The 72,089-nt window shown below is 39.7% G+C and overlaps 1 protein-coding gene across 1 annotated transcript; it reads right to left on the bottom strand.

Moving 5' to 3' along the window:
* Window positions 1-34,953: 34,953 nt before the first annotated feature.
* Window positions 34,954-49,969, bottom strand: LOC100989621 (uncharacterized). The gene is made up of 8 exons (XM_063608325.1): window positions 49,902-49,969; window positions 49,247-49,323; window positions 45,647-45,726; window positions 45,428-45,544; window positions 43,017-43,166; window positions 39,506-39,626; window positions 35,576-35,771; window positions 34,954-35,182 (listed from the first exon to the last, which is right to left on the bottom strand). The coding sequence occupies exons 3-8, from the start codon at window positions 45,689-45,691 to the stop codon at window positions 34,954-34,956; spliced, it is 858 nt and encodes a 285-aa protein (XP_063464395.1). The 5' UTR covers window positions 45,692-45,726; window positions 49,247-49,323; window positions 49,902-49,969.
* Window positions 49,970-72,089: the final 22,120 nt, after the last annotated feature.

The raw sequence follows: 72,089 nt of genomic DNA, 5'->3' as shown, positions 1-72,089 counted from the left end.
ACCTGTCAACATTTACCTTGTCTCTTTATAAAACAGAACGCTCAATCCTTCACCCCTTTCATCATCAAAACTTCACCTTTTGGGGATATTCTTGTATGTATTTTAGCATTTCTTTATTTTTTAGGATTATAGTGTCTTTTTAGTGGAGTAGTGTTTTCTGTTGGGATTGATACTGTTTTTCCGTTGCTTAGATTAGAACATTGCATAGATTTTGAGTTGTTTGTCCCCAATTTTTTTTCAGCTTTTTAAAGTGAGGATTTTCAGATACGTTCTAGCAGAAACACCTCTATTTGAAAGTAAACTCATAATTCAAAGCATATACAGCAACTATAAAATTTTTGTTTTTTAGCTGGGTGCAATGGCTCGTGCCTGTAATCCCAGCATTTTGGGAGGCTGAGGCAGATAGATCACCTGAGGTCAGGAGTTGGAGACCAGCCTGACCAATATGGTGAAACCCCATCTCTATTAAAAATACAAAAAATAAGCCGGGCGTGGTGGCAGGCTCCTGTAATCCCAGCTATTTGGGAGGCTGAGGCAGGAGAATCACTTGAACTTGGGAGGCGGAGGCTGCAGTGAGCCGAGATCATGCAATTACACTCCAGCCTGGGGAACAAGAGTGAAACTCTGTCTCAAAAAAAAGAAAAAAAAAATTTTTGTTTTTTTTGAGACAGGGTCTTGCTCTGTCACCCAGGCTGGAGTGCTGTGGTGCAATCATGGCTCAGTGCAGCCTCAGACTCCTGGTGATCCTCCTACCTCAGTCTTCTGAGTAGCTGGGACTACAGGCATGCACCACAGTGCCTGTCTAATTGTTTTTTTTTTTTTTTGTGAGTGTGAAATGGGGTCTCGCTTTGTTGCCCAGGCTGCTCTTGAACTCCTGGGCTCAAGCAATCCTCTCCCTTCAGCTTCCCAAAGTACTGGGATTATAAGTGTGAGCCACTGCACCTGGTCGAAAAATTTTAAAATGAAACCCTTTTCAAAGAACTCAGTGTGGGTATGTTAAATCTCAGCTTTTTCACTCAGTCAAAACTTAAGTATGTAGCCTTCACTTCACCTTTCCAAATAATTTGGATAGAGAAAGGTTACCTCACTTATCCAAGGTGACAAATTAACTTTAGTCGAATACTTTTTTCATAATGGAATATTACCTTGGACATGTGCATTATTTTTATCATTTACACAGTGTCTCAGACATATACTAGTCATATGATGGAGACCAAAATTTATTTTAAAAATAAATTTTATTGGCCTGGTGTGGTGGCTCATGCCTGTAATCCCAGCACTTTGGGAGGCCAAGGCAGGCAGATCACGGGGCCAGGAGTTCAAGATCAGCCTGACCAATATGGTGAAACCCTGTCTCTACTAAAAATGCAAAAAAATTAGCCAGGCATGGTGGCATGCGCCTGTAGTCCCAGCTACGCAGGAGGCTGAGGCAGAAGAATCGCTTGAACCTGGTAGGTGGAGGTTGCAATGAGCTGAGATCATGCCACTGCACTCCAGCCTGCGTGACAGAGCGAGACTCTGTCTCAAAAAAAAATTATTGATATATACTGTATATAATAAAAGTCACACATTTTAAGTGTATAGTAGGGTGAGCCTTGACAAATGTAGCACCACCCCAAAAAGATTTCCTTCAGCTCCTTTCCAGTGAGTCCTCCCCACACCTAGTCCCAAGCAACTATCAATCTACCATGAATCACTATAGATTAGATTGGTTTTCTCTAGAGTTGCATATGTCAAGCAGTCAAGCAGCTCCTAGGCAACAGTGACTACTTCTGGTACTAGTCCAGCTCGCTCTTCTGCCATAGTCTTGGCCAGTGAGGAGACATGAGCCCAAACAGATTTAGACAGTTTATTACAACACAGTAGGCAACTTGAGCTTTGTGTTCTTACTGATTCTCTTTGATCCTCAAGACCTATGGGGTGATGTGGAGGTGGGCCCAGGTTAATACTGTGCACATTGTGGATCTATGACACATAGGAACACTGAGCCTAGGATCCCTAATATTATAAATGGGCTGCTGGCAAACCTGTCCATCCTCCCCTGTGGAGACAGATATTATCTTGATCATCTTGGTCAGGAAACAAATTTGTCCTTTGATTCAGATTGAGTGTTATCTTTACAACCCTGGAATATCTCTGGAAAGAGAAGAGAAGACTAACTTTATTATGCTAGAATGTAAACAAATCTGATCCCTGCCATGGAGCAGCTTTGCAAACCTTGCTGAACAAAGCTGTCAATGCCCCTCACTCAGAAGACATGCAGAAATGCCAGAATTGTCTCCTAACATCTCATAAATGGGATCATTTAGGATGTGCTCTTCTTTTAGTATGACTTATTTTGCTTTGCATAATGTTATGGAAATTAATCTTTCTATTGCAGCCCAATATTTTGTTGTATGAGTATGCCATAACTTGCTTATCTGTTTACTTGGTGATGGACACTTGGATCATTGGCATTTTGGCTATTGTGGATAAAGCCACTATAAACATTTATATACAAATCTTTGTATGCACATATGTTTTCATTTCTCTGCAGGAAGTTATCTAGGAGTGGTAGGTATGTGCTCACCAAAAATGGAAAATATATGGTAGATGTGCCTTGATATGATTTGGATGTGTGTCTCCTCAAAAATCTCATATTAAAATGTGATCCCCAATGTTGGAGGTGGAGCTTGGTGGGGGCTGTTTTGGTCATGGGGGTGGATCCCTCATGAATGGCTTGGTGCTGTCCTTGCAGTAATGAGTGAATTCTCACTCTGAGTTCATGTGAGATCTGGTTGTTTAAAAGAGCCTGGCACCTCCTCTCTTGCTCCCTTTTTTGCCATGTGACACGCTGGCTCCCCTTTGCCTTCCACCATGACTGCAAGCTTCCTTAAGCCCTCACTAGATGAAGATGCAGGTGCCATGCTTGTACAGCTTGCAGAACTGTGAGCCAAATAAACCTCTTTTCTTTACCCTGCCTCAAGTATTCCTTTATAGCAACATAACTAACACAGAAAATTGGTACTGAGAGTGAGATGTTGCTATAAAGATATTTGAAAATGTGGAAGTGGCTTTGGAACTGGGTAATGGGTAGACGTTGGAAGAGTTTGGATGGCTCAGATGAATACAGGAAGTTGAGGGAAGGTTTGGAACTTTTTACAGACTTGTTAAATTAGTGATTGTGAGTTGAATGCTGATAAAAATATGGGCTAATGAAGTCTCAGATGGAAATGAGAAATTTACTGGGAACTGGTGTAAAGGTCACTCTTGTTATGCCCTAACAAAGAATTTGCTGCATTGTTTCCATGTCCTTTGGCTTGTGGAAGGTAGAACTTAAGACTGATGAGCTAGGGTATCTAGCAGAAGAAATTTCTAAGACCCCAGAATAGTAGACCCCTGGCAGTTTGCAAACTCAGCCTGGAAAAGCCGCAAGGGCAGAGCCACTCAAGGCCTTGGGAGCCCCGTCCTTGCATCAGTGTGCCAAGATGCAGGACATGTAGTCAAAGATTGTTTTGGAGCTTTAAGATTTAATGTCTATCCTGATGGGTTTTGGATTTGTGTGGGGCCTGTTGCCCCTTTGTTTTGGCTCATTTCTCCCTTTTGGAATGGAAATGTTTATTCAATGCCTGTATCACCATTGTATCTTAGAAGTAAAGAACTTGTTCTTGATTACAGGCTCATTGGTGGAAGAAACTTTCCTTGGGTATCAAATGAGACTTTGGACTTTTGAGTTAATATTGGAATGAGTTGAGACATTGGGGGACTATTGGGAAGGGATAATTGTATTTTGCAATGTGGGAAGGATGTGAGATTTGAGGGCCATGGTGGAATAACGTCGTTGGGATGTATGTCTCTTCCAAATCTCATGTTGAAATGTGATCCCCAGTATTGGAGGTGGGGCCTGGTGGAATGTGTTTGGATGATGGGGATGGATTCCTTATATCTTGGTGCCATCCTCACAGTAATGATGGAGTTCTCGCTCTGAGTTCATGTGAGATCTGGTTGTTTAAAAGAGCCTGACACCTACTTCGCTGCTCCTTCTCTCTTGCTTCCTCTCTTGCTATGTGACACACTGGCTCCCCTTCACCTTCTGCCATGATTATAAGCTCCCTGAAGCTCTCACCAGAAGAAGATGCTGGTGCCATGCTTGTACAGCCTGCAGAGCCAAATAAACCTCTTTTCTTTAGAAATTACCCAGCCTCAGGTTTTCTTTGTTTAATAGAGATGTAAACAGACTAACACATACCTCTAACTTTTTAAGAAACTGTCAGTTTTCTGAAGTAATTTTACCTTATTCTATTATTACTAGCAGTGTATGATAGTTCCAGTTGCTTCACATCCTCACCAACACTTTGTAGAGTTAATCTTTTTAACTTTAGACATTAGGAGTTTGTCTATTTCTCCTTTATTTATTTATTTTTTTGAGATGGAGTTTTGCTCTTGTTTCCCAGGCCGGAGTGCAATGTTGTGATTTTGGCTCACCACAACCTCTGCCTCCCAGGTTCAAGCAACCCTCCTGCCTCAGCCTCCCAAGTAGCTAAGGTTACAGGCACCCACCACCACGTCCAGCTAATTTTTATATTTTTAGTAGAGACAGGGTTTCGCCATGTTGGCAGGCTGGTCTCCAACTCCTGACCTCGGTAGATCTACCCGCCTCAGCCTCCGAAAGTGCTGGGATTACAGGCATGAGCCACTGTGCTTAGCTTATTTCTCTTTTACAGTCTGAAGACTTTAACTTCATCTGTTCTGAAGCTTTGTTATTAGATACATACATGTTCGAGATTATTGTGACTCACTGATGAAGTGACCTCTTTATCATTATAAAATGTTCCTTTTAATCTCATGTAATATTCCTTCTTCTGAAGTTTACTTTGTCTGATGTATTTCTTTTAGTGGTTAGTCTAATATTTACAATATACATCTTTAAGTTATCACAGTCCAACTTCATATAATATTGTCACTTCACATATAGTATAAAAATCGGAGAATATATTTTCATTTTCTACTTGTATTCTTTGTGCTATTGTATCCCTACATTTTATATCTAAACATATTATAAACCCCATATTTTATTTTTAAGTGGTTATTTATCTTTCATATAAATTTAAACTTGAGAAAAAATGTATTCTACATGTACCCACATATTTATCATTTCTAGCAGTCTCTATTCCCTTGGGTAGACTCAAATTTTCATCTGGTATAATTTTCCTTATGTCAAAAGTACTTACTTTAATATTTCTTGTAGTTCAGGTCTACTGGTGGCACTTCTTTCAGATTTGTTTGGTAAGTTATTTTTTTTTGCCTTTATCTTTGAAAGATATTTTTGCCTCACATGCAATGAGGGAAAATGGGTTGACAAATTTTCCCCAAGCACTTAAAAATGTTGATCTCTTATGATAGCCCACCTCTGACATGGCTTCTAATGATCCTCACCTACTGGTATTCCTGCCTTTGTGTAGTCCTATCCCACACATTGAAATTACATCATATGACTTCTAAGACTGTTTCATGAAGTTATTGTAGCTTACCCCTTGGTTTCTTAGAACACTCATTCTGGACACAGCCAGTCACCATGTTATGAAGATGCTCAAGTAGTCTCATACAGTAGCCCACTTGGGGAACAACAAACTTGTCAGCATCAGTGTGTCAGACATGAGAGTGATATACCTTGAAAGTGAATTTTCCTTCCCTAGTCAAGAAAACTCATGAGAGACACCTACACAGAACTGCCTAAACGACCCACTCCCAAATTCCTGACCTACAATAATTGTGAGAATTAATGTGTTATTATTGTGGTTTTAAGCCATTAATTTTGGGGTCATTTGCTGTGCCACAGTAGATAGCTAAGGTAATTTTTTTCTGGTGTGTATAGTTTTTGACAAAAAAGATGAAGTAATTCTTAACTTTGTTGCATTGTATGTAATGTGCCTTTTAAACTTTGTAATGCCTTTGGGATTTTTTTCCTTATTATTGATTTTCAGTAATTTGATTATGTTGTACCTTGGTGGCTTCATTGTGTGTGTGTGTGTGTGTATGTGTGTGTTTATCTTGGCTGGTGTTTGTTGAAATTCCTGAATACGTGTATTTGTAGTTTTCAACAAATTAAGACATTTTTTGGCCATTATTTCTTCAAATACATATATGCCAGATTGTTTGATATTTTCCTTTAGGTCACTGAATGCCTGCTTTTTTTCTTTTTTTAGTTTCATTTTAGATAGATTTTTGCTATGTCATCAAGCTCACAAATCTTTTTTTCTGCCGTGTCTAGCTTAATGATAATTCTATTAGATGGAATTCTCATTTTAGATATTCTATTTTTTTATCTCAGAAATTTCATCAGGTTCTTTTTCATATCCTCCATCTCTCTTCATATATTCATGTTTAACTTTAGATCCTTAAATACCTTGAAAATATTTATGACCGGGCATGGTGGCTCACACCTGTAATACCAGCACTTTGGGAGGCCAAGGTGGGCAGATCACCAGAGGTCAGGAGTTTAAGACCAGCCTGGCCAACATGGCAAAACCCTGTCTCTACTAAAAATACAAAAATTAGCTGGGCATGGTGGCACACAGCTGTAGTTCCAGGTATTCAGGAGGCTGAGGCAAGAGGATAGCTTGAACCTGGGAGGCAGAGGTTGCAGTGAGCCAAGATCATGTCATTGCACTCTAGCCTGGGTGACAGAGTGAGACTCTGTCTCAAAAAAAAAAAAAAAAGCTGTTTTAATATGCTTGCCTGCTAATTCCATCATCTTTATCCTTTCTGAGTATGTTTCTATTAACTAATCTTTTTCCACACTATAAATCACATTTTTCTGCTACTCCTTATGTTTATTCTAGTAATTTTGTTTGGGTTATGAACATAGTGAGTTTTGTGTTGTTGAATGCTGGATTTTGTTGTATTTCTTTAAAGAGTGTCGAACTTCATTTTAGTGTGAAATTAAACTAAGTGAAGATTAGATCAAGACTTTCATATTAGATCAAGAGTTTAAAAAAATTCCTCAATAAAAATGTCCAGAATACCTTTTTCTATGGTTAATTTTATCCCACTATGTGTGTGACCTTTTTGGGATTTTGACTAAATGCCCAGTGTATTCATCAATGTCTCTCTACTTCAACTATTGGGAATTTGAAAGATTCCCAGTCTTACATGAGCTCAGGGAATTGTCCTAATTACAAATACCCAGTAATTACTCTTTCCCCAGAAGCTGATTTTTCCTGGCTGTGTGGAATTTCTCCTATGCACATGAAGATTGGCATTCAGTCCAAAACTCAAGTAGACCCATGTGCAGATTTCTGGTGCCTTTCTCCATGTAGCTCCCTGTTCTGTAGTACCCTGTCCTACAAATTCTGGCCATCTCATTTTCTCCAATCTCCAGTCTCTGTCTCCTCAATTCAGTCCTATTTCTGGGCTCTGCTTGGGTTCCACCACCCTGCACTGTCCTCTAGAAATTGTCTTCAGGTTGAAAGCTAGTAGGACTCATCTCATTTCTTTTCCTCCTCAAGAAATCACAGTTCTGTGTTGTTGTTCAATATCTGAAACTTGTTTTTTGTTCACTTTTTCTAGTTGTTTATGGTAGGAGGGTAATTCCAGAGCCTGTCACTACCTAATGGCCAGAACTAGAAGTTCCAACCAAAATGTTATTATTAAGAAAATCTTAGGAACATATCATAATTTCTTTCATAGTCTTCTTACCCTTCTATGCCAACATACAAATTTAATTATTCAGTTATTGTATTCAAAAATTTTCTTGAAAAAGGCTATTCATTACAGGTATCTTGAAGATATTACATCTCTGATGTAGAGGAAAATCAACCAGATACAACCCAAATTGATGTGCAATACCATCTTATGGTCAGTCCACCCACTTTACCTGTGGGTGCTGAGTCTTATTCCAGAGTTCAAATCACAGAGCAAGTAAGCCAGAATCTCTGGCTTGTGACAGATCTTTAGGTTCCAGTTAGAAAGTTTCATGCTTTTGTGGTCTACTTTGAATCCAAGGTTACTTTCTCTTTTTAAGGAAAATACATTGTGCTTTTATATTTTAGTACCCTCAAGTTCTATTTCAGTTTGCTTTTGCCCTGAGCATAGTGACAATGCAGCATATTTCTCACTATTCTTACTCTAGGAAAAGAAAATCGTGGCAGCAACCTGGAGATAGTTTCTTTGCTTTGCTTTTTTTTTTTAGATGGAGTCTCACTCTGTTGCCAGGCTGGAGTGCAGTGGTGCGTTCTTGGCTCACTGCAACCTCTGCCTCCCAGGTTCAAGTGATTCTCCTGCCTCAGTCTCCCGAGTAGCTCGGACTACAGGTACGTGCCACCACATGCAGCTAGTTTTTTGTGTTTTTAGTAGAGACAGGGTTTCACCGTGTTGGCCAGGATGGTCTCAATCTCTTGACCTTGTGATCTGCCTGCCTTGGCCTCCCAAAGTGCTAGGATTACAAGTGTGAGCCACCAGGCCCAGCCACCTGGAGAGTTTCTAATAGGATGCAGTCCTTCTGAGAAAGGTGAAAAATGACCCATTTTCTAATAGTGGGCTTAACAAATAATAACCAGCAATGTGACATGACAAATAGTTTATTTAGAATAGGAATAATAAATAGAAATAATAATGAAGGATGTATGTTAAATAAACATAGTGGCTAACGCATTACTGATATTTAATGGATACTGGAGTATGAAGGATGACAAAATGACTGCTGTTGCAAGGTATGCCCCTTTTCTGCCTCTAAGTGTCCTCTGCTGATCTAGGAGGGTCCTTCCTATTGGATCTAGTCCACTGTCTGATAAAATGTGCTTGTGCTTAGCTTGTTGAGCTCCTGAGTATGTGTATTTCCAACTTCTATTAGGCACATTCTCCTCTCCATTCTAGCTGGTAAAAAAATAAAGCATGCTAGCTCTTCCCAGACATAATAAAAGATAATGAAATTGAATAAAACAATCAATTTTGATTCCCTATTCATTTGCCTAGGATCTTTTTTCTTTTTCTTTTTGTAGGTTTGTTCTGTATAGCTTTAGAGGAATTTCCTTCTTGGGGAAAAAAAATCCCAGTAGATTAACACATTCATAGAGCTGAAAGACTATTTTCCTTTAAGCATTATTCAAAAGAGACTAATTATCTTTAGAGAGCTGGGAGAATTTGCAATGACCTTTCAGGCTGAATTTGTGGTGGCTTCACAGGAAGATTTCTGATTGCTAAGCTATACCCATCTAATTTTTAATTTAAATAATTTTCTGTAAAAGATTAGAACATGATTCATTTCAAAACATCATTACAGTTGCTCCTAGGCTAGTTTCAATTGTGTATCAGAACTGGATGCTGCTTTTAACATCCATCAGCTCCATTTATTTGGTTTTGTTTCTTATAAGTATAGAATTTAAAAGAAAAGTGCTAATATGTAGACATATTTTAAGCACTGAAGCTTATTCTCTGTCATCATAAGTAGGAGAAATATCATTGAATATCAGTTGGGAAGGAGATACTGGATTGCATCAAGTTCAGAAATGACAATTTTAATAAGCTTAGTTTGTTCTAATTGTTTTAGATGACAGCAGCTAAGAGAAGTCTTGGGATGGTCCTCTGAGGACCACATCGTAGATATATTAGAAAAACAGAGGACACACAAGTCCAGGAACAATAGGAGGCCTTCTGTCCCTTGACATTCTTCTCTGCTAATCGTGTAGTTTACACGTTAGAAAAGGATTACTTTTTTTCTTAACTGGAAGTGAAAAGAACAGAGAATAAAAACTTTAAGTAATAAATCAACACCTGAAAAAATGCTAACACTGAGGCAGTGTAGTGCGTTACTAGTGTGTCATCAAGACCGAATGAATTAATTCATAGAAAGTGCTTAACACTGTGCCTAGTACATAGTGCTGCATGAGGGTTGTTAAATGTTATTACTTTGATTAAAGTAAACCCTGTTTGCTTTCAAAGTCAGCCATTCATTAGGAAATGGGGAGCTTAGGTATAGATTGAGGGTTGGTTTGGGTAATCAATTGTTAGAGCTGTAACTATTTGGACCATAAAACTTTGTCTTATTTCATCTCTAACCTGGAGACTTATGAAGGAGCCTTCTGAAATGATTGACATGATCTACTCTTTCCCATGCTAAACAATTTCTTCTGTAATTTGAACTTTACTTTACCTACATTTTTTTCTGCCTTTTACTTTTCTTGGCATATTCTTAAACAGAAGAGAGACAAGACAGTCAAAATGAATAAAAGAAGAAGTCATAAGAAAAGAAGGGACCTGTTAAGTAAGGAAAGCAAATAAGCTTATGCATTTTTCTCTGATAATTGACTTAGAATTATATCTCATAAGTTTTCATATATAATGTTCCATTATAATTAATATCTCAATAGTCTGCAATTGCAGTTTTTATTTCCTCTTTGACCCTAGAGTTACATAAACTTACTTAAGTACATTTCATTTCTCTTTTTCTTTCCCTCCGTCCCTCCTTCCCTCCCTTCCTTCTTTCCTTCCCTTTCTTAATTTCCAACTAATTGGAGATTCTTGTGGTTTCTTTATGATTATCTCTAATTTTTTTCATGTGGTTAGATATGGTCTGAACTATTTCAACATTTTGAAATTGTTGAGACTTACATTGCTACCTAATATAAAATTAATTTTCATAAATAGTCCATGGCAGCCTGAATTTACATTACTCTCTATGAATTTGGCATTTATAAATCTATTAAAATAATTTTATTTATTTTGAACTACCCCATCTTCTAGGAATAAGACAATGATGTTAATTTCTTCATATCTACAGTAATTTATTTTGAATTTTGAAGATATATTTATATATGATTGCATGTTATTTGGCACATAGGTTTATGATAGATAAAATTCATTGTGAATTGTCACTTCTTAACAAAAGTTGCTATTATATTTAATGCTTTCTTCTTTGATTTCTACTTTGATGTTTGTATGGAAACCTTTTTTTGTTGTTTTCTTTTTTTGCAGTGAATATCAGCAGATTATGTTTTTATTTCACCATTTATCTTAACTTTTCTGAACTACTTTATTTTGAATATATATCTCCTATAGATAGCATATACAGGCTGGGCGGGGTGGCTCAAGCCTGTAATCCCAGCACTTTAGGAGGCTGAGGCGGGCGGATCACAAGGTCAGGAGATCGAGACCATCCTGGCTAACACGGTGAAACCCCATCTCTACTAAAAATACAAAAAAATTAGCCGGGTGTAGTGGCTTGCGCCTGTAGTTCCAGTTACTCGGGAGGCTGAGGCAGGAGAATCGCTCGAACCCTGGAGGTAGAGGTTGCAGTGAGCCGAGATTGCACCATTGCACTCCAGGTTGGGTGACAGAGCGAAACTCCATCTCAAATATATATATATATATATATATTCATACATATATATCACACACATATATATAAAATAAAAAATAAAAATAAAAAGAGATAGCATATACAGTCTTGTGCCACTTAATGACATTTTGGTTAACAATTAATTGCATATATAATGGTGGTCTCATAAATTGCAATGGAGCTGAAAATTTCCTATTGCCTAGGGATGTCATAGTGCAACATATTACTCCAGTGCTTGTGGTAATGCTTGTATAAACAAACCTACTATGCTGCCAGTCATATAAATGTATAGCACATATAATTATGTACAGTGTAAAAGACTTGATGCTAAACGACTATGTTACTGGTTTATGTATTTAGTACACTATGCTTTTTATGGTTATTTTAGAGCATACTCCTTCCATTTACAAATACCAAGTAAACTGTAAAGCAGCCTCAGGCAGGTTTTTCAGCAGGTATTCTGTTCCAGGTATGTTATCATAGGAGATGACAGCTCCATGCATGTTATTGCCCCTGAAGACCTTTCAGTGGGACAAGACGTGAAGGTGGAAGACTGATATTTATGATCCTAAGCCTGTGTAGTTCTAGGCTAATGTGTGTGTGTCTTAGTTTTTAACAAAAAAAAAACTTAAAAAAGTACAAGTAAAGTAAAAAGTTAAAAAAAGTTTAAAAATAGAAAAATGTTTACAGAATAAATATATAAACAAAGAAAATATTTTTGTACAGCTATGTAATGTGTTTGTGTTTTAAGCAAGGTGTTATTACAAAAGAATTAAAAAGTTAAAAAATGAAAACACTTATAAAGTAAAAAAGTTACAATAAGCTAAAGTTACTTTATTATTAAAGAAGTTATTTTTTTCATATGCTTATTGGCTGCATGTATGTCTTCTTTTGAAAGGGCCTGTTCATGTCCTTCGCCCACTTTTTAAGGGGTTGTTTATATTTTGCTTATAAATTTGTTTAAGTTCCTTATATATTCTGGATATTAAACCATTGTCAGATGCACAGCTTGCAAATATTTTCTCCCATTCTGTAGGTTATCTGCTTATTCTGTTGATAGTTTCTTTTGCTGTGCAGAAGTTCTTTAGTTTAATTAGGTCCCATTTGTCAATTTTTGCTTTTGTTGCAATTGCTTTTGGCATCTTGGTCATGAAATCTTTACCAGATCCTACGTCCAGAATGGTATGTCATAGATTTTCTTTCAGGGTTTTTATAGTTTTAGGTTTTACATTTAAGTCTTTAAACCATCTTCAGTTGATTTTTTTAATAGAGTGGAAGGAAAGGGCCCAGTTTCCATCTTCTCCATATGGCTAGCCAGTTATCCCAGAACTATTTATTGAATCGAGAGTTTTTTCCTCCCTGCTCGTTTTTGTCAGGTTTGTCAAAGATCTGATGCTTGTAGGTGTTTGGCCTTATTTCTGGGCTCTTTATTCTGTTCCATTGGTCTGTGTGTTTGTTTTTGTACCAGTACCATGCTATTCTGGTTACTGTAGCCCTATAGTATAGTTTGAAGTTGGGTAAAGTGGTGCCTACGGCTTTTTGTTGTTGTTGTTGTTTGGTTCTTTTTGCTTAGGATTGTCTTGGCTATTCAGGCTCATTTTTCATTCCATATGAATTTTAAAATAATTTTTTCTGATTTTGCGAAGAATGTCATTTGTAATTTGATAGGAATAGCATTGAATCTGTACACTGCTTTGGGCAGTATGGCCATTTTAACAATGTTGACTTTTCCTGTTGATGAACATGGAATGTTTTTCCACTTGTTTGTGTCATGTCTGATATCTTTGAATAATGTTTTGTAATTCATCTTTCGCCTCCCTGGGTAGCATATTTCTAGGTATTTTATTCTTTTTGTGGCAGTTGTGAATGGGACTGTGTTCCTGATTTGGTTTTCAGCTTGGATGGTGCATTAGAGAGATGCGAGTCAAAACTACAATGAGGTACCATCTCACATCTGTCAGAATGGCCATTATTAAAAAGTCAAAAAGAAATAGATGCCTGTGAGGTTGCAGAGAAAAGAAAATGCTTATATCCTGCTGGTGGGAGTGTAAATTAGTTCAGCCATTGTGGAAAGCAGTGTGGCGATTTCTCAAAGAACTTAGAATTATCATTCAACCCATCCATCCCATTATTAGGTATATACCCAAAAGGAATATAATTCTTTCTACCATAAGACACATGAACACATATGTTTATTGAAACACTATTCACAAAAGCAAAGACATGGAATCAACTTACATACCCATCAATGATAGACTGGATTAAAAAATATGATACATATACACCATAGAATACTACACACCAGTAAAAAGAACAAGACCATGTCATTTGCAGCAACATGAAAGGAGCTGGAGACTATTATTCTAAGAAAACCAATGTTTTCTTAGAATACATTGAATACGTAATATATTAGAATATGGAACAGAAAATCAAGTACCGTATGTTCTCTCTTATAAGTGGAGCTAAACAATGAGAACACATGGGCACAAACAGGGGAACAATAGACACTAGGGCCTATTTGAGGGTGGAGGATGGGAGCAGGGAGAGGATTAAAAAAATTACCTATTAGATATTATGTTTATTACCTGTGTGACAAAATAATCTGTACACAAAACCCTTGCAACACAAGCTTACCTCTATAACAGTCCTGCACATGTGCCCCAAAACCTGAAATAAAAGTTAAAAAAAGAAAGACATATTAAAAAATAAATTTAGTGTAGCTTAAGTGTACAGCATTTATAAAGTCTACAATACTATAATGTCCTAGGCCTTTACATTCACTCTTCCAGACCACCTTTCAGTCCTGAAATCACCTCCATTTGTGGTAAGTACCCTAAATGAGTGTACCATTTTTTATCTTTTATACTGTAGTTTTACTGTATCTTTTCTATGTTTAGATATACAAATGCTTACCATTGCATTATAATTGCATACAGTATTCAGTACAGTAACATGTTAGACAGGTTTGTAGCCTAGGAGCCATAGGCTATGCCATATAGCCTGGGTGTGTAGCAGGCTATACCATCTAGGTTTGTGTAAGTACACACTATGATGTTTGCACCATGATGAAATTCCTAACGGCACATATCCATATCATTAAGCGACACATGACTGTAGTTAGATTTTGTTTTTTGACCCAATATGAGTCTTTTCCTTTCAACAGATGAGATATTCCCATTACATTTCTTTTTATAACAAATGTTTATTACTTCTCTTATCTCATTTCATGTTTTCTGCCTTTCTTCTGTTTTATTTATTGTCTTTTTTGATATATGATCTGTGTTTTTTTCCTTTAATTTTCTTTTAGTAATTCTGTGGATAAAAAACCAATATTTTGTTTTGCTAATAAGTTCTTTTAAATCTTTAGGTTCAAACTTTCTCAAGTTATTAATATAAACTAATATCTAATGACTACCACCTATGAAGATAAGGAATTTATCAAAAATAATATTTTTTCCCATTTCTTAGGTTTCTATTGATATACTCTGGAAGTTTTTTTCTAGATAGTTATTGAATTGTTCAAACATCATTTTTGAAAATGCATTAGTTTTCTTTTAATAATCACATTTGTGTCTTGTTTCTCACCTTATTTGCCAAGTCATTTAGATTTGATTACATGTTTTAATTCATACATCTGGCCTTTCATCCCACTGTGTCTTCCTCTGTGACTTCTTTATTTGCATCTCCTCTTTGCCATTGGTACGTATCTTCGGGTCATTTTTCCGGAGAGAATACATGGGTTGATACTTTCTGAGAACTGGCATATTTGATAAGATTTTCCTGCTATCTCTGTATGAAAAGGATGCTTTACCGACATAAAACTCTTGAGTCAGGCCGGGTGCTTTGGCTCATGCTTCTAATGAGCACTTTGAGAGGCTGAGGTGGGTGGATTCTTGAGCCCAGGAGTTTGAGACCAGCCTGGGCAACATGGTGAAACCCCGTTTCTACTAAAAATACAAAAAATTAGCCAGGCCTGGGGGCGTGCCCCAGTAGTCCCAGCTACTTGGGAGGCTAAGGTTGGAGGGTCACATGAGCTCAGGAAGTCAAGGCTGCAGGGAGCCCACCTCTGCTCTCTAGCCTGGGAGACAGGGAGGGAGACCCTGTCTCAGAAAAAACAAAACCAAAAAACTCTTGAGTCATAACTGTTTCTTTTAAAAAATTAATGTGATCCCATTATGTTTTTGGCATTTAATGTTTCTTTTGGCATTAAATTTCACAGAGAAGATGGCCAATTCCAGACTGTTTGTTTGTTTTTTTTCTCGTAGATAACCTGGAGAGCTGGATGTTGCTGGAGAATATCATTTGCTCATTCGGCAACTTGAATAGTGTAGAGAGGAAACTGGGGTTGCATGTGGGTCAGAAAAGAAGGGATGTTTGTCACAGAAGCTCTGTTTTCTCTCTTTGTTGAGATTATTGCACCAGAGGCCAGTATTTTTATATCCAGTTTTCTGTTCAGCTGACCTCTAATCCAAGTGCACAGAATGGGTACAGCTTCCTCTGGGATGTTTCCTGGGGCTTTTATCCACCAAATTGGGGAGTGTCCTGTCATTGTGGAGTGCTATCCCTTTAATTTGGGAATACATTTGAATATATCAGAAGGAAATGGCCAGTTAGGTCAAATTTTGGATGAGAGAAAACTCTTGGGGCCGGCAGAGTTTCATTGGTGGCCCTGCTCCAATATACACTGCGGTTAGTGCCAATAGCAAAAGCACCTCCATGGGGAGTGGTCTTCATCTGTCTCATGGTCCTTCTTGCCTTCTCAGAGTGGGATTGAGGGTCCTGCCCTGCTTCCCCATTTTAGGAAATTGCTCCCTCATGTCAGTATAACCCTAGGGCTGCTATTGAGAAACTGGGCAGGTGGCACACTGAGTTGCTGCAGAGTTTTCTGATGTACCCACAGGCTTGCTTCTTCTGCCCTGTCCCTGTAGCCTCTGACCTGTGGCTCTGTCTGGTCTACTGCTCACCCTCACCTCTTACCCTCATTTCTCATTATTCAGGATTGCTGGTGATACTTACAAAGATTTGCTTAACTTCTTACTGCACTGCACCACTTCCAGAGTGGGAAAACCGGAGGGGGCTTTCAGTGAGAGCTTTTGATCTTGTTTCACCTTTGCTTTAATCTTCCCAGCTTATAAGATGTTGGCAACATGACTTACTCTCAGCACTGAGACTTTGTTCCAGTATTTTACTTTTATAATTTTGTCTGTTTCCGGGAGAAGGATTTGAAACAGACCTGTCACTTCCCTTGGAATTCAAGAGATTACAGAGAATTCTGCATAAATTGCAAATTTTGCATTTCATTTCCTTCTTAAGAATCAAAACACCCAAGTCACTTGATAAAACTTCTTTACCGATTTTTCTTCAGGTCACTCTCAGCATGTGGCTCAGCTCATTCATTTTTCAGTTGATTCATATTAGCTTCCTTTGGATTTGTCCCCTGAATTTGAAGATGCTTCTTTTGTGAGGCCTATTGCCCAAAATGCTCTGACCACAACCGCTCTGGAGGAGTGGGGTTCGTGCCTGAGGGAAAGAAAGGAGAGTAATTGCAGGGAGTAGAAGTGCTTGCATCCACCCTTATCCCTGGGCCACTGTCGGGTAGTGGCTGATAGACTGTAGAGACATCAATTATTTGGATTGGCCTCACTCCATGCTCTCAGTGATCCAGGCCACATCTGTTACTCTCTTACAGACACAATTTATTTTTGTAGATAATCTCTGGCAAAATGTTACTTTTTTGGCTTTGCTGTGCCCTTGAGAGTGCTATTGGGTATCTTTCTCCATCCATCAGGTAATTAATACCCAAAAAGGCAAACAAATCTTAAATATAGTTGGGAAGATAAATCTACTGCAAACAATAATGTTAGACTATAAAAGTGAATATACAGGATTTTTAGATTATCTTCCCTGTTGCCCATTATTGTTACCATAGATGATGAGTTGACTCTAACAGTGTAGACTGTATATTATATCTGTAATTCCTCACCCTATTCCTTAAGTAAATCCCTTATTGAAATGATTTTATATACATTTCCGCTGCTTTCCACCTAACACCTTAGCTGTCTTTTCGAGTGTTATCTTTAAACCATTCCTACTAAATGAGATTTAGATTTTGAACATTATATATTTATATCATCTTTTTAAAGCTTTTTTATAGAAAAAGTATGCATTCTGATTTACTTTGTAAGGACTTCGAGTGATGTCCTTATTTAGAACATTTCCGTTTCTTTCTGACATTTACTAAGCTGTTAGAGAAAACTGATGAGTATAGCTTGCTGTCTTCAAGTTACATCAGTTTTTTAGGGAGTTGAATGAGAATACATTAAACTTATTTTTAGAATGTTCCTTTTTATAAATGTATCATGTACGTCATACAGGCTTAGGAACCCCACTAATGTGGGAAGTGAGCATGTCAGATATTACTCCCTTTGCAGGGTCAGGCTTAACTGAACTTAGAGAGGGCGATAGGGAACCACTAAAGAAAACTCCAAGTAATACAAGTAGTGGTATTTATAAACCTCTGAGTCAATAATGATTCAGCACTGAAGTACCCTGCTAAGGAGACTGTTTGGTTAAAGTGACATTGGTGTGAAATTAAAGCTGAGAACATTTGGAGTTCTTGTTTGACATTGTGGATATTTGGCACTGTGAGTAGGTAAAACATTTGGTATAAGGCCATTTTACTCTAGAATCATTTGTGTAACTCTTCACAAACTTGAAAAACAAACTTGCCTTCGTAGATTCTTCCTCCCAGTTTTTAAAATATTAAAAACGGAAAAAAGACATCCTGCTTAAGTTCATTTAAAATTAAAATTAGATATCTAATTAGATTAAAAAACAGGATTAGCATTTTACAGGATTGGCATTTACTTTATGCCAGATTCATTACAATTACATGCTGTTGGTCTTACAATACCCATTTTACACATTATGAAGCTAAGGATTAGAAAGGTTAAAAGCCTTCTGAAAGTAACATAGCCACTGAATAATTTTCAGTCAAGATTCAAACTCAGGTCTTTGCTGTCAGACAGACCCAAATTCTCTACCCCAAGCTGCCTCCTGTGGCAAAAAGAAGGGAATTGCCATATTTAACTAGGCCACGTCAAATGAGCCAAACTTCCAAATTCAACTTGTGTTTCAAGTAAACTCCCTAAAATTTTAATTGCTAAACGATGGAGGTAACATTAGAAATGGTTTTAAAATTTTGGAGGATAAAAGCTTGATGTAAATGAAGGTGAAACATGTCTATCTTTGGCTTGATATTGGTAAAATTATAACCTCCAATTTTCATTCTTTTTTTCTTTAGAATTTTTGAAGACAGATTCAGGTCAAATTTGTCAGATTGGTGATGATTGCCAAATGTATATTTGAGAATCTTTCTTTCAGAATGACACTGGAATATGATGAGCTTCCTCAGTAGAATATGTGGGGGACCAAGTATTCAGGCTTATTCCCTCAGTTGGCAATGTGAGGACAGACTGTACCAAGGATTTTGGAAGGCTTAGAAATACTCAGGCTCAGCAACAGTTTGCAAAGCAGTGTGTTCTTCCAACTGCCCCAGGGCAGGACTCTGCATAATGCAGCCCCCATCCCTCCAGAGAAAATCTGGCTCCTTGAATAACTGGACCATTTGTATTGCTGGCCAAGGTGAATTTGCAGAGAGAGAGAGAGAGAGGACTGCAGAAATATTGCATTGTGTCTTTTCAGCATGGATAGTCCTGAGAGCTGCAGAAAGCAAATGTCAGAGAACAAAGCCACACATGTCTGGGTTCACAGAGTGATACATCATTTATCAATCTATATATTAATTTATTTGGGGGTCACAGTATGGCCAACTTTTTATTTTTCAGTTAAGAACATTAAAAAAACCCTACTATCTACTACCATTTCATGAAAGAAATGCTACTTTAAATCTAAAAAGAGGAAGGATATTATATCAGAATAAAGAACAAACTTTTAGATGGAATAGATGTAGCTTCATTAAAAACTCTCACTCTATTGCACTTATCTCTAATTTTTCTCAGCCTGCTGGAACTATGCCACGGATCAGTACTGCCTACGGACTGTTGTCTGACAATCCCTGAATGGGAAGCAATTTGAAGCCAAACATGAGTTCTAGAACTTTAATCCACTCATCAGATCTGAGGGAAATCTTGAAAAATATGTGCTTTCCAAAAAAGCAGCCTGGGCTTGGTGCAGTGGCTCACACCTATAATCCCTCCTATAATCCCTGAAAGGCTGAGGAAGGAGAATAGCTTGAGTCCAGAAGTTCAAGACCAGCCTGGGCAATACGGCAAGACCCTGTCTCTATGAAAATAAAAAAATTAGCCAGGTGTGGTGGCACATGCCCATAGGCCTAGCTACTCAGGAGGCTGAGGTGGGAGGATCACTTGAGCTGGGAGGTCAAGGCTGCAGTGAACCGTGATCATGACACTGCATTCCAGTCTGGGCCACAGAGCCAGACCCTGTCTCAAAAATTTTTAAAAATTAGAAAATTAAAAAGCAGCCTGGAACAGGGTCTGGTACATATTGTGTGCTCAAAAACATTGTTTAAACTGTAGAGAGACGAATGCCAAGTCCTAGGATTGAATCTAGGGAGTGGGCCATTCAGGGGACAAAGAATTCCTCAAGGCCTCCCTTCACAGCTCCTCAGCCTCTTCGCCCCACTGGTGTAAAGCACTAGCGTGTGGGGGCTGCAGCCTGAGGATCAGAAACCTTCAGGAACCAGATGGTCTCCACTGGGGGTCCATGTTGGAAGGGCCAGTCTAGGCTGGGCTGCATCAGTGGTGCCTGCACATTCCCGCGGGGAGGTCCCCAGGTGTCCTCTGTGCCACTCTCTACCATGGTGGGCCTTGTGATTTTGTTGCTGGGCTCCCCGTGGGCCACAGAGGCATCAGGATGTGATGACGAAGAAGATCACCAACTTTTAAGACAGGCAGACCCGGTTGGAATCTTTATAATTAGACTTAATACCTAAAGGCGTCCTTCTCCTAAGAATAATACCTGAGTATCAAAACATAAACATGGCCAGCCATCCCAGAATAAATAGAGGAGGAATAAATAAAAATACAAACGTTATATTATGGGCTGGGTGTGGTGGCTCATGCCGGTAATACTAGCATTTTGGGAGGCTGAGGGGGGTGGATCACCTGAGGTCAGGAGTTTGAGACCAGCCTGGCCAACATGGCAAAATCCTGTCTTTACTAAAAATACAAAAATTAGCCGGCATGGTGGCACACGCCTGTAATCCCAGCTACTCGGGAGGCTGAGGAAGGAAAATCGCTTGAACCTGGGAGGTGGAGGTTGAAGTGAACCGAGATTGCACCACTGCACTCCAGCCTGCATGACAGGAGTGAGACTCCATCTCAAAACAAAAAACCTACAAAAATTATCCAGGCATGGTGGTGTGCACCTGTAATCCTGTAATCCCAGCCACCTGGGAGGCTGAGGCAGCAGAATCACTTGAACCCGGGAGGCAGAGGTTGTAGTGAGCCGAGATCGCGCCACTGCACTCCATCCAGCCTGGGCAACAGAGTGAGACTCTGTCTCTAAAAAAAAAAAAAGCTATATTATGAAAGTGATCATTCAAATAACCCATTATATAATCAACGTTCGTGTCAATTAGAAAGAAAGATTTCTAGTGGGTTTTGCTTTATCCCTTTCATAAATGGTGTCTTTATGTTTTATAACCTTCCGCTTTGTCCTGATTAATGCTTTAATCTTAAATGCTGTGTTGGCCAATAATTGTAGTAGTGTTGCTTTCTTCTCCTTCCTTTCTTTTCTTTTTTTCCTTTCTAAAAAATATGTACTTTTCCTGATATCGGTTTACCTATTACTTTTTAACATTAAGAAGACACTTTAAGTGTGTTTTGAAATCAAGATACATCTGATTTATTTAGTCTGAAAATGTTTGTCTTTGAAAGATGAATTCAGTTCATATTTAATTTAATAACGGATATATTTGATTTTGTTTATTTCATCTTACCTCATGTATATTATTTATTTGACATTGTTTTTCCTTTTCTTTACTTAATTTTGGTAGATTCATCAAGGTACTATAATTCCATTTTCCTTATTAAATTTAAAGATTCTACCACACTTTCCCATTCTTCTAGTGAATGCTTTCCCATTCTGTTCACTCCTGTTGGACTACCGATTTCTCTGCGACCAAATGAAAACAAGATGCCAACTATCTCTCTCACTCAAATAGCTTTATTTTCTCACTGCCCTCTTCCACCTTTATAATGCTTTCATTTCCCTATGCTTATCTAAGATGAAACCTTAAGAAAATTTGTACTTCCCTCTCTACTCACTCCCTCCTCCCTTCCCAAGATTTTGTGAAATAGTTTAGTACTTTTAGACATTTTTAGGTTTTCTCCTGTAGAATGCTTCTTCTATTTGTATAATCATTACTCAGCACTTATATTACAAATTCCCAGTCTCTCTATCATTTTCAGTTTAGATTTCAATATAGGTATGCCTAAGTGGAAAGTTACACATACACACACACATAGAGAGATAGAGACTCAAACTCATGGCTGGTTCCTCACCTCCTTGTGCCCTACCAGGGACTCTGTTCAGGTTCATATTTTGCTGTCCTAGAGCCCTTCCTGAAGTATTTCCTTACATGGAATATGGCGGTGACATAAGCCTCAAATCCTTCCATATTTGTGAGCACCTTTCTTTCACCCTGGCAGGTGCACTGCGGCTCTCTCAGCAGAGGGTAGGACTTGAAGCTGGCGTCCTGTGTTCTGTAGCTGTAATTCTTCTGTCTTCTGTCTCTTGTGTTAGTCTAATTTATGTTGGTTCTTTCCTTTGTGTGTAACACAGTTTTTATGCCTGACAGCCTATAAATTTTGTAATGTTTGAATTTAGGATATCTACCAAGATATAACCAAGTATTTTTTAAAAGACAATTTTACCCCATAAATTTTGCCTGGAACTTGATGAGCACTTCAAATTTGCAGAATTGAATCTTTCTTAAAACCAGGGAAAATTTCTCCTATTATTCCCTTAATTAATGCATCCCTACATCTGTTCCTTTCCCTCCTTTGGAAGTCCTATTATTCATAGGTTTGGTCTCTGCATCTGTCCTCCAATCCCTTTTCAATAATTTCTCTCATATTTCCATCTGTTTGTGATTTTGCTTTCTGCATTGAGCTATCTTTTTGCTTGATCTTACAGGCCCGTATTCAATCCTCAAAGAGACTAACAACTCCTTCAATTCATCTGTGTAAACTGTAAAGTTGAGCAAACAAAAACCCTGTTTGAATTTCAGAGTCTTTTTTTTTTCACATTGGGACTGAATTTCTTTAAATGCGATTGTTGTCATTATTATTATTTTATCTCATTCAAAAACTACAGTTGCCACCTCTCTTCTTTAGTTTGTAAGAAGTTCTAGTTTATAAGAAGCTGCCTGTTTTGGGCATTCTGCTTGTTTTTTCCTCTCTCTGGTTGCTAGGTCCTGTGGATGCTATTGTTACTTTCTTTTTTCTATGCATGGCTCTATTCACCCATGGGTTATAAGCCGGCAGTTGAAAATGCACTTAAGTGATGGCAAAGCCAGGGGGAAGCAGTGGTCTGTGCTCCTTTGAACTGGTGATGTACTTCCTGGCAAGTGGTCAGTCATTCCTCATGGAAAGGCCAATGCATATGTTGCTGGTCAGGAGGTTCTCCTAGATAGCTCTGCTCCAAGCAGTGACTCAGGCATACGAGTCCCTTCCGTCTCGTAGATCTTTAATCCTTTGGGATCTTTTCATGATTCTCTGTGGGATCTAATAAGCATGGTAAATTGTACGCTTTATAGAAAGTTATAAATGCTGTTAAAATAGAGCAGGATAAGGTATTGGGAGCATGTATGGGCACACTTGCAGTTTAAATAGGGGTGGTCAGGGTGGCTTTATTAGGAAGGCGGCAATTGATCAAAATATTAAGGAGGATTGAGCCATAAGGATATTAGAGGCAAGAGAACAGTAAAAAGAACAGCCAGTGCAAAGCCGCTGAGGTGAGAGCAAGCCTGGAGTATCTGAAGAGCAAGCAGCAGCCAGTGTGGCTGGAACGGAGTAAATATGGAGGAGAGTAGTAAGAGATCATGTCAGAAAGGGATGGAGGGCCTGATTAGATAAGAGACTACTGCTATAATCCTGGCAAGAGGTAGTGGCAGCTCACTCTCTGAAGGTAGTGGTGGAACTGGTGTAAAGGTGTCAGATTTTAGACATGTTTTGAAGGTAAAATCAAAGGGATTTCCTGACGAATTGGAGGGGAGAGTGTGAGATAAAGAAAGAGATTAAGGATTTTATTTATTTAACCTACATGTAGCATTTACTATGTGCAGGTATTGTTGTGAACATTTGACAAATGCTGACTCATTTTATCCCATACCACCCTTAAGGGATATTATTGTCCTATTTTTAAGATTAGGAAATTGAAGCACAGAGAAGAGAAGTAGTTTTCCCAAGGTCACACAGCTAGTATTATATCTAGGATTTGAATCCAGCCTGGCTAGCTCCAGAGTTCATGATCTTAACCACCATATTATATTGCCCTTCATGTGGGGATTCTGCCAGTTGCTGAGAATGTCAACTCCAATGAAAACATAAGGCACTGCGGAACTAATCACAGTGTGGGTTTCTGGACCCACCAGGCCCACTGTGAGATTTAGGTCAAAATTCCATTTATTTCCTGACTTCTATAAGTTCCCATTTGGTCTGGTAGACCACAGTGGTATTTTGAGTTCTCAGGAATGAGCACCAATTTAGAGCCAGTCTTAGTAATCCCAGAAAAGTTTGGGTATTTCCATTTCCATTGTGCACAGTTATCTTGGTAACTGGCCACATTCCTTTGGGGAAGGCTAGGAGGAAGATTTATGGTCCTCGTAGCATTGGGTCCTTCCTCAAAGGGATTTATGACATTTTACTAGGGTCCCTTTACACTTGGGAAAAGAAAAAAAAAAAGCAACTCCAACTTTCAGGAAAGTAGATAGTAATTACGTGATTTTTGAATTGAGCAAGTGCAAGGATGGATGCTATTGACTGAGATGGAAAAAATTGGATGATCCAAACTTGAGGGTGGCAAGAAGATCAGGAGCTCAGTGTTGGGCATATTAATTTTGAGATACCTTCTAGGTATCAAAATAGAATTGTTGAATAGACGGTTGGATAATGAGTCAAGATTTCTGGAGGTGTAAATCTGGCAGTTGTCAACATATTCAAAGCCATCAGATCCCAAGATGTGTAGACAAAGAAGAGGCCTGAGGACCAACCCCTGGGCTTGAAGAAGAGGCTAAACTAGCAAAGCAAACAGCAGTGTGTGGTCCTACCTCCAAGTGAAGAAAGTATTTCCAAGAAGCTGAATGTGATCGACTGTATCAAATGCTGCAGTTATGTTAAGTGAGATGAGGACTGAGCACTGACTATTGAATACAGCAATCTGAAGATTATCCGTGACCTTGGCAAGGCAGTTTTGTGGAGTGGTAGTGGCAAAAACCTAATTAGAGTGTGATAACAGAAAATTGGAGGGCGAAATTGGAGGCAGTGAATAGTCAAATCTTTAGAGAAGTTTTGTGCGAAGGAGATCAGAGATATGGGCATAGCTAAAAGGGGAAGTAGAATCCAGAAAGAACATGTTTATAAGGTGATTAAGATCAACTTGTGTTTATATATCACTGGAAATGACCCAAACAATAGATGGGAAAAATGACAGGACAGAAAGAGGAACATTCCTGGTGTAATTTCTGGGCTGTTTAATTACAAATATGAATTAAACCATAAGCTCTAAACCACAGAGGTAGACTAATTTACTATTTGTTTGCTTGTCTTCCGCCTTCAAACATAGTTGATAATCACTGCTAAATCTTTATGAGAGCAATATGTCTTTATGAACCACCGTGGAGAGAAACCTCCATGCTTAGTCTGATATTCATATCCATGCAGATCCATTTCACATTGTGACTCCACAGAATGTCCTCTGAGAATGCCATTTACTGGGCTCCAGTCAGGAAGAGGTGGCCTAGGAGGGGGCAATCACTAAATTTTAGGACCTGTAGAATATCTAGTTCTATTTCTCATGGGATATCAGCAGCATTGCCCACTTATGTACACATTTATGTTGCCCAATTACCCGTGGCATTTCATTAGGAGAGACCATACATTTCTAACTTCATTTAAAGTACATTCTGGAGCCTCCAGAGAGCAGTTCCCTATTCGTTATGATAGTCAGTTGTGTCTAAGTACCCTTGACATTTTATTTATTCATTTCTAATTTTTTGTCATATTGCTTATTGATGTATTATAACTGAATATTATATTTTTAATAATTGTTTAATCCTCTAGCTATTTCACTTAGAGTTCAGGATGATGCCAGGTAGCTTTTAACTTGAAGAAATTAAAAAGCAGAGACTTTTAAACATTAATAATTATAAGGTTTAATTCTCTTACTCCTTTTATTTTTTTCCAAAACAAGCATATTTTTTCAGTATTATCTGTAATATCACTCAAAGATAGATTCCCAGTGGACATAAAGTTGAAATATTCCAAAGGTGGCACAATCAGCCTCACGGTTTAATTGTCTGAGGCTTAACGAAGAATATTAGATTCTGAAAAATCATCTCCCACTGGCTTTTATCTGCTGTTATTCTGATTACTCAGTCTCCTTATGAATCTAATTTTTAGTTTAATAGCTTCTAAATTCAAACCAGGCTTCATTTTTATACATCATGTCAATGACAGCTAGAGGCAGCACCTCTAGACTTAACCATGGAACATTTGAGGGAAGAGAGGATGCAGTCATACCTTCTGCCCTGAGCTTGCTGTTTGTTTGCTTGTGTACAGTGTACAGTTTTTACATATGGACATGTCAGTCTGCTCCTCCAGATGATGTCTTTGTGGAGGGAGACTTCATGCTTTTTTATCTTCTTCTCTGAAGTGCCCAGTACAGCGTCTGCCACATAGAGACACCCAATAAATATTTATTGAATGAAGGAATACACTATGTCATTAATAAACCATGTGACCTAGTTATCAATTTCTGCCTGAAAGTAGCTTGCAGTTTAGGAGATAATATAGTCTTTCAGTAACATACTTAGACTTCACTTTAGCTGTAAATAAACTAAAAACTAAATAAATATATTTCTGTTTAAGCCACCCAGTCTGTGATTTTATTATGGCAACTCTAGCAAATGAATACAAGGACCTCACATAGTTCCTGGCCCATTGTTCAATTTCAATAAAAAAGAGGCTAGGGGGAAAAAAAAAAAAGAAAGAACAGGAACCTATAGATTGAAAGACACTTCAATCTGTAGGTATACATCTGTAGTATACATCAACCATTTGCAAATATGGAGTTTACTTGGATCCTTATTTAAACAATGAAAAAATAAATTGGGGAAATTTAAATGCTAAGTAGACATTTGATGATATTAAGGAATTATTAACATTTTTAGATGTAATAATAGTATTGTTATGTTTTTAAAAAATGAGTTCCCAGCTGTAAGAAATACATACTGAAATATTTATGAATAAAACAAAAAGTGTAAAACTTTTTTGATTAAAAATGGTGCTGCCCTACACTGCTTATTTTAAAATTCAAGCCTGCATGTAGTGATACACATAAAATTTGACAAGCAAATACAATATTACTGCACATGTGTACTGTGATAAACAAAATGCCAGGCAAGGTTTAGGTGCATCTGTTCTGCTCCTGTTCTCACTGGCATTAATAATCAGGAGAGTGCTGCTGTGCCATGATATTTCATGGTAGATATTTTGGTGCTTTTTGTATATTATGAGTGCTTTTTTTCTGACATTATAAAAAATGAAAGGAACTCTTAGATATAAATTTTCAAATTTAAAAGGAAAAGTACTACTATTCCTCTTTTTTTGTTTCTAGATTTGTTTATTTAAGGACAACCTGAGATTGCAAGGTAAGCTGTCAACAAATAAAAAAATTTTCAAAGCTATCTGTGGAAGTCATGATTTTATTGGTGCTGTATAACCAGAACAAAAGACATAATTTGGATGCTGAGTTTGATATAAATCTGGATATTTTCAAATGCAAGATTTTTTATTTATTTGTGAAATGAGATTCCTTGTTCCAATTGACTGACTACAATAACACATTATATATGTAGGAAAGATGTCTAACAGGAGAGGAGAGGGCAAACATAAGGTTTGGTTCCTCTGCGGAAGTGATCTCATTCTGCTCTTTCTCAAACATCATCGCGGATCACTGGGATTGGAGTGACTCCTGCCTGCTCTTCTCTTTCTCACTGATGATCTTACCTTACATTTAAGAGAGAACATCAATGTTAAAGGGCATGCCACCCTTGGCTTTTAGTCCTGATACCTACAAACTTATCCTCATCTGCATCTCCTTCAACTACCTTTCTTCAGCCTCAGAGCAAGATGGGTCTCTTTTCACCAATCTCATGATTGTTCTATCTTTGCTGTTCATGTACATTTTTAAAAAAAATTAATTTTACTCACATCCACATAACATACAATTGACCATCTTAACCATTTTAAGTGGAAAGCTCAGTAGTGTCAAGTACATTCACATTGTTGTACAACCAATTTCCAGAGCTCTATTCATTTTGCAAAACAGAAACTTAAATGCCCATTAAATAATACCTCCCCATTCTTCTGTCTCTCCTGCTCTGGCAACCACCATTCTACTTGCTGTCTCCATGAATTTGCCTATGCTAGGTTCTTCATATAAATGGAATCATACATACTTGCCGTATTGTGCATGGCTTATTACACTTAGCATAATGTCCTCAAGTTTTATCCATGCTGTAGCACGTGTCAGAATGTCCTTTCTTTTAAGGCTGAATGATATTCCATTGTGTGTATGGAATACATACAATGTCTGTGCACTCATCCATTGATGGATATTTGGGTTGCTTCCAACTTTTGGCTATTGTGAATAATGCTGCTATAAACCTGGCTATACAAATATCTCTTCAAAACTCTGCTTTCAGTTTTCTTATGTCTGTACTCAGAAGTGGAATTGCTGGATCATATGATAATTCTGTTTTTAATTTTTTGAGGAACTGCCATACTGTTTTCCTTAGGACTGCACCATTTTGCATTCCCACCAACAGTCACCTGCATTTCTAACATGTTTATTCTACTGGCTCTCTCCTTGCAAATTTATAAACTTCCTGTGATCTTGGACCCTTCTAACATCTCCCCTTCTCTTCATAGATGGGATTCCTGGAAGAATAGTCCACATTTACTTTCCTTGCTTCTTACCTCTTCTTCACCCACCACAACCAAGTTTCTCTTTGTATATTTTACACTATTGTTCTCTACAGTCTACTAGCAAACTCTTCACTCCTTTGTAGCATTCCACACTATTCCTCCATAACAACACTCTTCTGGCTCCACTCCTATCTCCCTGAATGTTCCTTCTCCATTTGCATTGCTACCTGCTACAAGTTGTTATTTGCTGGGTTGTGTCTGTCCTTGGCTTTCATCTCATTCTACACTTATCTTGGGTGATCTCACCCCCTTACTCAAATAACTTCAATTTTGGAGATTCCTATGTCTATGCAAACCTTCGACTCAGGCCTCTTGCCTGCTCTTTAGGCTTGGCAAGATTAATTTATTACCACTCAGTGCTAAGACATTGTGTTAATCACTAAGGTTACAAAGATGACTGAGACATGGCTAAGCAAGCTTGCTGAAAAGAAGCCCTGCCTGTTGTAATGGTATCCTACTTTAAAATAATATTTTAAAGCCATTCATTCTTTTCTTGGCTTTCATGATGCCATGATATCTTGTGGCTTTTTAAAAAAACCGTATTTACAACTCCTAAGCATTCAGAGCCTATTCTTGGGTACTCCCTTTTCCTCCAGTTACACTATCTCCCTAGTGTCCCACCTATTCCCAGGGCTTTAGAAATACTATGTGGGGGTTATTTCCAAATCTTTACCTATGGTTTTGACTTTCGTTGCAAGTCCAGATGTGTGCATCCACTTGCTGACTTGACATCTCCTCTGGAATGCAACAGTTATCTCAAATTTAACATAGCCCAATAGGAATTCTCATTTCCCTTTCTCAGATCTGCTCCTTTCTCAGTAAACATTACCACCATCTGCCCATTGCACATGCCAAACATTCATCAGTGTTCTTTGATTCCACTTTTTATTTTTTCTTCCATATCTAATCCACCAGCAAGTTATTTTTTAACTCTGCCCACAAACGTATCCCAATTCCATCTGCTTCTCTCCATCTCCACTACTATCTCCCTGGTCCATCGTGATCTCCCCTGAGGACCACTTCAATAGTTTCCTGACTTCTTTCTACTTCTATTCTTGTCTACCTTCTATAGAGCAGCCAGTTATCGTTTAAAAATATACACCTTCCCATATCATTTACCCACCGAAAACTGTATAGTGATTTCCTACGGCCCTTAAAACAAAATCCAAACACATTGCCCTAAACCTTATGGCCTTTGAATTCTAGGCTTGGTCTACTTATCAGATGTCACTGCCTACCATCTGCTTCTGGCTGTCTTATTGCTGGCCATGTTGGTCTTCTTTCCATTTCTTGAGCTGGCCAAGCTCTTTCTCTCTTAGGGATTTCGCATTAGCTGTTCCTTTGCCTAGAATGCTCTCCTCCCAATCCTGTAATAGAATGAGTTTCTTGTCGCTCAGATTCTGCTCAGAGAGGTCTTTCTTAGCCACACAATTTTAAGTCACCACTGGATACTTCTTTTATACCAGCCTATTTGAATTTTTTCACAGAGATTCATGCTATCTTCTATTTTTCTTGTTTATGTATTCACTTTTCTTGTTATTACATATATATGCCCCTGCTGGAATGCTCCATGAGAGCAGAGATCTTGTCTCTTTGGTTCATTACTGTATCCCTAGAGCTTAGGACAGCTCTAGGGATATCTACCACTTAAAGTATCAAGTACTTTAAAGGCACTTAAAAGTGTTTGACTGAATGAATAAAAGGTCTTCAGGCCCCAAACTGTCTCATCCAATCTCGGCACAACTGCCAGAGTGAACTCTCTAAATCATATAATACATCTCACCAAGTCACTTCCTATTTGAAATACTCCAGAGACTCCACGTTGCCAAGAGAATATAATCCAAACTGCTTACTATGGCACACAAGACCCTCCAATATCTGGCTACTGCTTCCCTCTCCTACCTTATTTCTCCCTGAACTCCCCTCTATGCCTAGCAACTTGCAGGCATCTAACCATCAGCATGTCCAGAGCCATGCTGTTTCATCCTCTGAAGCTTTGATACATTTCTTCATCATGCCTGGACCACCCTTTCTTCTTGTTACTCCTCCCACTTTAACCCTCATGTGTGCTCAGTTTTTAAGACACAGCTTGAGTCAAGAAGCCAGTCTGATTCCCATATTACCCTAAACTCCAACTTTGTTTTTTTTCTTTTCTCTCTGTTGCCCAAGCTGGGAAGCAGTGGTTAGATCACAGCTCACTGCAGCCTTGACCTCCCCAGGCTCAGATGATCCTCCCACCTCAGCCTCCTGAATAGCTGGGACTACTGTCACACGCCACCGTGCTCAGCTATTTTTTAAGTTCTTTGTAGAGATGGGGTTGCCATGTTTCCCATGCTGGTCTCAGACTTCTGGGCTCAAGCAATCCACCCACCTCAACCTCCCAAAGTGGGATTACAGGTGTGAGCCACCACACTCAGCCTCCAACATTTAGAAAAATCAATTATTTTTGCCTCCATCATAGCTGCTGTAACTCTTTGTTGGTCTTATTGCTTTCATGTCTGTCTCTCTACTTGGACTATAAACTCCATGAGGCGGGTATAGTGTTGTATATGCCATTTTATTACCAGATGTGACTTATGGTTGTTGCTCCCACAAGTGTTAATTGACTGACTCACTGAATGTATGTATCAATTTATTCTATTTGTCATAAAAATGCAAAGGGCTTGAGAATGCTTGACAACCTTTGCCATTAGGGTTGACAGATGTTACTCATTACACTGTGTTTACTGTGGCTTGGGCCCCACTGCATAATAACTCAGATTAATGTAGACAAATGTTTTCAAACTCTTAGGAAAAATGTGCTCAGAAAGAACATAGTCATTTTGCTACCTAGAACTAATTCTTAGATCATTACAAGAGAAATGAATTGCCTGACAAGAATTGGAAACACTTAAGGAAAAGTTGATTAAAGAAGACTTCATGAATGATGAATTATAAAATGTAACATCTGTGGGAGAGAGTTTTACTGACATTTAAATAAAGGCCAACAACACAAGCTGCAATTAAGCATTTACCATAGCAAATAAAGCACCATGAACGTGTTCATTCTGAATCACAATTATGTGCCATTCTGAAATAAACGTTCATGATCGGCAAGAGTCATTGATTGGAGTCTTGTGTTTTGGACACTTTTGTGTTTACCATGATGATCACAAGTCCTGCTATGCAAAGGCAAGTGTGTTTTGCCTCCTTTCCCTGGGCTCCCAGCCCTTCTTCAGTCCTTTGCCTTCTGCTTTCCAGACATTTTTGCTTTTTAATGACACTTTTTTATAAAGTCCCCTGTGACTTTCTGATGAACAAATCCAGTGATCCCAGCCTAGAGTTTCTGGGATATTTAACATACAGATTCAATAAATACTTATTTATCATTTACTATGTGTCAGAGTTACTGACTGGATGCACTGTAATTTAAAAAAAGCAAAAGCCTTCCCCTTCTTCCAGAGAAAACCCACCAAAAACGACAAAGCAAAAACAAACAAACAAACAAAAAATAAAAACAAAAACCCAACCAAACTAAGCGACAACAAAAAATAGACTGGGTTTCTGACCTTAAATGTCCTATTATCTAGTAGGAAAATAGACATTAAATAAATAAGCACTGCAATAAGCATTTAATTAAATTCTGATGAATGCTATGAAAGAAAAGCATTGTGTTCTGAGAAACAATAACAGGGAAACTTATTTAACCCAGGGATCAAGGTAGCCTCTCTGAGAAGAAGACCTAAAGGAGGAGAAGGGAGAAAAAGTCCAAATGCAGAATTAAAAATAAATGACAGTTTGCAAGATATGTTCAATAGGACAATACGTGAAGAATATCCCCCAACTAGTAGATGAAGAGGAGGAATCTTCAGCTCCACCAGGAAACCAAACACTCACGGGGATAAACATGATAAACTCAAAGAGAAAGCATTCATGGAGCCATATTTTAAAGATAAGAGGGAAACTAGCTTACAACATTTTTCTCACATTGAGGTGGTTCGGAAGAAAGATGAGAGAACCAAATTGCTTGGTCATACATATAAGGAATATGAAATTTATTGTGTAGATATTCCAGCAAAAGAAAGAAAAGAAGTTGACTTCCTATTCAAGACATTTTGCTAAATTCCATCCAACACACCAGAGAATTTCTGAGAAGCTGGTTTTTCTTCTGACATGTAGCGGATATTCCCTTAATCCTTGATAGCACCTAAATGTAGGGTATATCCAGAAGCTCAGGAATGAAGAAGATAAAATCATTGGCTGAAAATTGCTTAACGCATCTATGACTGCAAATGATAAGTATGAAAGAGAAACTGATAGTTTTTATAGAAGTGAAACTTCCTTTGTGTGGTTAGCACATGTGATTAAGACAACGGCAAAGTGTACTTACTACCCCTGGCAAAGTGTACTTACTACCCCTGTTTGGGCTTTTCTGGATCCTAGGAACTTTCTTATATAGAAATAGGGAAAAGGTCTTTTTCTTTCTCCCTCTTTAAAGATTAAAAAAAATTTTTAAGCAGTAGTTCTCAACCCCATTACACATAGAAATTACCTGTGGCACTTTGAGAGCTCCATATGCCCTGAAACCAACTCGGGAGCTCCTTATTCAGTGGGTTGTGGGGGTAGAGCAGGGGTGGAATGGCTTAGGGATCAATAGTTGAAAAAGCTTCCCAAGTGATTCTGATGTGAGCCAAGTTAAAGAACTACTTCAATAGGGCCTTATTTACTCTCATCTCTTTTTTTCTTTTTAAAATAATCTTTGTTTTTCCTAAATCAAATTAGCACTGAAGGAACTTTAAATAACTAAAATGATCAGATTTTTTTTTTAATAAAAGGAGAGAAAGGAGAGGCTTGGAAAACTTCCACCAAGAATGTCTGTGCTCTTATAGTTCTAGCCTTATCCCTTACATTGTAGGGAGTGGTGAGTGGCTGGGCAGTAGGTCCCAGTAGGTAAATCTGGCTTTGACTGGAGGACTTAGCAGGGTTTCCCAAATATTCTCACTTGCCATAACTTCCACTAGACTCTACATGTCTACAACACAGTCCCATATCTGATGTTCTCTCCCTTTGACAGATCACATGTTCTAATTTGTGCTTCTGAAAATGGGGCCCTTGGAACCATAAGAGCTTCCCCCATTTCCCTTGGCTTCTCCTCCCTTTGCCTTCACTTACCTCTAGCAGATGCCAATGTAGATCCATAATCCTTTCTCTGAAACCTTTGGAGCCAAATGTGGATTGGAACTCAAGATGGATTGGAACTCAAGACTTTTGAAGGGTAAACTCTGCATTGCATATTTTACACATTTCCTTCAGTGTAGTTGGAGGAACACCCTGTGATCAAACATTTTCATGTTTCTACAGGAAACACAGAACTCCTCTCAGGAAGTGGGATGAATAAAGACCACAAGCAGCCTCATACGTGTTCAGTTCAGGTTCTGCTACCAGATGACATTGCCAGATTTGTGAATTAAAAACTCAAGAGTTTCAGAGCTCTTTGGATTTTGAAATTGTGAACAAAGGATAGAGAATCCTTGGTAGCTTCATCGTTTAAAAATTGGTTGGCAAAACTACTCTTTCTCAGACTTTACCAGTTTTTCTCATCCTTGTAACAAAATCATAAGTAACATGAAAAACCAATTTCCATGATCAGTTGCTTTCTGAATATTAATACTTTCAATGTGGTCAGAAATGGAAACCCCAGATAACCCTAGTTTATTTTTTTAATGGCAAAACTAAAATAGATTCAAACAAACAAACAAACAAACAAACAAACAAACAGACAGACAGACATTTAGAAGCTATATCATTGAATCCTGGTGGCTCAAGTTCAGAAATCTAAACAGCCGCCTTGAACCTAAGGTGAGCCATTTTGTTAACCCATGGTCATCCTATTAACTCCATTCTTCAGCCTTCAGACATCTTTTCCCCCCTCTAATTGTAAGTTATATAGTTTTCATAGTTGGATTGGCTGAATTTCTCTTAGATTGTCCTTGCTGGGGTTCCTGGGGTTAGGCGGGCTTGCTGAAGAGACCATATGGGTAAATGTTATGTGACCTCACTGTTTTTATAGGCTGGTGAGGCCCAAGAGACATTGAGTTCTGTGCATTTATTTTCTCATTAGGTTAGCTACTTACTGTTTTAGGACAGATTTTCTCCCTGTGTACTTCTCAGAACATGTGATATAGTTGGTGGGTGGTAAAAAAAGAAAAAAATCTCCTTTCTTTTTAAAATAGTTCATAGTAGAATTTGCTTTGGGGAGGAATGGGCTTGAAAATATCTTTTTTTAAAAAATTAAAAAAATGGATGTTTATTTACCATCAATCTTATTTCCATCTTGCTTAAGAGCCCATGGAAGAACAACTTAAAATCACTTGGTGGTGGTTCCTACCCCTTCAGTGGCCTGAGTCAGGGGAGCTGCAGACCATTCTTCCATGGCAGGTTGAATGCTGTAGTTTTCAGTCGAAACCTGCTGAATGGCCACAGGGGCACCTGCTTGCCTTCAGACCAGTCTGCAACCTCTGGTTGAGTAGCAGTGGAGTCAGGAGCTCGGGTAGTCCATTCACTCTGAAATTCCTCCTTGGTCACAGTCTTTTCAGCAGCAGCCTGTTCTTCCTTTTCAATCTCTTCAGGATCTCTATGGAAGTAGAAATCAGGCATGACCTTGATGAGTGTTCACAGGAGATGGTGCCACTTGTGTGCAGAACTTCCCGGGCCAGTCTCCACCACATCAGACCCACTGAGTGAACTCCCTTGTTGTTGCATGGGATGGAGATGCCCACAGAGCACCGAGGAGAATCTGTGGAACACAGAGCAATGGTAGGCAGGTTACCATAAGATGTCTCTGTGAAAACTGGTGGTTAGCCCTGGGATCAGTAACCACCAAAAAACACGGCTCCTGGAAGGCTGCCTGGATTGGGTTAGTGAAGGTTCCAGGAGTAAAGCAGCTAGCAATAGGATTTGCTCCAGTGGCAGTAGCAAATTTGAGCACAACCCACCGGCCAGGATTCCTGGAGGACATGACACTGACATCAGCAGGGTTTTCAATGGCAACAATAGATGAGCTGCCAGCAGAAGCTTCTCCCAGATCCTCTTCAGACTGATGATGTAGATGCTGTCACTTTTCCTCTGGAAATCAAGGTTGGTGCCACCTAAGTGAGTTCCTGCTGCAAGGAATTTAAGGACATCCTCCTCCTTCAGTTGCAGGACATCAAGGGCTTTGGACACTGTAAAAGTTTCCCTTTAAGCTACAGGAATCTAGAATACATCTTGATGGAGCATTTGGGAATGAAAAATCCTATCCCCATGATAGGATTGAGAAGTCTTAGGGCAGAACAAATGGAAGGTAGAATGATTTTTCATTTAAAACAAAATTGCTGATGGGGGCAGGGGTCATATAGGAGAGAGAATGACTGAGCAATGTGAGAAATCAGCAGAGAGACTACAGAACTAGGTTGACTGTTATTCAGATCTAATTGTTTATGGGTCAACTGTGCAAACCCTGTATATTTCCTAACTTCTCTAAACTTTCTATAAAACCTGCTACCCAAAGTCTTTGTGTGAATGATTTTTTGTGTTTGTGTGTAAAACCAAGGAAGATAGCGGAATACCAGTTCAAGAACCCAGTGGGAATAAAGAAAAAGTTGCAAGGTGCCAAAGTGCAGAACAAGAAATTAGCTGAAGCAAGAGGCACTCAGGAGAACATAAGCCCTGGAGAAATACATGGAAATCTTGCAGAGGGAATTGGTCTTTCAATATCGGGTGTGCTGGAGACCAGAAATAGTCTTGTCTAGATTTTAAGAGACAGGGTGATCCTGGATATCACCTAGGTTAAATAGTATATGGTCAACAGAAGTTATAAATGGCTTATTTAAATGATGGTAAACTGGACTTAGAATGTCACAGTCATCTCATAATGGAAAGAGTCCTGGAAAGGGACTTAGAAGTTCTGGGCTTGAGTTTTGTGGCACAATAATTATGTGACTGAGAAGACAGCTAACCACTATGAGGTACAGTTTTCTCATCTGTAAAAGGAGGAAAGAAACTAATTATTGGTCCTTTCATTTGGAAAATGGCCCAGATAGTAACTAGGATGTCCTAGGAAAATGCACACAATTTGGAATCCGAAATGCCCATGTGAAATATACAAACACATCCTGCTTTTGCCGTGTGCTGGCTGTGTGACCTTTGGTCAGCTACTTAAATTCCTAAGCCTGATTCTTTATCTTTAAAGTAATAAGTATGCCTCAGGTGGCTTCAGGAGGATTAAGTTATTTAGCCTAGGTAAAGTGCCTGTGGTAGAGATGCTTGATTAAATATTAGACCCATATCTCTTGAATATAAGTCAACTTCTTTGCTCAGTTTTCTTCCCCATGACCTTGTGGGAAAAACATTTCAGTTCTGTTTTATAGAGTAGTCCAACTTGACACCCACTTATCCCTGCTGAGCAGAAAAAGAAATCACACCAAGCAACAATTCAACTGCACATTTTGCCAATTATATGGAATTTAAAAGCATATATTCAAATCCATATGCTGCTATGGTTACTGATTATAATACACTAAGGGTTTACGAAGAAAACTCTATATAAGGAACAGTATGCAGAGAAGTGATAAGTTTTGCCTGCTGATTCCTTCGTCACTATGTAGTTTCTATATTTAATATAAACCTTTCCCAACATCAATTCTAAATCCCAAGATTGTTTGTTTTAATAATCCTGAGAAATACAGTAGTAATGGAATTCTTATCAACTTTTTTTTTTTTTTTTTTTGCCTTGGAATGACTGGGGGCTGCCTCTGTCATCCACTTCACTCCTAACTTCACCAAGCCAGGGGTAGTTCCAGTTAGGCTTATAGTGAATAAGGTATAAAATCCTCAATTCTTCCATGAAAATGAGACAACCCTTTCTTATGTCCCAACGTTTCTTCTCACTAGCCAGCTATCATCAGGATGCCTTGGGCAGGCCTCCATCCCACTAAACACTGCCTCTGCAGTACCACTGAAGAACACCTAGGGTGAAGGGTTAGCTCTACCTGCCTTCTTTCCGTCCCTGTTTCTTAGGTGCCTAGGGTTTCCATCTCCCTAGGGTCCTAGTGCCTTGGGAGAGGAAAGGGAGCTCTTTCCTCTACCTCAGAAGTATTGATAGGGCCAGGTTTCCTGCCCTAAATCTGCCAAGTCTATTTCCTGCTGGACCTCATGGTGTCTCCCTTTTATCCACAGTGTGTATCTGACCCATACCTAATAAAGGACTCTATAATAAGGAAAGTGGGTCTGAGGATAGGTAGAAAGCATGGGTCATTATACAGAACCATACAATTATGTTTTCTTAATTTTGGTTCACATTTTCACTTGTTTACTGAATGGAATAAGTAAATATTGTATTGCCCCAACCTGCATTTCATCACCCCTAGGTTGAAAAAATAGTTCTTAGCTGATGAAACATTTCCAAACAATTATTGTGCTTCAAAAGATGCTCATTTAGGCATTGTGTTGAATTATGTGCTACTTATATTTTTGACCTAGTATTTCCTTTTATTTGGGTAGGCTATAGTCTTTCTTTGATAAGTATTTGTAATCCTGAATTTCCCGCTTCCTAAGGGAAATAAACAGATTGTGAAAGTTTACTACATTTTCATGAAGATGGTAATGAAGTACACAAATATTTGATGTTAATTTACTTCATTTTCCCTGGGGGACCCAGGATGTCCTAAATTGTAAATATATCTTAAGCAGAGAAGTCAGTGTTTCAGTGTAGGTATGACATCAACGCTATGTCTCAGATTTTCACCGATGGGCAAAAAGACCTTTATTAGGTCAGTGCGACCAAATTGTGTTAATGTGGCTTGCTCTCATAAGGGAAATGAGATATAGAAAGATTAATTTTAGGGGTTCAGACTTTATCAGAATTTATAATTGAGAAGACAGATTGGGGCTCTAAATCTGAGACTCTCAGACAGTAAACAAAGGGAAAGGAATATTTATCATTTTTTTTTTTTTTTGAGACGTAGTCTTGCTCTGTCACCCAGGCTGGAGTGTAGTGGCACGATCTCAGCTCATTGCAACCTCCATCTCCTGGATTCAAGCAATTCTCCTGCTTCAGGCTCCTGAGTAGCTGAGATTACGGGTGTGCACCACCACACCTGGCTAATTTTTTATCTTTATCTTTTTAGTAGAGATGGGGTTTCGCCATGTTGGCCAGGCTGGTGTTGAACTCCTGACCTCAAGCAATCCACCCGCCTCAGCCTCTGAAAGTGCTGGAATTACAGGCATGAACCACTGTGCTGGGCTATTTAACTTTTAAAGAGGCCATTTTCCAGAAGTTGATTGTTTTGGAACTCAGCACAATTTCACATAGGATTGAAGTTATAGGTGGCAGTTGCTTTAGTCTAGTATACACACATGCAAATGTAGAGCACAAGGCCTGTGAATCTGGAGCTTGGCCCAGGCATGGATTGAGGGAGCTGGAAGAAGATTGGATTTTTATAGAGCATCAGCTTTGTAGTCAGAGCAGGCTGGGGCATGAATGCTACAGGCTGGTTCTAGGGATGGCCCTTGGCACCACGGCCTTTTGGTTTATTGAAGTCTGATCAGTAACCACAATACCATATCAATTTGACTTCCCATGCACTTATTAAATCTGTGAAATTGTCTTTATTTTTATTACCACCAAGACAGCACCACATCCCAACGGGACTCCTGGAATAACTTTCTAACTGATCTGCTTTATATCTACTCTTTCTCATTGAGTCTCCATAATATAACCAATCTGATCTTTTAATGATTAAATGTTTAGGGAATCATGGCTGTTTTGAAATCTGTCAGTGGTTTCTCATTGTCCTTACAATAAATACCCCAGTCCTCACTGAAGTCTACAAGGCCTTCTACAATCTGGGCTCTCTGTACTTCTGCAACCTCAAACTGGGCTGTTCTTTACAGTGATCTTATTTCCATTCTCAAATACGCCAACCGTACCATGTTGGGACCTTCACGCATGATGCTCCTTTTCCTGAAACACTTTGACCCAAACTCTGCTTGATCCACGGGCAATATTCTTGGATTGGCAGGTTCTCAGAGGTATTCATCTATGATTAAAGTTCAAAATCATAAAACATTGGATAGAGGCCTTTCACAGGCTGATTAAAACATAGAACTAAATTTATTTGATTTGAAAGTCTTCAGCATATCCTATACATACACACATACACACTGCATTATTAAAATGAAAAAATGTTTCATAAAATATGTTAGTTTATGAGCTGCCATTTAAATCTTATGAAACAGGAGAGTTCCCTGACCCCCTTTGCACTACATGCAACAGGGGTGTGGCTCATCTGTTTGGCCGCTGTGCACTCAAACCCCTTACGGGATGGAGAGCACAGAGATAGGTAGATGCAGGAGCTGGAGCGAGTGCTTTTGAGCTCTGCCCCCATGGTAGCATCCAGTGGTTGGTGCCTCTGACTCGCAAAGCCCCAGTGGGTGTGCTACAGTGCTCTTTTAGCTCTGCTGTCTGCAGATGGCTTAAGTGTTAACCAGCTCAGTGACCCCTTGGTACCTGGGTTCTTGTCTGGCATCCAGGAAGAGTCAGGTCACACACTGACTTGAAAGTTGGTGAATGTGGGGGGTTTATGAGTAGTGGAGGGGGCTCTCAGTGGGATGGATGGGGAGCTGGAAAGGGGATGGAGTGGGAAGATGATCTTTCCCTGGAGTTTGGCCATCTAGCAGCCGATATCCTCTCCAACCAGCCCCAGCTGAACTCCTCTCGATGTTCAGATGCTCCATCTCCTCTTTTCTCTGCTCCACCATTCTGCTGCTCTTCTGCTCTTCTGTTCATCTGCTCATGGAGCCTGGAGTTTGGGGTTTATATGGGTACAGGATAGGGAGTGTGGTGGGCCAAAAGGCAACTTTTGGGTGGAAAAACAGGAATGCCTGTTCTCATTTAGGGCCTCGGGTTTCCAGGCTTGAAGTTGGGGCCTTTGCTGGGGAACAATCCTTTTCTACCCAGCATTTCCCTGCCTCCTGTCCATATCACTTAGAGCTAATGTTTTAGTTCATAATACTTAAAATTACAATACAAACATGAATCATATCTTGATAATTCCAGGCAGGGTAAAAAAAAAAACCTTGATCAAAACATTTAAATTCTATCAAATGTTATTATAAGGTGGGCAGATTGCTCTCCCAAACAACAAGTGGTTATAATGAAAAGGAGACTTTCCTTAATTTGCCAATTAATTGATATTTCCATAAGTAGTTACTAGTAAAATAATTCTAATGTTTAATATAACTTAGGTTCTGTTCAGTGGTCATTTACTGAATGGTCTATAGGCCAGAAGTAGCCTACATGTGTTTTGTTTCATCTATTGCATATTAAAAACATTTGAAGCAGTATTTAATAATTGGGAGAATTAAAATAATGGAGACTTCTGCTTCCCTTTGAACATGGAGGCACTGATGACCTAAGATCCATACTCCCCACATGGAAACAATCAGCTGGAGAGGAGCGGGAGGTATTCCCTTTAGGTACGGCAGTGTTTCTCAATCCTGAGTGTGCATCAAAATCACCTGGGGGGCTTGTTAAGCCACAGTTTTCTGGGCCCCACCCTAGAATTTCTCATTCAGTAGGTCTGGGATGGGGCCCCCAAATTAGCATTTCTAACAGGCTCCCAGGTGATGCTGATGCTGCTGGTCAGAGTCAGAGTCCACACCTTGAGAACCATTGAAGTGGGGACTATGCTTTTCTGTTCACAGCAGTGCCCCTACTTCTTGTTGATTACCTTCACCTGAATATCCACTGCCATTTATCAAACTCACATTATTACTTTTTGCATAATTAGAGAATATTTTTCCCTATGTATTTATCTTGAAAGTGTGAAGATAACAAAAAAAGGAAAAAATATGTTTGTGGAAGGAAAGAATATTCCAACGTGTTTGCTATGCAAACACTTGGCCCTCTTCACCCATGTGCATTTCCTATTAGTACATGGCTTCTGGACCCTTTGAGTTTGTGAGCTCAGTGTTATGGTACTTTTCACACAGAAGAAGACTAAACTTGGACAGTAGGGTCTTGGCTTTTAGTCATTCAGACTGGGCTTAAGCCTCTGGATCTGTAGTTTACTAGCTCTGTGACACTGGGAAACTTCTGAATCTCATTAAGTCTCATTTCCTCATCTATAATATAGGGATCTTAGTAATAACTATTCCACTGGGTTATGGTAAAATTAAAAAATTGAATGTGATGTGTCTAGCACATAATAAATGCTCAATAACTATTATTTGTCAAGGCATTTATTGGCATTTTAATACTAATTTTAGAATAATGCAACCATGAGCTGGAAGGAGAGGAAAGAAACTAAGCAGAAATGGAGTCAGGAAACTGGAAAAGCTGAGTTGGGAAACTGGAAAAGCTGAGTTGGGAAACTGGAAAAGCTGAGTTGGGAAACTGGAAAAGCTGAGTTGGGAAACTGGAAAAGCTGAGTTGGGAAACTGGAAAAGCTGAGTCAGGAAAGTTAAAACCCAGAATGAGTAGAGGTTTGCAAAAAGCACAAAGGACAACAAAAGTGGAGTCTCACAGTCATTTTTAGAGTTAGAAAAATAAGGAAAGAATATTGATTAAGGAAAATTAATGTTAATAGACAATAGGAAAAAAAATTCCAGAAATATTGAATTGGTGTTTGAATTTTTTTCTTCTTGGTAAAAGAGAAGTATTTTCAGTCAGAAGGGAAAAATAAATATTAGTAAGAGGAATCTAAATTCTTAGATTTATCTAAGAATCACAAAGAGCTATCCAAATGAGTTCATGTTAGCCATGTTTGTATAAACCAGGTCATTGGTTCCTGGAAGAAAGGGCAGGTAAGTTTGTGGAAACATAAATGACAATCGATGAGGAATTACAGAGCATGAGCATGTTCCCTTACAACCACAGAGACCCATTTTAATTCTGATTTCCAAAAGAAAGAAGAGGAAGTGTCTACTCATTCTCATGACTTTATGAATTATAAACCAATAAGCTTGATGTGTACCCCAAGTGAAATAGTAAATGAATTGATCATCAGCATTTAGGAAAGGAAAATAATGAGTATAAAGTGGGGTCATTGGTTCTTAAATGTAAGTTTTATCAGTATACTTATTGTCTTTTTTGATAAGATTATTAAACTAGTGGATCATGGAAATGATTCACTTATTCAGCAACTATTTATTGAATACTAGTTAGGTGCAGACACATGGTCTGTTTCATTTTTTATTGGAGAAACAGCCAATATGGTCACCTGCTAATGAACATGGGATACAATCAAACATTCTGGAAAGAATGGAACAGAGATCAAACCAAGTGTACATATGCCCACACAAAAAGATGGTCTTTTTCAAAATTGGAAATACAGGAGTTGCTGGATGAGATAATAGAAAATGAGTTAATTTTAGGACTTGTGTTTAAAATGTGTTAATGATGTAGCTAGAGATATCTATTAACTTACAGACACGGAGCTCAGAAGGCCCTGGGCTGGAGATAAGGATCTGGGAATCATTAGCTTGTATAGATTGTCAAAGTTATCACAATGCCTGAGATTTCCCAGGAGGGGCATGTTGAATGAGAGCCCCAGCCAGAACGCAGGAAGCATGAATATCTAAGAAAAGAAGAAAAAGAGCTTATAAAGAAGACAGAGAAACAAAAAGTGGGGAGGTAGGAGGAGAATCAGGAGAGAGTGATGCCACTGGCCAAGGGAGGAGAGCCATTCCTGTGAAATGCTGATGGCCAGCTGCATTTGGAAGCCTTGCTTCGGTTGTGACACCAATCTGCACTGATGTGGGAGTTTTCTCCAGCAGCTCACGCTGAGCTAGCAGGGTGTAGGAGAGGAAAAGGGAGATAGACTGAATGGTCTATATTAGGAGGTTTGCAGAAATAGTAAAGTGGAAGAACAAGGAAAATAGTAAAGAAGTTATTAAAGAAGTACATTCATATGGTGCTTAAATTTAGCATAATGTGATGTTGGGTGGGCAGCCAGAATCTCAGTTGTCTTAATTAATACTCAAAAGTAGCATAATTGGGCTGTGCACGGTGCCTCACACTTGTAATCTCAGCACTTTGGGAGGCTGAGGTGGGAGGATCACTTGTGCCCAGGAGTTCAAGATTACAGTAAGTTATGACTGTGCCATTGCACCCCACGGTGGATAACAGAGCAAGACTCCATCTCTTAAAAAAAAAAAAAAAAAAGGAGCGTAGTTGAAACAAATAGTGAAATCTAGCAGACGAAAAAATCTAATGGAGATGCATATACATTCTACACTTTGCCGAGGAATTGTCAGAGTGCTGAATGAAGCAGAGATGAGGACAAATTCCTGTGGAATAAAGCTAGACACTTACTCCACCTTCTTCTTTTCTCTTTCTCCTAAAGTGACAATGAATCTTTAATTAATATTTTCTCTTTTAAGAATGGATTTTAAAAAGACAATGAGTTGAACCAACGTTTTTCCATCTGGACATAAGATAACCACGTGGAGGTCAATTGACATTCAGATTTTGTAGCTGACTTTCAACTCACTGATAATATTACATTGCTAATAATATAGGTAACATTTTATGTGTTAAGTAGTTTTACATGTGTTTATGTGTATAGTAGATCTATGAATCTCAGTCCATAGACTGCATTGATCTAGAAAAATAACATTTCCTCTAACTCAATTTGATGTTTTATCTTTGTACTAGCAGGCTAAGGGTAACACTCTCCGATTATTATTGGTTTCTCTCTTCTTCCCGGGGGTTGAGACAAAGACCCTGTTGGGATTTACTTAGTGCCTTTAGCAGTACATTGAGGGAGGGTGAGCCTTCTGGTCCCTGAGCCATCTGTTCCCATTGAGTTACCCTGAGAGAGTATTTGGCTTGCAGCATGGCCTTTTAGAACTGGAGGCTCACAGAGATGTTTTGCTGCATAGCTTGAGGGCCAGAAATCTTGTTTGGTTTTTGTTTGTTTGTTTGTTTGTTTTTGAGCCGGAGTCTTGCTCTGTCGCCCAGGCAGGAGTGCAGTGTCGAGATCTCGGCTCACTGCAAGCTTCGCCTCCCAGGTTCACACCAGAAATCTTTAAGAGGCAATGAACTGGTGTGCCTAGACCCTGCACGAAGCCATCTCCTCTTTGGGGTATTGCTACCTCCTGCTTTGGGGTATTGCTACCTACTGCCCAGAAAGAAGGGAACCTGGCTCTTGAACCCCTCATTCTGTCTGTTCTCATCATTATCTGCTCTTCACTCTCCATGCCTCAGACCTCAGAGAATCCTATTCTAGGTGGTGGGTGGAGGAAGTCAATGCTCTTTGACCTCTGTTTCTCCCACACATTTGATCTTGACATCATCCCCAAAATTCTAAGTTCCCTCTTTTAAAACACAGAGACAAAAAGTGCCAATTGGCTATTTATATCTTCTGACTAATTGCCTCCCCTCCCTGAGGCAATGAGCGCAGGATTGCCTATACACTTGGAAAAGGGGAAAGACCAGAAGAAAAATGGACCCAAATAACTCTCCCTCCACACCCACATTAAATTATTTATTCTTGTAGCAACAAAATTAGAAAATTAGCTAGGAGCTTTGCTATTTGCTTTAAAAGCATCCTTCCAAATCTGAGATTCTATAGTTTTATCAATGTTAGGCTAAACCAGTTGGTTTGTGCTGCTAGCAAGGATGGAAAAAACCATGGGGCAGCTTTCGAGGCAGATGACAGCAGCTGATCAGACACTGAGAGCAAGGGCCCTGAACCTCTAGTCCTTTAGTTCTGGAGTGTTCAGAAAGACTCTTAAGAAATAATAGTGACCAAAACGGAACACTTCTCTGATGCCTAACTTTGGACTTTGCCTCTGACCATTAAATGGAGGTTTTCACTTCTCTGTGTGGCCAGACCTGGCTCTTCTTCAACTCCAGTTTCTCTTCTGATTGTGGCTCGACAGCATGTCTCAGTCCTTGGTGACTTTCAGTCTCCTGCATTGGGGTCAGGACTGTGATGCATCCTGGTGGCCTCTGAAATTTTATAGAACCTTATTATCAATGAACATTGGTCAATATTAATTGCGTAGAGCTCTGTGCTAAGGTTTTGCATATTGTAAAACTAAAGGGGCTTACAGTCATGTTGGAGAGATGGGGTGTGTGCATCGTCCAGTGCAGCATGTCTCAAGCACCCTCTATGCGATGGTCCCAGGAGTCTGGGGAAGGAGAGTAGCACGAAGCAGAACTATCAACTGCTGAGCCAAAAAGGCATGCACTGTGACACTTGAATTGCAGCTGCTTTAGAACCGTACCTAAAAATAGCTCCAGCTCAATCTGCAGAAATTCTGACCTTAATGGATATGCTCGAGTTCAAGAAAGATGATTTATTCTTAGATCTTTATAACCAACTGCGAAGGAAGTCTCAATCTCAGCAACATCAGTGATTACTCCTAATAATATCTATCTCCCAGACACATGCTTTGAAGATGAAATGAGACGATACAGGCAAAACAACACTGATTGCAATTCAGATATTTACTGGTATGGTTCATTATTCTTATATATTCAAGAGGTACAGTGGGTGCTTTTACATTTTAATAAGGAATACTAGATACCGAGTGAGGCCCTCCCCTCACATCCACCAAATTGATCACTGCAGTGTTTGCATCAAAATAGCAGTATCAGTATCAAAATAATCAGATTTTGAATGCCTCAGAATACCCAAAGCATCCACTTCTAAATTGCTATTTAAGATGAATGCTCTACCTTTTATATTGCATTTTTGAAACTGAGTCAATCAGAAAAGTACTTTGATGTTGTAAATACCTACACATCAGCTCATCTGCTTTTAAATTAATCAAAATATTTAGGCATCTTCACAGAAATTTCTCATATTCATAAAACAAGGCAATAGTTATTTACTTCCTGGCATGGTAATGTGTTTTGGGCAATCTCTGTTTGACTTGCATAAAAGGAATAAAAGCTAGTTTCATGAAACTCCATTGTCAGAATAATGAATGTTTTAAAAATACACTATTCAAAGCCTGCTCAACTCTCTTCCTCAGGCTATGGAGAATGTTTCTCCAGTGAGTCTTAGAAGGAAGGAAACCCTTCCTTCACCCCACTTCCTGTGCCTCCTTTAGAGCTGGGCTTGTAGCCAGAGTGAACAGAGAATGGCAAAACTGTTAAAAGGTTAACCGTCGACATGGCGTTCTCAGCATCTCTCAAAGGCACTTAGGAAACTAGTTGCAAGGAGATGAGTAGCAGCCAGAGAGCACCCCAGAGAGTACACTTGTGCTTATTATTCCACATGATTACATATTCAAATTGGTTTTAATTCCTGGGCAGCCATGGGGATGTTGGGGGAGGTGGGAAATAGCTTGCTGGAAAGGGGCAAGAACGGCGGAAGGAGCAGGTCTGGCATTAAAAATGTGCTGCAGATACTTCTCTAAGGCAAATGAGCCTCACGATTATGAATTCAGGCAACAAGGAAAGAGCTGTGGATCTAAAAAACGAGGTTGAATTTCCACGTGACATATGATAATCCCTTTCAATACATTAAGAATTCTACTTTGCATCAGCGTTACAGACGTCTTTTTCTTGAATCCTTCATAAAGGGCTTTAAAAAATTCTACTGTGGCCAGGTAAGTTAACCCATACCCATGCTGCCTTATAGATTCAAAAACCCCAGGGATTATGAGTAAATGTCTGTGACATTTTAGTCAGCTGGAGTTGGTGTTAGGAAACTTTTGAGGGTTCGTGGCTACAGATATAACCTTTGGCTGTCTTCACCAACTGTGGTTTTGAGAGGATTCACAGTGGTTACGTTTGAAGGTGTGGGCAGAGGTAGGGGAATTTGAAAAACATATGCAATTGTTTATTAGCTTTGTATGTTTGTAACCTTTCAATGGCACTTTCAAATAAAAAATACTCAGCATTTGAAAAGCCACGTTTTATTGCTAGAAATAGAATAAATGGAATATAAACGTAGACAGCAGTGAGTATAATCTATTTAACACACATTATAGGATTTAAAAATCCTAATCAAGTTTGCCATTTCATCCAGGAATCTGTAATAGAACCTAATTGAGATGTGTTGAGACTTGGGAGGATTAATCACAGGAGGATGGAACTGAATTAGGAGGAGGTGAGACTCGGAGAATGAAATGCAGCAGGGACTTGGAGGAGAGGGATTGGACTCAACACAGCATTATCTAGAAGGTTAACAACAGACTATGGCTGATAGACCATGTAATAGCAGGAGAACCCAACATAAGGGTGTGGGCAATGAGAGTTTTGACCAAGAAGAATTTCAGAGCAAGTGATATTCAAAGGTCTAAGTAGCTCTGTCCAATAGAAATATGTAGTTTAAAATTTTCTAGTAGCTATATTTTAAAAAGTAAAAAGAAACATATACAATAAATTCTAATAATATATTTCATTAAACTCACTATATCCAAAATATTATCATATCAACTTGTGGCACAGTGCCCAGTGGCCATAGGTGGCTATCATATTGAAAAGCACAGAAATCAATCAGTTCTTTGGCACCAGGTAAGTCTATCAGGTCAGAGGAAGACCAACATCATGACTGGATGGAAATGGGCATATTAAATGGACGTGTTAACTGGTAATTTGCAGAAGAGAAAGTATAAATGGTTAGACAGTTTATAAAATAATTTCCACCTCACTTGTAATAAAAACTATAAAAATTAAAATATCAGCAAGATATTATTTCTCAACTGTCAAAATAGCCAAGGTTAAAAAAATGGAGTTGTTTGAAGGTATGCTAAAACTCACATGATGCTGTTAGCAGTATAAATTGGTATAACTATTGGAAAATAGTTTTATATTTCATATCAAGAGCTTGGAATTGTTTTTCTTACTTTTGGAACTCTATAACAAAAAACAATAGCAATCATTACTGAATGCTTATTACATGAAAGATGATATGTTTAGCATTTAATTATTTTAAATCTTTTAACCATCACAGCAGCTCTGGGAAGTAGATGTTATTATCCAGTTTTAACCCTATGAAAATAAATCAAAGTATGGAAAAATTATGGATTAATATGTTATTAATAGCATTGTTATAAGAAGCAAAAAATAAAAATAGAGGCAAATAAACAGATTTAGTAAAAACCCTAATATTTCAGAATCAGGAAATAGTTAACTAAATGAAATTTTTCAATGGAATCAATGTATTTGTAAGACTGCTTTTTAAAGAATATGAAATGACATGGGAAAATACATATCTTAGTCTGCTATTGCCTCAATAAAGCCACATAACAAACATTAAATCTGTCTGGCCGAAAACAACAAACATTTACTTATTTTGCTTATGTTTGCGGGTTAGCTGGAATAAGACTCTGCTTTTGGCTTCAGGTAAACCGGCCTTGGCTGCAGGTTGCAGGTCTGGGCTCAGGTATGTTGCTCTGTATTCATTTTGGAGCCCAGGTTGAAGGGGTATCTGCTACCAGGGGGAAGCTCTTCTCATGGGAGTCTCCTAGGGGGCAAGAGGATGAGTGCAACCACACAGCACATCCGCTTGCTTCATGTCTACCAACTTCTGATTGGCCAAAGCAAGTCACATGGCCCAGCCTAAAGTGAGGGATGGGGAAGTATCCTCTGCTTGCCTTGAGAAGATGGCAAGAATGAGTTATGTCTAATTCTCTTTTGAGGGAAAAAAAGAACAGGCACAAATAATTCAATTAACCCCAGTCTGCTTTCCATTACCTTTCTTCACATCCCTCCCACAGGTGCTTGCGTCCATCTCAAGATCCTTCCAAATCTCATCCCCTGCTGGTGTCATTCTAGTAGGAGAAGAGTGAGATGCACATAGCGGTCATGGTTTATAGCCATTGTGAAATCCTCGTTGATCAATGTTGCCAGGTTCCCCTACCTTGGGAGAAGGGAATATTCTTACTGGCTTAGACCCCATTACTGCTCCCTGGGCATAGCTCCCCAAACCTCAGTTCATTATTTCTCTGTGGTTTTTGGCTCCACTCTTTGGGAAGTCCCTTGCCAAAATCCCCCTTGGTCACTTCTAAAGTGGGCATTGGAGAATATGCCGTATTTGGTGTCTGAGTCACCCTCTCAGCCTGCACCCTCCCTGTGGAAGGTTGGGGTAGGAGGAGACTAGAGGCAGTTTTATATCTCAAAAAGTCACAATCGCTTTTAGTTCATGTTAACAGAAATTTTCTCAATATAGGTTTATTTTTTTATTCCCTATAAATGCAGGATTTCTGGGCCATGTTTATGCACTCTCAATTCTGTTGCAAGGTAGCCATGCTTTCCTTGGAACCTGTATTAGTCAGGGTTCTCTAGAGGGACAGAACTAATAGGATAGATGTGTATATGAAAGGACATTTATAAAGAAGTATTGACTCACACAAACACAAGATGAAGTCCCACACTAGGCCATCTGCAAGCTGAGGAGCAAGGAAGCCAGTCTGAGTCCTAAAACCTCAGAAGTAGGGAAGCCGAGAGTGCAGCCTTCAGTCTGTTGCTGAAGGCCGCAGGACCCCTGGCAAATCACTGGTGTAAATCTAAGAGTCCAAAAGCTGAATAACTTGGAGTCTGATAGTTGAGGGCAGGAAGCAAGGAAGCAAAGATAGTTGAGGATGAAAGAAGCAAGGAAGAAAGATGAAGGCCGGAAGACTCAATGAGTCAAGTCCTTCCAACTTCTTCTGCCTGCTTTATTCTAGCCATGTTGGCAGCTGATTAGATGGTGCCCACCTGGATTGAGAGTGGGTCTGCCTCTCCCAGTCCACTAACTCAAATGTTAATCTCCTTTGGCAACACCCTGACAGACACACTCGGGAACGATACTTTGCATCCTTCAATCCAATCAAGTTGACATTCAGTATTAACAATCACAAGTCCACCTTGTGTCAACTTGAACCTGTACGCATCTCCTGAAATCATACATAATCTTCAAATAAAGACAATCAATAATAAGGTCATAATTATGCCTAACATAATACAACTATTCTTTGTACAAATGGAAGTGCACTAATCCTTAACCTAAATGCTATTACATAAAGTTAACAACACTTAAATGCTGATATAAAGTCAATAAATCTTATGTCATATGATAAAGGAAAAAGAAAAGAAATAAAATGAAGATATTTCCTTAGTATAAGTGTACACATGCACAAACATGTTCTTAACAAAATAAGGAGGAAATACTCATGACAATTACAGTTCTCGTTTCTGCAGCTGGTCATGTGGTTGTAGCTGGTATTGGTGACTACCTTCTACTAACCATTCTGTATTCCCTTTGCCTTCAGCAAGCACCTCAGTGGGTGGTGAATTTTTACCTGGTGGAGTGACCCAGACCTTCATTCCTGAAGGGTCTGGGTCATCTGTAGTCCTGCCTGGATTGGGTTGTTTTAGTTTCCCATTGACCTTAATCACAGGGTATGATATAAGAGACGCCCTAAGAGATCTCCTGTGTAGACTGATTTCATCTTGACAGACCAGATCAATCACCCCAGCCAACAATGTAACTCCCTACTTAGCCTGTTGACTTAGAGGTAGGAGGAGCCCAAAGTGTCCAGGTGGCAATCGTAACTTCCAGTTTAATGGGATCATTGTTGAGTCTCCTGGTGGCAGCATTCCTCCCTCTGGAACTAAGACCTCTAGACCAGCAGAACGTAATGTCACAGGAACAGGAAGCAAAAATTTTGCTAGGGGGTCACTAGGGATGATGGTGAGCGGTGCCACTTCCATTTCCATCCCTTGATTCCTGGACCCATGAATACTGGCTCTGAGGGAAACAGTACCATATATTGGATGCTGATTCAAAGCATACACAACCTTCTGGAGAACTTTGCCCCAGCCCTGCAAAGTGCTATCACCTAGTTGGTGGTGTCATTTTGACTTCAAAAGGCCATTCCACCATCCTATCAATCCGGCTGCTTCAGGATGATGGGGAACATGGTAAGACCAGTGAATTCCATGAGCATGAGCCCATTGCTGCACTTCTTTGGTTGTAAAGTTAGTGTCTTGGTCAGAGGCAATGCTGTGTGGAATACCATGACAGTGGATAAGGCATTCCATGAGTCCACAGATGGTAGTCTTGACAGAAGCATTGTGTGCAGGATAGGCACACCCATATCTGGAGTAAGTATCTGTTCTGGTGAGAACAAACCATTGCTCTTTCCATGATGCAAGAGCTCCAATATAATCAACCTGTCACCAAGTAGCTGGCTGATTGAGGAATGGTGCCGTATCAAGAGCTCAGTGTTGGTCTCTGCTGCTGGCAAATTGGGCACTCAGCAGTGGCTGTAGCCAGGTCAGCCTTGGCGAGTGAAAGTTCATGTTGCTGAGCCCATGCATAACCTCTGTCCCTGCCACCATGGCCACTTTGTTCATGGGCCCATTCGGTGATGAGAGAGGTGGCTGGGGAAAGAGGCTGAGTGTTATCCACAGAATGAGTCATCCTATCCACTTGATTACTGAGGTCACCCTTTAGTGAACCTTCACATGAGATACAAATAGCTTCACAGTTTTTTACCACTCAGAGAAGTCCATCCATTTACCTCTTCCCCAAATTTCCTTGTCACCAATTTTCCAATCATGCTTCTTCCAAGTCCCTGACCATCCAGCCAAACCATTGGCTACAGCCCATAAATCAGTATGTAATCACACATCTGGCCATTTTTTCTTCCAAGCAAAGTGCACAGCCAGATGCACTGCTTGAAGTTCTGCTCACTGGGAAGATTTCCCTTCACCGCTGTCCTTCAGGGATGTCCTAGAAAGGGGCTGTAGTGGTGCAGCTGTCCACTTTCAGGTGGTGCCTGCATATCATGCAGAACCATCTGTGAACCAGGCCCTAGTCTTCTCTTCCTCTGTCAAGTCATCATAGGGAACTCCTCATGAGGTCATTGGTGCAGGCTGAGGGAGAGAAGGCAGGGTGGCAGAAGTGGAGATCATGGGCATTTGAGCCACTTTCTCATGTAACTTACTTGTGCCCTCAGGAACAGCCTGAGCCCCATCAAATACATACCACTTCCATTTAATGATGGAATGCTGCTCTGCATGACCCACTTTATGGCTAGATGGGTCAGAAAGCAACCAGTTCATGATAGGCAGTTCAGGTTGCATGGTGACTTGATGACCCATAGTCAAACATTCAGTTTCCACCAAAGCCCGGTAACAGGCCAAGAGCTGTCTCTCAAAAGAAGAGTAGTTATCTGTGGAAGATGGCAGGGCCTTGCTCCAAAATCCTAGAGGCCTCTGCTCTGATTCACCTATGGGGGCCTGCCAATGGCTCCAAACAGCATCCCTATCTGCCACTGACACCTCAAGCACCATTGAATCTGCTGGGTCATATGGCCCAAGCACTTACACAGCAGCCTGGACCTGCAGCAGAGCCTTCTCCTGTTCTGGACTCCATTCAAAATCAGCAGGCTTTTGGGTCACTTGATAAATGGGCCAGAGTAACACACCCAGATGAAGAATATTTTGCCTCCAGAATCCAAATAGGCCCACTAGGTGTTGTGCCTCTTTCTTGGTTGTAGGAGGGGCCAAATGAAGCAACTTATCCTTCACCTTAGAAGGATATAAAGATATATAAAGATATAGGCCACACACCACTGGAGCCCTAGAAATTTTACTGAGGTAAAAGGTCTCTGAATTTTAGTTGGATTTATTTCCCATCACGTGGCATGCAAATGTCTCACCAATAAGTCCAATGTGTTTGCTACGTCTCGCTCACTGGATCCAGTCAGCCTAATGTCATCAATATAATGGGCCAGTGTGATATTCTGTGAAAGGAAAAAGTGATCAAGATCTCTGTGAACAAGATTATGACACAAAGCTGGAGAGTTGATATACCCCTGAGGTAAGATAGTGAAAGTGTATTGCTGGTCTTGCCAGATGAAGGCAAATTGCTTCTGGTGGGCCTTATGGACAGGAATGGAGAAAAAGGCAATTGCCAAATCAATGGTTGCATACCAGGTACCAGGAGATGTGTTAATTCATTCAAGCAATGAAACCACATCTGGTACAGCAGCTGCAATTGGAGCCACTACTAGGTTAAACTTATAATAATCCACTGCCATTCTCCAAGATCCATCTGTCTTCTGCACAGGCCAAATGGGAGAGTTGAATGGGAATGTGGTGGGAATCGGAATCACCTCCCCTGCATCTTTCAAGTCCTTGATGCTGGTGTTAATCTCTGCAATCCCTCCAGGGATGCGATATTGGTTTTGGTTTACTGTTTTTCTAGGTAGAGGCAGTTCTAATGGCTTCCATTTGGTCTTTCCCACTGTAATAGCCCTCTCCCTACCTGTCAGGGAGCCAATGTGGGGGTTCTGCCAGTGGCTAAGTATGTCTATGCCAATTATGCATTCTGGCACTGGGAAAACAACAGGATGAGTCCAGAGACCCACTAGACCCATTGTAAGTTGGACCTGAGCTAAAACACCATTAATTACCTGACCTCCTTGAGCCTGTACTTTAACTGGGGGACAACAATAACATTTTGGGTCAGTTGGAATCAACATCAGCTCAGAGCCAGTGTCTAGTAGTCCCCCAAAAGTCTGATCATTCCCCTTTCCCCAGTACACAATTACTCTGGTAAAAGGCTGGAGGTCTCCTTGGGGAAAGATGGGAGAAAGATTAGCAGCATAAATTGTTGGTAGTGTAGTGGGGTCCTTTCTCAAGGGAACCTGGCCTCCCCTTCATTCAAGGGGTTCTGGGTCTGTAAACTGGCTCAAGTCTGGAAACTGACTGAAGGGCCATGATTCTCTATTTTTATAATTGAAATTAGTCTTGTCCACTTGATGTGGAAGTTTTCTGCTTATACAAATCAAGTAAGAATGCAGTAGGCTTCCTATCAATTTCACTTCTAGAAGCACTGTGATTAATTAGCTAATGCCAGAGCTCTACTGGAGTCAGACTATTCTGATTGCTGCTTTGCCCCTGCTGTCCATTACAGTAACTATGCCCACCTTGCTTTTGACAGTTGAGGGCTGCCACTTGGCCACTGCCACCTTGAGATCCAATTACTCTCATTGCATTTAAATTTTCTAATTAAGTGACTGTGGTTCTCACTGTAAGATCTGGCATACGGAGAACAGCAATCACAAAGCTCTTCAAGGATATAGGTTCTCCCCTCATAGATCTATTTTGGAAAGTATTGGTGAAGGGTATGTCTTCTGGACCCTCCCAGCTGGAATGAGTAGGTCTAAAGTGACTAATCCACTCTAGTATTCCAATCTCCCTAAGCCTTTGGATCCCTTCCACTACATTAAACCAGGGGAGATCAAGCATTTCCAGCTCACTCACAGTGGGCCATCTGTTAATCCATATTTCAGCTAACCAAGCAAATAAACTATTAGAACCTTTTTAAACTCCCTAAGCTGCAACATTAAATGCAGGATCCCTTCTTAGTGGGCCCATATCAATAAATTCAGCCTGATCCAACTCTATGTTCCTTCCACCATTATCCCATACCCTTAATGTTCATTCCCTTGCCTATTCTCCAGATTTCTGCTTATATAAATTAAAAGACTCAAGCAGTTCTTTTGGAGTGTAGTGCACCTCCCCATAGGTCACACTCTGAACCTCGTCTCTAGGGGTCTGCGGGGACTTGAGTCTACTTATTGGTCTAGAAGCAAACAGGGGTGTTGGGGGTGGGTCCTGAGGAGAATCAGCATTGTCTTGCCTGGTAACTGCCTCAGAGGAGGCCATCACTGTTGGCTCAGTCAGTGCAGGGTTTAACTCCTCAGATAAAGGTGGAAAGGCTGATGGCCATGTTGGTGGGGGAGGGGATGTTGCCACCACTGAGGGTGGGGAGGCTGTTTCCTCTGGCAAAAAAAACTCATCAGAGTTTACAAGCTCAGTGTCATGAGGGTCCTCTTACACATCTCCATTCCAAGTTGCAGAGTCCTATTCTTTTCCAGTCAATGCTCTCACTTTAACAGTAGACATCTGATGAGGCTGAGCATGCACCTTTCCTTGCAGGTCAGCCATTCTCATTATAAGAGCTTGTGTCTGATTTTCTGCAATTTCAGTCCTTTGTCTATAGGAGATAAGATTCTCACTTGGGGCAAACTTAGAAGACTTGAGGCTCAGTATGTGCTTCTAGAGCTGGAAGTTAGAATCCCTGAGCTCATCCTTTCCTTTCATCACTTTGTCCAGTGAACTTAAGAGCAACCAACCAACTTCATTATATTTCTTGATTCTCCACATATGGTCAAAGGTATTATGTATAGAGTCACTAATCTCCTTGCCTCTCATGAGCGATTAATCAGGAGTATCAAATGCATTTAGTTTGCATAACTCTCTAAACAGTTCACTCCAAGGACCATCAGTGTTCTCCATACTGTTAGAAGTAGAGTCCTGAACATTTTTGAGTCTCATCATATTAAGTAGCCAACTCCAGAAACCCCAAAACCAACTAAAGAAATCCATCCTTAAAATTCTCTTCCTCTAGAACTGCTCCTGGTACCAAAACCTGGATTAATCAGGGTCTTCTAGAGGGACAGAACTAATAGGATAAATGTATACATGAAGGGGAGTTTATTAAGGAGTATTGACTCACACAATCACAAGGTGAAGTCCAACAATAGGCCAACTGCAAGCTGAGGAGCAAGGAAGCCAGTCTGAGTCCCAAAACCTCAAAAGTAGGAAAGCTGACAGTGCAGCCTTCAGTATGTGGCCGATGGCTTGAGAGCCCCTGATAAACCACTGGTGCAAGCCTGAGAGTCTAAAAGCTGAATAACTTGGAGTCTGATAGTTGAGGGCAGGAAGTATCCAGCATGGAAGAAAGATGAAGACCAGAAGACTCAGTGAATCTCGTCTTTCCAACTTCTTCTGCCTGCTTTATTCTAGCCATGTTGGCAGCTGATTAGATGGTGACCACCCAGATTGAGAGTGGGTCTGCCTCTCCCAGTCCACTGACTCAAATGTTAATCTCCTTTGGCAACAACCTCACAGACACACCCAGGAACAATACTTTGCATCCTTGAATCCAATCAAGTTGATACTCAATATTAACCATCACAGAACCCATCTCTTATCATAACTTTTCAAATGCAATTCAACAACCCGCTTACCCTATCAGCATTGTGAATTGAAACTTGCTTGGTCATCATCCCAACTTTATCAGGTCCATTGTCTGTCTTTTGGTTTATTGAAAGTAACAGTTAAAAGAAATGCTTTACTTTCACTACTATATAACATGGACCACCATTTTTTCCAGGCTTTTAGAACAATATTCTTCTTGTCTAATTTCCAGTCCTTAAGCTGATGGCACATATTTTGGGATTTGTTATGGCAGGACCCCACTTCCAACATATTCAGCTATTGCCACCATAATGCTCTATAACAAACAACCACAAAATCTCAGAGGCAGGCAGCAGTAAGCATTAGTTTCTGGCTTATGTGGACTGGCCGGGGTTTGCCTCCACTGCTGGCTGGGAGTCAGCTGGGCTTAGCTCCTGACCTTGAGTTGGGTCCAGGCCTGCTCCCTGTGTGGTTGTTCTGCAACCCTGGCTGCATGAGCTTTTCTCGTTGCAGACAATCACATTGCAAGAGAACAAGCCCAACCACATCAGCACATTCCAAGCCCTTGTTTGCATCATGCTGTGGTAATCATGTCTTTATACTCTGTATTTGTTGATGCTTTGACATCTTGGGGCCTTGCTGACCCTGGAGTGACTACTTCTCCCAGGGTTAGCTAATTCCTAGAGATAGCAAACTACTGGCCTAAGAGTGCACCTTTCATACACAAACCAACTACTCCAGAGCTCATACCCCCCAACACCTCCATTAATGAACTCTTACATTCTGGGCCGATACTCTAGGACCAAATACCAGACAACTGTACCATAGAGTCCACTGAAATTATTCAAAGTGGCCAATCCTAAACCTGCTTACCCTGCCTTGCCCATTATTTTTCCCGCAGAAATGACAATAAAATCTTCTCCCTGCTTCCTCTGCCCCTGACTGACCCTGGTGCTTCCCCATGTGGCCCTGCATTATGGTGTGGCATGCCCTTTTGTCTTGGGGTCTGCTGAGTGTAACAAACTATGTTTACAGTGGTAGCTGTCTCCTGATCTGTTGGCTTTGCCATATCTTAAATAATAAAACCTACATTAAAAAATATTTGTCCACTAATAACCCTTTGGCCAGTGTAAATCACTTGATTAATCCCAAAGTCAAGGTGTTGGGAATAACTCTCTGCTCACCAGCCTGGCGAGAGTAAAGACATATTTCTATTAGAAGGGAGAAAAATTGGGATGCTCTTCCCCAGAGTGGCAAGAGTGTGGATATATAATTCTATTAGAGGGGAGTGAAGAATTGAGACCAATAATTCAATCTGTCACCACCGTATATGTATATATGTGCATACATGATGTTTGATTAAAAAAATTGAGATATGCAATATGATGTCAAATATGTAAAACAGAATCTCTGTAGAGAAAGAAATCTTGAAGGAAAGACATTAGAATGTTAATAAGGCATATCTTTGGGTGCTGAGATTGTGGATGATTAAAATTACTCTTTCTTATATTTTATGAATTGTCTTTCATGAGACTATATTTATTTTATAATTTACAAATATACTGTATTAACTAGAAGCTGAGTCTTCTAAGTATTAAACTAAAATTCCTTGAATATTTTCTGTTTGGGATCAGTAATGGTCCTAAAAGCAGAGTAAGGAGGATTTGCCTAATTCCACTGGGAGAACAGAAAGGTCTTTTTTTTTTTTTTTTTTTTTTTTTTTTGAGACAGAGTCTCGCTCTGTCGCCCAGGCTGGAGTGCAGTGGTACGATCTCGGCTCACTGCAAGCTCCACCTCCTGGGTTCATGCCATTCTCCTGCCTCAGCCTCCCGTGTAGCTGGGACTACAGGGAGAACAGAAAGGTTTCTATGGCAGGGAATAGAGGGTATGACAGGGGTTGTCCTCTTTTGTTCTTTGCTATTTAAAGTTTGGTCCACAGATCACCAGCATTGGTGTCACCTGGGAGCGTGTTAGAAATGCACACTCTCGGTTCTCATGCCAGAGCTACGGAATCAGAATCTGCATTTTAAGAGGATTCTCCAGGTGGTTTGCATGCACATTAAAATTTGAGATGCACTGAATCTATTCCATACCGTTTATTTTAGCATCATTTAAAGTAAATGCATTTTTGCTTCATGATTCAAAATGGCTGGTAGAAATTGTTGTTATAAAATGCAAAGATAGTGAAATAGGCTAACAGATGGGCTGGCTTAATGACCAAGTACTAAGAATTTTCATACAATAAAAATGAATTATTCAGTCTATAATATTTATTGATTGACAGTCTGATGTGGGCCCCTGTTACAGGTTGAATAGCATTTCTCTAAAAATTGTAACACAGAACTATAATTCTGGGAGGTATTAGTAAGACATTAATGGGCCCCACTGTATTAGTTTCTTATGGCTGCTGTCATAAATTACAACAAACTTGGTGGCTTAATACAACACGAATTTATTATCTTACAGTTCTGGAGGTAAAAATCTGAAAGAGGTCTCACTGGGTTAAAATAAAAGTATCAGCAGTGCTGCGTTCCTTCTGGAGGCTGGAGCTTCCCATACTCCTCTGCCTCCTGACATCTTCAGAGCCAGCAATGACTGGTCAAGTGTTTCTCATGCTAAATCACTCTGACACTGTCTTCTGCCTTCCGGTTCTAGTTTTAAGGACCTTTGTGATTATATTGGATTCACACAGATAATCCAGGATAGCCTCACTATTTTAAGATTGGCTGATTAGCAACCTTTATTCCATTTGCTACTGTAATTCCCCTTTGCCTTGTAAAGTTCCATCCCCTTTGCCTTGTAAAGTTCCAGGGATTAGGAAATGGACATCTCTGGGAGGCCATTATTCTGCCTACCACATCCATGAAATGCAGATTCTGTGGTCACATAAATCTGCAAATAGTATTTCTTTCTTGGAGCTTTGCAATGTACATCGGTATAGTCAAGGCTCTGAGAATTTTTGGAGTAAAGAAGCTCCTTTAAGTTTGCTCAACCTGGGAACTCTTTGCTTGCACATTTCATGAAGCTGAGCCAGAGAAATATGGGGAAATTCAGAGAAAATTAAAGAATTGTTTTCTGCCCTAAAGGAATTGAAGACAGCTTTTTATTTTCTCAATCATCGATTGCAAATTAATACTGAATTCATTAGTGCTGAGCGAATGCAGGGCAGAAGAGGGAGTGGGAACATCTGTAGGAATCAGAAGCCCTAATTACCAGGCTTCTGTTCCATACAAGGCAATGATGAGAACAGCGGTAGTTGTGGGAGTCTATGCTGATTTCCCTTTCACCATCGACATATTGTGGCATTATGAATAATTTAAAAAATCTGCCTGGGTCATTTTCTTAATCTCCGTGACTCCGTATCTCATATGTAAAGTTGGGTTAACATTCTCTCTTTCATCCAGTATGATTATGGGCTTTTAATTAATGTTAAAATGCTCTTTTTTTGCATTCACATGCAAAAGGAGTTATTAAATTTTGGTGCCAAATATTATGATGGTAATGAGAACTCGCTCACCAATATCTCATTACATGTGCAACTTTTTCCCTTAATTTACTGCATAAATCACCCATGGCTACACACAATATTATCCCTATAGCCAGAACAGCTTCTTTCATCTTTTAGATATCTCATGTTGAAACCAAGAAATACAAGCTAGAAAAAGCTGAGTCTTATTTTAAAAATTCCCAGAAGGCATTTGTTTTATGTGGTGAGCATAATGATTGCTTACAATAAAAAAGCCTTGAAAGGTCTCACTTGTTCTAAGATTATTCATGCAGCAATTATGCTATTGATGTCAATTTGTTTTTATGATAATATAAACTATTCTGAACCCACTCAACAGTGCATAGTATAATGCTTGCAATCTTCCCCATGACCTCTCTTGCTAAGATACCTATTCACTTCCTTGATTAGAGAAAACCAAGGAATATAGGCATTTTAAAAACAGATAAAAGTTTTGATCATTTGAAATCTAAAAATGAATCAGAACTTGTAATTTTAAAGTGAATAATCACAAAAGAGAGAAATAGCTGGGTACTCTGACTTATATTCTAGTTGACGTTATGTATCATAGTACAAATATTGTCCAAGTGAGCTCCCCTAAATTGTGTGTGTGACATAAAGGGAGGGGAACTTGTATTTATTTTGTAGCTTGCCAAGAGCAAAAGGCTGTCTCAACTTAAATTTTGGACATCTTAAGTTTGTTCATCTTAAATTTGGCTTTGGATTGCTATAGGTTTTCGGGTAACTATTCATATTTCAAATGATGTTATTATTTTGCTTCCGAAGGTTCTTACTTGTTTCTGTAGAATAGGTAACATATTAACGTATTTCACTTTAAAAACAGTAATTGTGGTTACCTTGCCTGGGTGAGTCTATATGTAAACATGTTTGAAATAGTTATTAAAAGAAGATGTGCTCCCTGATCTTAATGAGGTTAAATCTCACTCTTGTTTCACTGTTTCAAATTTTATTATGATCTTAAATTAAGGTTATATTCACATGGACAGAGCAAAAATTCACCACTGGCATATCTATTTGATGCTGTCAGCCATGTTCACAGCCAGTCTGCAAAATTCATTAGTTATTATGTAAAAGGTGCTTTTAATCCTCAGTAGCAGGATTCTTTCCTTATTTACTTTCCTTTTGCCTTGTAGATATAATTTGAGCAAATAATTTGAAGATGGGTAAATAGAAGTTTGACTGAAGCTGATGAAAGTAAGCACATTGATTGATTAATATTCTTATCATTTTTATAAACTGCATTACAGAAATACATAATTTCTGTAAAATAAAATGTAAAAATAGGCATGGAAGTCAGGGCAAAGGCATATGACTAGAGAAAAGTAAAATGAAACCAAATGTGAGGTGACACCTGGAAGGCAGCCTGTTCCTTTAACACACACAAGTACTCATTCAGGCTAAACAGTGTACACACTCATTTCCAGGTGGGCCACACTATTAAGTTCTATATTTTTAGTAGCCCATGAAATGAGGGGAAAGTGGGTTGGGGGAAATGGGCTAAGTGTATAGAGTTGAAATTAAGTATGCTTATGTAACGGCTCTATTGTTCTCCAAAGTGAGCTGTTCAAAGAACAAAATTTTAAAATTCACTTACCTCTGTTAGTTTCAGAAAGGAGGGAAGTGGTGTAGCTGATCATCTGAAAATATCAGATGATATAGCATAGTCCTATTTTTAGCTCTGAAATGCAACCATGGGACTTTAAAACAACATCCAGTATGTTTTGTTAGAAATGCCACAACCAGTCACGACTGGCTGGCACTGCAGAAAACAGAAAGTTATGGCAAAGGGAATTACTGTTGAGAGCAAAGAGCTGGGGGAAAGGCGTCATGCAGTCATTGATGGCTGGTGGGTTCACTCCAGTGGTACAAGAGTTTTGTGTGTGCTTATTAAATCAGAAGCAGCCACATGTATTCAACCTGTGTTTTTCATCATCAATGACTATGGGTGAAAGTGCTCTTGATTTTGAATGCTCACATGTCTGGGTGCCTTTGGAAATGTGCACTCTTGTCTTGGCCCTTTTAGTGACTGGCTTTGTAGTCCTGAGATAATTGCTTCCTATTTCATCGTCTGTTTCCTCTCAATACAATGTGAATTAGATGGCCTTCGAAGACCCTTCCAGGACCAAAACTTTAAGCAGGTCCCACAAACCTCACACATATAAACACGATTCTTTTTTTTAAACACCTCTACAGTTGAATTCAAGTAGCCCCTATTTCAATAACAGTGAGAGAGAAAAAAAAATAAATCAAATCAAGTAAACAAACAATAAACAAATTAACCTTGTCACTTTGATTTTCTTCTGGTTTAGAATTTAGTCTTTTGGTGTAATTACCCAGAATTTAAATTTTGTTGATTCAAAATTCAGGTTGTCAGGGGTGTCCTTTTCTCTCAAGGGCTCCTGTAACTCCTTGCCCCTGCTCTCCTGGATGTTTCCCTCCTCCTTTTTGTCCTGCTTTACTGCTGATGAAACTGGAGCGTTCCCTGACCCCCCCTAGCAGGACATGCAACAGGGGTGTAGCTTGTCTGTTTGGCCACTGTGCATACTCAAACTCCTTACAGGAGGGGGAGCATGCAGATGGGCAGGCGCAGGAGCCGGACCGAGCACCCCTGGGCCCAGGCCCCATGGCAGTGTCTGTGGGTGGGATCCTGCAACCCCCAAAGCCCAAGTGGGCATGTGTTACAGTGTGCTCTTTTAGCCTTGCTGTCCACGGATGGCTTAAGTGTTAACCAGCTCAGTGCCCTCTTCGTACCTAGGTCTTTGTCTGGTGTCCAGGAAGAATCGGGTCATACATAAACCTGATGGATGAGTGCAGGGGTTTTGTTGAGTGGTGGAGATGGCTCTCAGTGGGGTGGATGGGGAGCTGGAAGGGGGATGAAGTGAGAAGATGATCTTCCCCTGGAGTTTGGGCAGCCGGTGTCCGTTCTCCTCTCCGACCATTCGCAGCTGATCTTCTCTTGGCATTCAGATACTCCTTTTTTTTTCTTTCTGCCATGCTGTTCTTCCGTTCTGCTCTTCTGTTCATTGGCTTGTGGAGTCTGGAGTTTGGGGTTTATATATGTACAGGATGGGGGTGCATGGTGGGCAAAAAGGCAACTTCTGGGCACAAAAACAGGAATGCCTGTTCTCATCTAGTGCTGTGGGTTTCCAGGCTTGCTTGAAGGTGGGGTCTTTGCTGGGGAACCACCCTCTTTCGTGCAGTATTTCCCTGTCTCCTGTCTATACCACTTATTATGGCTTCTGAGTACAAGTGGAAGTTTATACAGTAGCTTGGCAGGAGTGGTGAGCTGTCCTGGATTAGCCTCTACTTGAGTATCTCATCCTGCTGGTCATTTTCTGCTTGTATTGCCGGTCCCTGCTCATCCTTCTGACTTGAACCAGCCTCTGCTGCTGGTGCCCTTAGGTGTAGCCATGCTGTCTGATCTTCAGGTCCTTGTACTCTGGGTCCTCCTCATTGTCTCCCCTTCTTGGTTTTCTGTCCCCCTGCAGCATGCAGGAACTGCTGGATAGGAGCTACTATGAAGCTAGAAACACTAAGGCTCTCTACTGAAGTATGCTATACTTTCATTTCTAGTTCCCTGAATCTATCCTATGATGGCTTATGGCACACACCAAGCTTGTTTTTAATGAATCTTTTTTTTTAGCATAAAACATACTCTTCTGTCCTCAGTACCTCAAACCTACCTAGGGGTTTACACTTTTCACTAAGGGTCTCAATCCTGGGGGGTTGGATACTCACCTATGTCTGTCTGTTTCCTGCCTCCCTCATGTCTGGGAGGAATGCTTTATCTGGTTTAGTGGGATATAATATCCATATCATATCACATAGCCTGTCTTTCAGTGTCTTACACTAAACATTCTATACTCAAACCCTCTATGGTTTAACTCTTTGAAATCTATGAAAGTATTTTGCTTCCTCTTAATGAAATTTGGCTGTTGCAAATGAGAAATGAAAGATCTGACTTTCTTGTCTTTGAAATATGCATCATTTGCTAATTTAAGAAGTTAGAAGATTGGGCAGGGTGCGGTGGCTCATGCCTGTAGTCCCAGCACTTTGGGAGGCTGAGGTGGGAGGATCACTTGAGGTCAGGAGTTTGAGACCAGCCTGGACAACATGGTGAGACTCCATCTCTACAAAAATACAAAAATTAGCCAGGTGTGGTGGTGTGCACCTGTAATCCCAGCTACTGGGGAGGCTGAGGCAGGAGAATCACTTGAACCAAGGAGGTGGAGGTTGCAGTGAGCAAAGATTGCACCACTGCACTCAAGCCTGGGCGATAGAGGGAGACACCATCTCAAAAAAACAGAAAAAAAAAAAAAAAAAGAAGAAGAAGAAGCTGAATATTCACTATTTCTTCCCTGCTTCTAAGCCAGGGATTCTAAGACTTCTAGGAATAGAGAAACAATGAGTAGCAAGAATTAACAAAAATTACAAGGATATAGAAGAACTCAACGATATCATTAATCAACAGGATCTAACTTAACTTTCATAGAACACTCCACCCAACAACAGTGAATATACCTTCTATGCAAGGGCCCATAGGTCCCATAGAACATGTGCAAAGATAGATTATACTCTGTGTTATAGAACAAGCCTTGACAAATTTAAAATGATTGAAATCATACAAAGTGTGTTCTATGACCTCAACAGAATGAAAAATTAGTAGCAGAACAAAATAACAGGTGAGTCTTGAAATACTTGGAAGCTAGCACACTTCCACATAATTCAGGAGTGCTGTGGACTGAGTGTCTGTGAGCCTCCCCCTCAACTCCCGATTTGTATATTGAAGCCTAATCACCAATGTGATGATGTTTGGAGATGAGGCGTTTGGGAGGTAATTAGGTCATAAGGGTGGAGAAGAGACAGGAGAGAGCTTGTGCTTCCCTTTCTGCTCTCTGGCATGTGAAAATACAACAAGGAGGCTGCCATCTGCAAACCAGAAGGTGGCCCTCACCAGATGTGGGATCTGCCAGCACCTTGAACTTGGACTTCCTAGCTTCCAGAATTCTAAGAATTAAATGTTTGTTTTTAAAGTCACACAGTCTATAGTATAATTGTTATTGCAGCCCAAATTGACTAAGACAATGCGTCAAAGTGTTAAGATAAATATATTTTTAAAAATATATTGAACTTATAAATCAATGAAAATGATTGAGGTGAATCTCAATCATTGTAGGAGGTTTATTTGCCAGAGTTAAGGATATATGCTCAGGATACAGGTCTGTGCCTTTCTCCAAAGGCTTTGATATTTAAAGGGGAAAGAGCAGATATTGGAGAAAGGGGTAGAAACTGTTTGAAAGGTGTGGATAGATAAAAGACAGACGGTTACAATTTTGAGTCTTTGATCAGCCTTTCATGGAATATACAATTTACATGTGACAGGGGAGTAGAGGAATAGTCACTTATGCCTTCATCTGGCTCAGAGAATCTGCAGTAGAGGATAGAGTAGGATAGGGTAGAAGAAGCAATCAGATACACATTTGTTTCAGGTGAGTAGAGGGATGACTTTTAGTTCTGTCCTTTGTCCTGCACCTGTGAAAATAAGCTATCAATTTACATGGCCAGGGTGAAATTCAGCAGAACTGTTTTAGGGTAAAGATCTTGGGGCCCACAGGGAATTTCCTTGTGGGCAATCAGTGAGGGAGGTATGTAACTTTTCATCTTTGTAGCTATCCTATTCAGGAACCAAATGGGGGGCAGATTTGCATAACCCAGTTCCCAGCTTGACTTTTCCCTTTGGCTTAGTGAGTTTGGGGTCCTGAGATTTATTTTCCTTTTACAAACTGAGTGAAAATAAAATACAACATTTCAAAATATGTGGGACACAGCTAAAACAATGAGTGGTAAATTTATAGCCATAATGAACTGCAATAATGACTGCTCTCATTCCAGACACAAGTCACCAGTCCATGCCTCCAGAACTTCTGACTTACCAGCTTCAAGTCGGGGTTCCCACAACACCCACTTTGGGTTCGATTCATTTGTTGGAGTGGCTCACAGAACTCAGGGAAACACATTTGCTGGTTTACTATAAAGGATGCTACAAAAGATACAGATGAAGAGATGCATAGGGCAAGGCATATGAGAAGCAGCATGAAGCTTCCATGCTCTCCCTGGGCATACCACCCTTCAGAAACCTCCATGTATTAGACTATTCAGAGGCTCACTGAACCCTGCCTTCGTGGTGTTTTTATGGAGGCTTCATTATGTAGGCATGATTGATTAAACCGTTGGCCAATGATGATCAACTTAACCTTCAACCCCTCTCCCCTTCCGGATGTTGGGGACTGGGGCTGAAAGTCCCAATCCTTTAATCATAGCTGTGTCTTTCTGACAACCAGCCCCATCCTGAAACTATCAATTAACATTAACATACAAAAAGACAGCACTTTGGAGGGTCCAAGGATTTTAGGAGTTGTATGCCATGAAAGGGCGATGAATACCTAATATATATTACAGGGTAATATTAGCTTCATAAATTGAATTGGAAAGTTTTTCCTCCTCTTTTCTTGAAGAGATTGTATAGAATCAGCCTTAATTCTTCTTTAAACATTAGGTAGAATCATCCCATGGACCTGGAGATTTATGTTTTGGGGTATTTTATAATTATGAATGTAATTTCTTTAATATTGATAGGGCTATTCAAATTATTTACTTTATATTAGATTAGTTGTGTAGTTGTGCTATTAAAGAAATTGATCCATTCATCTGTTTCCAAATTTATATGTATAGAGTTATTTGTAATGTCTCCTACATTTAAAGAAGGATTAACACAAATTTTAAACAATCTCTTCTAGAATATGAAAGAGAAGAAAAAATTTCTCAATTAATTTGTGAAGCTAGTATGATCCTGACACCCAAACTAGACAAAGATAGTACAAAGAAAATTATGGACCTATATCCTTCATGAATATAGATGCAGAAATTCTCTGAAAACACTTAAAATATGATTCAGCTACATAAAAAAAGAATTATACATCATGAGCAAATGGAGTCTATTCCAGGAATGCAAAGCTGTTCAATATTTCAAAATCGGCCAGGTGCGGCGGCTCACGCCTGTAATCCCAGCACTCTGGGAGGCCAAGGCCGGTGGATCACGAGGTCAAGAGATCAAGACCATCCTGGCTAACACGGTGAAACCCCGTCTCTACTAAAAAATACAAAAAAGTAGCCGGGCATAGTGGCGGGTGCCTGTAGTCCCAGCTACTCGGGAGGCTGAGGAAGGAGAATGGCGTGAACCCGGTAAGTGGAGCTTGCAGTGAGCCGAAATCGCGCCACTGCACTCCAGCACTCCAGCCTGGACAACAGAGCGAGATTCTGTCTCAAAAAAAAAAAAAAAAATTTCAAAATCAATTAATATAAACATGTTAACAGGTTAAAGAAGAAAAACCACATGATCATATTAATTGATGCAGAAAAATCATGTGACAGTTTGAATTTCATCCATGATTTTAAAAACTCTTGGAAAAATAGAAGTGGAGGGGAAACTTCCTCAGTTTGATAAAGAATATCTACTTAAACCCAACAGCTAATGTTATATCTAATGCTGAAAAATTGAATGTTTTTGCCCTATGTCAGGAACAAGGCGAGGATGTTCTCTCTCCTCACATTTATTCAACATAGTAGTGGAATTTTAGATAGCACAATAAGGTATGAAAAGAAAATAAATCCCATACAGATTAGGATGGAAAAAGTAAAACTGCTCCTATTTGCAAATGACCTGAGAGTCTATGTAGAATATCCCAAAGGATCTACAAAAATATTACATTCCACTCCACACAGGACCCCCACTGCTGTGTGGAGCCTCTGGACTTGGTGCCCTGCATCCCAGCTGCTTCAGCCATGGCTGAAAGGGGCCAAGGTACAGCTCAGGCTGTTGCTTCAGAGGGTGCAAGCCCCAGGAGGCCTTGGCAACTTCCACATTGTGTTGGTCCTGTGGGTGTGCAGAAGACAAGAATTGACGTTTGGGAACCTCTGTCTAGATTTCAGAGGATGTATGGAAATGCCTGGATCTCCAGGCAGAAGTCTGCTGCAGAGGTGGAGACCTCATGGAGAACCTCTGCTAGGCAGTGTGGAAGAGAAATGTGAGGTTGGAGCTCCCACACAAAGTCCCCACTGCGCAGTGCCTAGTGGAGCTGTGAGAAGAGGGCCACCATCATCCAGACCCAAGAATGGTATAATAGACCCACCGACAGTTTGCACCGTGTGCCAGGAAAAGTCGCAGACACTCACTACCAGCTGTGAAAGCAGCCAGGAGGGAAACTGTTCCTTGCAAAGCCATGGGGTAGAGCTGCCCAAGACCCATGAGAATGGACTAATAGAACTACAGAATTCTCAAAACTGAATTTAAAAAAACCAGCACCAAACCAACTGATTAGAAAATGAGTAAAAAACATGATGAGATATTTCACTGAAAAACATATACAGATGGCAATTAAGCACATGAAAAGATGTTCAAGATCATTAGCAATCAGGGAAATGCAAATTAAAAACCACAATGAGATATCACTAGACGTCTACCAGAATGGTTAAAATAAAAAGTAATGACAACACCAAAAACTAGCAAGGATGCAGAGAAACTGGATCATTCATACATTGCTGGTGGGAATAAAAGTGGTACAGCCTCTCTAAAAAACAGTTTGGCAATTTCTGAAAATATTAAATATGCAACACTTACATGACCCAGCAATTACACTCTTGGACATTTATTGCAGAAAAATAAAAACTTACATTCACATGAAATATTGTACATGAATGTTTATAGCTCTTGGTTTGTAATGCACAAAACTAGAAACAATCTAGGTGTCCTTCAGTGATAATTAGTTAAACAACCTATGGTACATCCATACCCTAGACTATTACTCAGCAATAAAAGGGAATGGACTATTGATACATACAAAAACTTGGGTGAATCTCTAGAGAATTACGCTGAGTGAAAAAAACCAATAATGCAAGATTCCACTTATAGAATAATCTCAAAACAATAAATTACAGAAATGGAGAATAGATTAGTGGTTACCAGGGGTTAAGACCCAGATATGGGGTGAGGGGAAGGGAAATGTGAGTTTCTATAAAAAAGCACCGTAAGAGATCCCTGTATTGATGGAGATATCTCTGTTTTGACTGGATAATGTCAATATACTGGTTGTTCCATTGTACCATAGTTTTGCAAGATGCTACTACTGGAGGAATCTGGGGAAAGGGTACATGGAATCCCTGTATTATTTCTTACAACTGAATGTGAATCCACAATGATCTCAAATAAAACAGTCAATTAAAAAAGGTAAAAAGTTGTGAAAAAGCAATAATTATTCTGTATTCAACAGCCTGTTGTCCATACATAATTCTTAGTACTTAGAACAGTTTTGGTAAGTAGAAGGTATTTAATTTTGCTGAATGAATGAATAAGACATGAGTTTAAAATAAGGAATTATGAACTTCTGATATGTATTGAAGATTCAAGGCTACAGTAACCAAAACAGCATGGTACTGGTACCAAAACAGAGATATAGATCAATGGAACAGAACAGAGCCCTCAGAAATAACGCCGCATATCTACAACTATCTGATCTTTGACAAACCTGAGAAAAATAAGCAATGGGGAAAGGATTCCCTATTTAATAAATGGTGCTGGGAAAACTGGCTAGCCATATGTAGAAAGCTGAAACTGGATCCCTTCCTTACACCTTATACAAAAATTAATTCAAGATGGATTAAAGACTTAAAAGTTAGACCTAAAACCATAAAAACCCTAGAAGAAAACCTAGGCATTACCATTCAGGACATAGGCATGGGCAAGGACTTCATGTCTAAAACACCAAAAGCAATGGCAACAAAAGACAAAATTGACAAATGGGATCTAATTAAACTAAAGAGCTTCTGCACAGCAAAAGAAACTACCATCAGAGTGAACAGGCAACCTACAAAATGGGAGAAAATTTTCGCAACCTACTCATCTGACAAAGGGCTGATATCCAGAATCTACAATGAACTCAAACAAATTTACAAGAAAAAACAAACAACCCCATCAAAAAGTGGGCAAAGGACATGAACAGACACTTCTCAAAAGAAGACATTTATGCAGCCAAAAGACACATGAAAAAATGCTCACCATCACTGGCCATCAGAGAAATGCAAATCAAAACCACAATGAGATACCATCTCACACCAGTTAGAATGGCAATCATTAAAAAGTCAGGAAACAACAGGTGCTGGAGAGGATCTGGAGAAACAGAAACACTTTTACACTGTTGGTGGGACTGTAAACTAGTTCAACCATTGTGGAAGTCAGTGTGGCGATTCCTCAGGGATCTAGAACTAGAAATACCATTTGACCCAGCCATCCCATTACTGGGTATATACCCAGAGGACTATAAATCATGCGGCTATAAAGACACACGCACACATATGTTTATTGCAGCACTATTCACAATAGCAAAGACTTGGAACCAACCCAAATGTCCAACAATGATAGACTGGATTAAGAAAATGTGGCACATATACACCATGGAATACTATGCCATAAAAAATGATGAGTTCATGTCCTTTGTAGGGACATGGATGAAATTGGAAATCATCATTCTCAGTAAACTATCTCAAGGACAAAAAACCAAACACCGCATGTTCTCACTCATAGATGGGAATTGAACAATGAGAACACATGGACACAGGAAGGGGAACATCACACTCTGGGGCCTGTTGTGGGGTGGGAGGAGGAGGGAGGGATAGCATTAGGAGATATACCTGATGCTAAATGACGAGTTAATGGGTGCAGCACACCAGCATGGCACATGTATGCATATGTAACTAACCTGCACATTGTGCACATGTACCCTAAAACTTAAAGTATAATAATAATAATAAAAAAAGCAACTTCCAGGAGAGGTAGATACTCTTTCTCTTCCATGATCTGTAGGTGTTTTAAAGTCTCCTCCTCTCTCCCCCATAATATTGGTTTATTCTTCTAAGTTTGTGGACAGAGCTTTGAAGAACTGAAGAAAGCAGAGAATTCCTGAGAGTACAAACTGCTCACACAAGCCAGTCGGAACATTTTAATTTTTCTAAAGAAATTTTATTCACTTTTGCTCTTCCTTACTCTTTGGGGATGCCAGTTTCATAAATTACTTCCTACTCTGCACTTACTTGAGATTAGGGTCTTAGTTGGCACAGGTTCCAAGCAGCCACTTGACCCAATGGTAAGTGACTGGGATGATACCCTCCCCAGGCTCCTATTTTATGTAATCCAGCACTCAGTGAGTATTTTGGAAATGAATATTTTGGGGAGAGAGGGGAAGGGGGTTATCCTTCTGACCTACTTACTGATAGAATTATCCGTGAGGGTGCAGTCAGCTTATCACTCATCTGTAGTAGGGAAACAATCTCAGCTGCTTAGGAGGCAGACAGGCTGCAGAAAGAAAGCCAAGACTCTGAGAACCCACTCTGGTTCAGAAACAGAAGTGTTTTGTTTCCATCCTTACAACTCTGAGGCCAGGAGAGTATATTTTGCAAGTCATGAAGGAGAGATGATTGGGTCAATGACCAATTACGTTTCTGAGGAAATTGCTACGAAACAATACTCCACAGTCACAGCCACAGGAATGCGGAAGCCTGGAGTCTCATACAACTGATGGAGCAGTTCCCTCTAGTGGTCGGAGCCTGCGCTACCGAATGAAGCAAAAGCATGTCTTGTAATTCCACAAATTAAGGCTCAAGAAAATAGACCCTTTTCTTAGTTCAGGCCATAACTAGGAACCTCTGATGTTCATAGGTGAATTTTCAAGATTTGTAAAACAAGCCAACTTCCATGGGCTCCAAGACGGGACCTAGGTTATGATTGGTAGACAGCCACCCAGATGCAAAATTGTGAGGTACTCATTTGCCTTTGACATCTCAGCCTCACTTTCATTATTAAAAAAACTTCCCTGTGCCACAAAACTTCTCGATTCTCCTGAGTGCAGCCCATCCTATATATATTATGAATACAAACCTATTGCCTCCATCAAGATCTGTGATCTAGTATCAGACTGTTCACAT

Source organism: Pan paniscus, chromosome 9, assembly GCF_029289425.2.
Source record: "Pan paniscus chromosome 9, NHGRI_mPanPan1-v2.0_pri, whole genome shotgun sequence".
NCBI classification, from domain to species: domain Eukaryota; kingdom Metazoa; phylum Chordata; class Mammalia; order Primates; family Hominidae; genus Pan; species Pan paniscus.
The sequence above is the reverse complement of the archived record's forward strand: the minus strand, read 5'-3'. Positions and strand labels throughout refer to the sequence as shown.

What these genes read in the sequence shown, in the direction of transcription:
- LOC100989621 (XM_063608325.1), bottom strand. Translation starts at nt 45,691, where the DNA reads ATGCTGCACTGGACGATGCACACACCCCATCTCTCCAACATGACT. An exon ending in CCCATCTCTCCAACATGACT is followed by an intron (nt 45,545 to 45,646) that starts GTAAGCCCCTTT and finishes ATAAAATTTCAG; the next exon opens with AGGCCACCAGGATGCATCAC. An exon ending in TGGAGTTGAAGAAGAGCCAG is followed by an intron (nt 43,167 to 45,427) that starts GTCTGGCCACAC and finishes TTCTTTTCTTAG; the next exon opens with ATATTCATGCTTCCTGCGTT.